The sequence below is a fragment of the Microtus oregoni genome, unplaced genomic scaffold (genome assembly GCF_018167655.1).
Source record: "Microtus oregoni isolate MIOR12 unplaced genomic scaffold, Mior012 000042F_ref0000377, whole genome shotgun sequence".
NCBI classification, from domain to species: domain Eukaryota; kingdom Metazoa; phylum Chordata; class Mammalia; order Rodentia; family Cricetidae; genus Microtus; species Microtus oregoni.
The window spans coordinates 9,209,034-9,281,122 of record NW_024543209.1 but is presented as its reverse complement, the minus strand read 5'-3'; the positions used below and the strand labels follow the sequence as shown (position 1 = coordinate 9,281,122).

Sequence of the window (72,089 nt, the reverse complement as noted above, 5' to 3'; positions counted from 1 at the left end):
ATGGCCTGCACCATTAAACCTGGCTCATGTGCCTTTTCTAAGAGCAACCAAAACCACATTCTCCTCAAGATGAACTGCCTGCCTTAACTTAACTTCCATACAGGATCCAGAAATAAACTTAGTCCTTCTGGCTAGCACAGGGGCATCCAACTGTGCTGACAGTGTGTCCCTAGTGACCAGGAAACCCTTGTGTGAACTGGCTACTCTATCTCCTCTTCCTTTTGCCTGTCTGCCAGGTGGGGCCTTGATGTCCAGTGGCCGTCAGCCGTCTGGCTCTTGGTGGCACCCGCCTGTTATCACTGTCTGGCAAGTCACCACTCTGCTTCCAGAACCCCGGAGCCTTCCAGGGCACCGCCGATAAGGGATTCTCAGGCCACGGTGCCAGGGCTTTTCTGGGCAAGAGACTGAGGAAGGCCATTGTTGTAGCTGGCTGTTATCTCTCGCTCCGACTCCACTTGGCAGAGGTGCAAGGTCCATCACAGCGGTGTGGAAATGGCTGCTGGACACAGAAGGAGACAGCGCGTCAATAAACACGAGGCATGCAGGAAATAGCGACCAGCCTTGCAAACAAAAAGAGAAACATTCTCAAGTTTATTGGATGCCGCGATGTTTGTCCTTGGTAGTGCTACCCCGCTTTATCTCACCCCACAGCCTTCCTATGGAAGAAGCAGGGAAGTGAACGTTTTTATCAGTGGGGATCGGAGGTAATGTTTATGTTTGGCTGACATAGCTTGGAAAGTATTTTTGGTGCCAGGGGGTACTGTTTTTGTTCATTGCAAATGTCTGACATAGTCTAGGAAATCCCCAGTCAACTAAGATGTTTCTTGTCTCCCCGAGCCATCAGGGAACCTCCAGACTGTGTCCTCGTGGAAGGGCAAATTGCCAGTATGCTCCTCAAAGGAGAGCAGCCGAGTGGAACCCCTCCCTACCGGCCACTGTGGCTCAGAGACAGGCACACCTACATGGAGATAGCTGCGCCATGCATGCCCCCTGCAGACTTTGCATGATGCTGCACCCTAGCCCTGGCCTAGCGCCACAACAGCCTTGCTACGCAGTACCTATATCACGTATCAGGATAGGATAGCCGTCCTGAGTGGGTCAAAAGCCGCTCCTCAACCATATATCAGGAACCGAGAGTCCCCATGAGACTCAAACTGTTGGAAACGCCACACCACCTTCAGGATTCTGAGGGTATTGCAGGGAGAGGACGCCGACTACAGCTCCAGGTCATCTTCCCACCCAGATATCTTGAGTCAAGAAGAGCAATTCATAGCGGACATTGAGGCACTACTGAGAACTCAAGAACAATGGCAATGGGTTTCTGATCCTACTGCACGTACTGGCTTTGTGGGAGCCTAGGCAGTTTGGATGCTCAACTTACTAGACCTGGATGGAGGTGGGGGGTTCCTTGGACTTCCCACAGGACAGGGAACCCTGATTGCTTTTCGGGCTGGGGGGGGGACTTAATTGGGGGAGGGGGAGGGAAATGGGAGGCGGTGGCTGGGAAGAGACAGAAATCTTTAATAAATAAATAAATAAATAAAAGAAGAAGAGCAATTCAGAGAACATTACTAAACAGCCCAGGACTAGGTAGTGCTGTCTGGGGTGACTTGGATGTCTCCCACTGATCCTGTAGTGAGAGTCATAGCTGACGGCGATATCCCTGTGTCCTCTGGGGAACAGGTTTTAACCCAGCACATGCATTGGTTAACAGTCTCTTCCAGGCTCGGGAAAGCACCCGGATGGTAAATGCTCCCCTCCTCGCCAGCTATACCAACAGCACAGCTGCACTGTACCACTTCCCACCTGTGCTTTCGTTTAATTTGGCTTCAACAAACACTCCTTAAAACGGCTGGGGATCAGCCAGCTGTCCTGGAACACACCTATTACCAGCACTAGGGAGATCGGAGGCAAGAAGATTGCAATTTGAAGGATATTTTGGGGCACATAGTGAGTTCAAGGGCAGGCTGGGCTATATAGTGAAGGAGAAAGAGAGGGAGAGGGAGGGGGAAGAGACAAGAGGAGGGAGGTACAGCAAGTCCATCGTGGTGACACTTGCCTGTCAGCCCAGCACTTGAGAGCAAGATCAGGAATTCAAAGTTCTCAGCAGCAAAGCACATTTGAAGCTGGCCTGGGATACTTGGAACCCAATCTCAAAAAGAAACAAAAATAACATTAAAAAAAAAAACAAAGCAATTCATGTCCTGGCAGTTTACAGGGCAGTCACTGAACTCCAGGAAGGTGGAGCAACTTACCCAGGGCCATATACAGGGATCTTAAAGACTTTTCTATATACCCTAGGGTACCAGGTTCTCTCCTCCATGGCCTATTGGTTTTGTGGGTGAAGTAGCTATCCATGAACTGGGGTCTCAGGTGTGTTATAAATACGGAGTTAGGACAGGTGAGGTTCTAAGAGCCCCGAGTAGCTACAACTTGAACAGTGAGACTGAAGTAGGGGATCAAGTGGGGGAACTACTGGATCATTGTAAGATGACCGCAGGGAAAGCCGATGGAAACTGGAAGCTGATGCATCCCTGTCACCGTTAAGTCACAATTGAGGAGTGTGGGCTGTTTAACATAAGGCACCTGACCACAGTAACAGTCAGAGCAGGCAGTAACTAAAGCACCCTCGTGCCAGAGCAGTGGCAAGACAAAGAACAAGATGAAAAGAAATGGCCAGGATGGGATGATGTCTGTTGCAACGAATGAATGTAACAGGAATACAAATTTCTGGGAAGTGGGCATGTTCTTTTCTTTTCCCTGAACCCACAGACTTTTTAAACACACCGCACCATTTCTTTCATCAGGTACTCAAACCAGTGGGATGAGTCTGAAGGGTTTTATTTTTCCTGTGCTGGGGTTCGAACCCAGGACCTTAAGTGGTAGCGCAAGCACTCATCACTGATATACACTCCCTACCTGGGTTCGCAGTTTTTATATTACTTGCTTCATAAGCCTAAGACATAATTGAATATACTGTGTGTTTTCATAACATGTCTTCTTAGTGAGATAACTGCCAGGGTGTCTGGCACCTTAAGGAGAAATTTCTGCTTTGCTGTTAGCATCGTCACTTCTGAGACACAGAACCAGGCTGTTCTTGTACTAACCCACCCATTCAGAGAAGAACTTGCTAAAACCCACGTTAAGAACTGAGGAAACAGATAAAGAGCTGTGACTGCCGCCGCCAAGAAGTTGTTTGGCTCACTGATGGAATTTCCTAGTTCCCATGTTGCTCTTGGCTGGGCAAAAATTAGATACTTGAAATGTTATTATCTAAGAAGGGTATGTTATGCCACTTAGAGGGAGGAAAAGGCCTCATGAATGCTGCCCAGGAGGGTGCTTGTGGAGGTGTCAAGCTATTAGCACAACCCCAAGAGAGAGAGTCTGAGCGACGAGCTCCTTAGAGAATGGCAAACCTCTGTCACTTTTCCTACAACTGAGTGAAGGATGGCAAAGTGACATTCTGGAATTGCTTTCAGTGGTCTTTAAGAAACAGAGCCAGCGCTCAGCCCCAGAAAGAAGATAATCGCTTTTACTTGGGAATGCTTACTAGATGCTCAAGTGGAGGAAGCTGGGGAAGCCAGTGTGGTGTCTCCTGTAATCCCAGCACTAGGAGGCCGAAGCAAGACGATTGTGAGTTTGAAGTCAGCCTGGGATACACAGTGAGTTACAGGACTTCAGGGTTTGTTGTCCTTTGTCTTCCCACTACTCTAGCAGACAGGCGCTACAGTCACTGTGATAGTCAAAGGGGAAAACAAACAGACTCAGGCTTACGACATAAAGAACATAGAGGCTGACGTGGCCTTGCTGTTTTCACTTAATAAGACACTTTGGTCCCCAAGTATGCCAGCTGCATTTCACGGATCAGCAGCTGGTGCAGCCTCTGGTCTCTATACTGCACACACAAGCACAGGGCATTTCCTCCATTCCAGAAAGATTACTGGATAGTCTGGAAGGGGAATGTGTCACTGCTCTAGAGGTGGTGGGACCTGGGAGAATGGAGCCGATAAATGGGGCAGACCAAAGCGCAACAGCCAACATTATTCAGAGCACCAGACAATATACTCCGAGGGTTAGGAAAAGGCACGTGAGTAAAGTTCTCATGAGTTCAAGCTGTGTACAACCACAAGGACAAGATGCACAGGGGTGGCAAAGCACATTTTTCCACAGAGGTACATAAAGGATAGTTTAAACATTTAATTGAACACCAACAACAAGCAAGAATGATTAAAGTAAACGCACTCCTGTCAGCTGCATCTGAGAAGAGATGAAAACACACTCCAAGAACAGTTCCACGCTCTGTAGAAAATGAGTTCACAAAACTCTTGTCTTGTTTTCTTGGAGTTTTCTCACAAGTACTTGGGATTTTCTTCACATCCAGCACCATGTTCTAACAGAATAACTCTGCTAGAGATGCTCAAAGTTGGGATTGAACACAGAGATAAGGAGTTTAGAAGTCAAAAAAAAAAAAAGAGAGAGAGAGAGAAATTATAGCTAATTACAATGAAATGTAATCAGAATTAAAAATCACAGTAGAAATGTGTAGGTACGGGGATGGGGGTAGAGGATAACCGTGGCAACGTGTGGGTGAGGGGATGCGGGGCAGAGGAGAGCCGTGGCAACGTGTGGGTGAGGGGATGCGGGGCAGAGGAGAGCCGTGGCAGTGTGTGGGTGAGGGGATGCGGGGCAGAGGAGAGCCGTGGCAGCGTGTGGGTACCGGGATGGGGGTAGAGGATAACCGTGGCAATGTGGGGGTGGGAGGCATGAGGGACTGAGGATAACCGTGACTGATGTTCCTCGGATACCATCTACCTTTGTATTTGAGACATGGTCTCCTACTGGCCTGGAACTTGCTAGTTAGAATGGCTTGCCACCAAACTCTAGGAATCCTCTCATCTCGACCTCCCCAGAGCTGGGATTACAAACACAGCCCCTAAGCTTGACTCTTTATGTGGGTCCTAGGAACTGAACTCAGGTCCTCAAGCAATCTTCCCAGTCCTGTAGAAACTCTTAAAATATATAAGTCACACAAAGTTTAAGGGAACAAGCCTTCCTCCTACCACTGTAAAGTATTTGGGGGACCAGCTATTTGAATCTTGTTTGTGTGACGAGCAAAAGCTGTGCCTGTGTGTAGCCCTCACAGACCTGGGACCCTGGCAGAGTGGCCTCGGGATTGTGCAGCTGCTACCTGTCAAAAAGGGTCTTGCAATTAGAACACTGGGAAAGAGTGGGTTTTTGTCTAGATGTGAGCTGGTAAACCTGTGTGGCCTGCTGATATCCTAACAGGTAGAGACAGTGTGTGTGTGTGTGTGTGTGTGTGTGTGTGTGTGTGTGTGTGTTCGATGGTGTGAGGTAAGGACAGGAGTAAGGGTGGATATGAGTGACAGGAATGGGAGGGAGATAAGAGGAAGTGTCAGCAGAGAGTGATCAGAAGATATTGTATACCTATACGGTATTTGTCAAATAACAAAATGAATAACATTTAAAAAACCAGAATAAAGAAGGGTCCTGTGATTCATGTGGTTGTCTCTGTAGCAGTGTGGACCCCCACTCAGACTAAATCAGAGCCTTGTTACAAGAATCCAGGATGTGTCAGAGTGAAGCAAGGTGAGTGGGGTTTTAAGCAGAAATGAGGAGAGTCCTTGCCTTGGATGGTGAGGGGTTGGAAAGAAGCGGGAGCGCACAGGAGAGGGATGTAAGTGTCCTCACAATGGGGATGCTTTGTCAGTTACAATGTGCAAGGGCTGTGATTTACAACAAGGTTTAAAGATAAAGTCAAATTTTAATATTAAGCACAAAACTATGAGCTGCTTTACTTGTCTTAAAGAATTCCCAGGGGCTGGAGAGAAGGCTCCATGGTTAAGAGTGCTTGGTGTTTCTTCCAGAGGACCTGAGTTCAATTCCCAGCACCCATGTGGGGTGGTTCACAATCACCTGGAGCTCTAGCTCCAGGGGTTCTGATACCCTATTCTGGTTTCCACTAGTTCCAGAACACATGTGGCATTCACTTACGAGGACACACAAAAGCACACACGCACACACACATCTTAATTTAACCCCTTTCAAGTAATCTGTGTATCACCACGAGGTTGTGGCCTACCAGCACAGTTTCAGCACGTCTATCTCTGGTGGCAGATCATGGACATCTCTAGACTCCGCCCTTCTTTCTCCCAGCATTCAGTTCCATCTTCCCTGCCTAACTAAGTTCTGCCCTATCAACAGGCCAAGGCAGTTTCTTTATTCATTAATGGCAATCACAGCACACAGAGCACTGAACCCAGGACCTTATGGATACTACACAAGAGCTCTACCATTGACCCATATCCCCAGATGATTTTATAGGGCCTCATTAAGTTGCCCAAGATAGCCTTGAACTTGCAGTTCATGTGCCTCAGTCTTCCAAGTGGCTGGATTATAGATCTATTGCCCCTAGACTTGATTATATACACTATTTTAAACATTTGAGTGGCTACCGTATGTCACAAACTGTATTAAGTTATTCATCTCATTAAGTATTCATCACCTTTGAGGTAGCTCTTATTATTTCTCCCAATATAGAGAAATGATAAAACAAAGAAATTAAGTGTGTGTTATAACATAGTTCAGTTGGTAGAGTACTTGTCTAGCACACATAATATATTGGGTTTAACCTCCAGCTCCACGTAATGTTAGGAATGGTCATGCAGACCTGTGATCTCAGGAGAATTAAATGTTCAAGGGCATTTTTGGTTATATAGTGAATTCAAGGCCAGCCTGGGCTACATGAGACTCTTTTAAAAAGGGAGGAGGGTGGACAGTCGGTGAGCAGAGAAGCTGGGACTCAGGTTCAGAGCTGTCTGGAATTTGGAGTCAAGAATATATGCAGAGTATTTGAACTTGAGCAAACTAGTGTCCTTAGTATCCTCGTGCATAAACAAGGATCTAGAGTCCACTCTGCAGGATTAATGTAAGAGTGTACATGGGGCTACTGGCAAGGACAATGGCATTCCCAGGAGTTCTATGAATGTTTCTCTTTCCATCTCTTCCCAGATACAGTGTTGTAGATGCTGCTTCTTTCATGAAGACTTTTGGGAAGAAACAAAGACCTATTTTAACTTAGAGATTTCTTTTCTCACAAAATCCCACAGTTCAAAGTGTAGTTTTCGATTGCTTTCCAGCTATTTCTGTTTTAGCTCCTCATGATTTCTTCAACTGAAGGATCTTGTAATTGGATGTTATTTAGAAAAGCACATGGAAATGTCTAGATAAAGTCTGACTGGTTTAGAGAGAAAGGCCCCTGAATGCAACTGAAATTCGCTCTCAAGTTAGAAAAAAATTCATTCCATTTTAACACTGTGTATAAACAGGTACATGGTAAATCTATCTACTCAGAAAGAATATAAATTAAGAGTGAGGAGAAAAACTCTTATTTATCTTGCTGCCTGTGTATAGCCTACGATGTGTCTTGTGTTGAAGGCTGATAGACTCTTGGTATTTACATTAAGAACTATACTAGTACATCTAGAATTTCTGCATTACCAAGAAAACACTGTATATTAGGAAACACATTTTTCTTGGATACGCGTGGCAGCCTATTAAAGAGCTCTGATCAAGTGTGAAGGCATATGTTTTCAATCCTAGCATTTATTTCAAGGCCAGCCTGGTCTCTAGAGGGAGTTCCATCTGAGACCACATAGCAAGACCCTGTCTCAAAAATTAAATAAGTTAAAAACCAACTAACCAACCAACCAACCAACAAATAGAACAGAGATAAAAGTGTTGATTATTCATAGCTGGTCCCTTCTGGGGCAAGTGACATAACCCAGAGAGGCAGCTGTAATTTATAGAATTGGCAAATGACTATGTTAAGCCAATCCTAGGAGTGAGCTAAGGTATAAAAGTCAAAAGTGATTCCACTGATACACCAAACAATGAAGACTTGGTCCATTTTTAAGTTCTTAAGTCTCAATGAAGCACTTGGGAGGCAGAGACAGGCGGATCTCTGAGTTTGAGGCCAGCCTGGTCTACAAGAGCTAGTTCCAGGACAGGCTCCAAAGCCACAGAGAAACCCTGTCTCGAAAAACCAAAAAAAAAAAAAAGAGAGAGAGATATCTTAAAGGAAGAACACTTCGTATCAATTGCTGTTAGCATTCCACCACAATAATAAAATACATGCTGTATTACTTTATAAAGAAAAATTGTGCATTGGCACTGGGGCTTTGGATGATGCTTAAATAAACCACAAAATTACTTCCAGGCTTACACACAATTGATTTCTGATCGAAAAGAGACACCATTTTAAATGGTGTACCTCTACATATTCCATCTAGAGGAAAATGTCAGGGTAGTTGATTCCAGGGCATCAGAATGGAGAGGCCCAGGTTGCTGATGGAGCTCCCGGGGTGAGAGCTTTATGGACATGCTACCAAGTAGATGAGACGGGCTTCCTTGGAGAAAACGCAGACTCCCTCAGCAATGCCAGTGTCTTGGTTCTCTTCCTCCTGTTTAGGATCCTCTTTGGTGACACACACAGTATTATACTTTGGATTGTATGCTGGGGTGGAGGATATGTCAACACAAAATCAAACGTTCAGATGAAGCTTGAAGAGCAATCTTCTAGAAGTTTCCAACTAGCTTTAGAGCTGTACTGAAAAGCAGGTGACTGTCCCCATCCATTTCTAAAGACACAAAGAAGGAAACGTTCTGCACGCCTGGAGAAACATCTGCTCTGCCTGCTTTCCTTCTGGTGTGAACTCCAGAAGCCAATGTGTCCCTATTAGCTGTCTCGTCATTGCTCTGCCACGACACCGAAGCGACTGTGGTGAGGTTTGGATTGGGTATTAAGTACTTTCCCATTGCTGTGACAAAATACCTAAGGGGACCAAGGACAGAAGGCCTGATTTTGGCTCGCAGCTCTGGGGTGCAGTCACCAGCAGTAGGGAAATACGGTGTTCTGAACATGAGGGGACACCAGCACAGCCACAGTCAGGTGGCAAAGAGAGAGAGAGAGAGAGAGAGAGAGAGAGAGAGAGAGAGAGAGAATGAGAGAAAGAGGGAGCAAGAGTGTGAGGGAGGGAGGGAGAGAGAAAGAAGAGGGAGGGAGAGAGGTACTCAGTTTGTTTTCTTTTTTTATCAGATGTACACATTTAGGATGTGTGTTTCCACCTTAGTGAACTCAATCCTGAAACCCTCACAGATAGGTTCAGAAATTTTCCCACACCTCTTGGTGATTCCAAATGCCATCAAATTGATAGGACTAACCCTACATCAGAGATTGTGAAGGATCATAAAGAAGACTGTTCTCAAGGTGGTGCACACCTTTAGTCCCAGGACTTGGGAGGCAGAAGCAGGCAGATCTCTGAGTTCCAGGCCAGCCTGGTCTACAGAGTAAGTTCCAGGACAGCAAGGGGCTACACAGAGAAACCCTGTCTTGAAATAAACAAAAGAACAAAAACCCAAAACAAACAAATGAAAAACAGGGATACTTTTTAGTTTGAATTCGAGATAAAGGAAGCCAAGAGGTGAAGAAACCTCTCATGCTCCCACAAAACTTGTCTGACTGAAAGAGATGCCTATTCTCTGTTGAAAGGCATTTTATTGTTATTTTTTAAATCTGGAGCATTTGAAATTGAAGTCCTGAATTTTCTTTAGAAAAAAAAGGAAAGCACTGTTATAGAACAAATCCAACCCAATGCAATAAGCTGCAAGTCATCTCTGGATGGTCCCCAGACCCTCATCTTATGGACTCTCAGATTCAGCTACCAGCACAACCAGAGCCCCTCTCTATCATGCCAAGTGGGCAGTGACTGGGCTCTGGTCGCTGGATCCTGGTCAGGGGACTGGAATGCTATGCCTTCATTCATAACACTGCCCCATGGAATTATTTTTTCCGGATTCCTGGGGAAGTTAAAGTATTTGAGGAGAATATCAAGACGTGTTGTTTCAGCCTGTTTGGTGAGTAGATAGTTGCCTTCCAATTCCATTACTTCAGGAAGTGATGTGTGCCGCACTGTTCTGAATGGGGGAGGTGGTGTGTTTCGGCCAGACGCACCAAGTACACTGGAACAAAGCAAAGTCACCACGCTGGACTCAGACTTGGGGATCTGGTCTGCAGATAAGACAGCCCCAGACAACCTGACCACATACCAACCTCATTATTCTGAAAGGGTGTGAGCACAATTTGTTTTAGGGATGAGAAATTCCACCAAAATTACTAAATGTGATCATAAAAAAACATTTGGTAAATGAAGTGGTATCAAAATGGCTTCAGCAGAGACTTATTTGAAAGGCTAAATGCCTCTCTCATTTGGGTCTGAATCAAAAGCGGCCTGGGAAGTAGAAGCAAAACACATTTTGTCCTAAGAAGTCCCTTTGATCCTATGGAATATATTAGCAGATCTTCCTGGAGAGTGACATCATTTGTGGGGCCAGCTGTGTGGGTGTGCCATCGAAGGAGCTAGAAAACTCGCCTTTCTTTGGCTTTCATGTGTATTTTAAGAGCACAGAAAATCAGTCTAATCCACTAAGTGCTCCAAGGGGAACTGCAACAGGCTTCAACTTCTGATGGCCGTGACTGTGCAACCTTTCAATAGTTATTGCAAGGTAATTCCCAAATGGGCACCGGGAACCAAGGACGGTGATGACAAAATCGTTACTGAGCAAACAACTCTCACACCTATGTTGTCAGTTCCTCCTAAACGTGTTAACTCATCTCATCTTCAAATTTGTGACCGTTCTTGATACTTTTGCCAACTCAGGTGTACAAATGAGGAAATTGAGGCACAGAGAGGTTAGGTGATTTGTCTGTGGTCACCCAACCAAGGAGCAGGGCTGGGATTTGAACTCTCACTCTGCTTCATCACCTCCATGGTTCCCCGACCTTTGTCTTGACTCAGTTATGATGTGATAGTCAAATATTCTCCCAATGAGAGCCATGAGCTATGTTTTGTCAAGAAATGAGAAGTACTGAATTCTTCCTAGAGACTAGTTTTTAACAGAATCAGTATAGTTCTATTCGGCCTCAACACACAGTTGCTATGTGGAAGTTGTTTTCCCTCCAGCAGCTGTTAGTGTTGTCTAGCAAGTAGTTTATCTGCCTCACTAAGGAAAAAGTTGTTTTTGAGTATCTATGGCTAAAACTGCCACTTGCCAGTTTATCTTTAAATGTTATAATGTATTATCTTTCAATGCTTTTAAAAATCCATTTCCAAATGTAGTCAGAATATTGAGAAGTGCTTAACTTCTTTTGTATTACTCTTAAAAAGAGCAGCGGTGAAGTTGTCTAGGAGAGAGGAACACTGGGTTACAGCATGGTCTACCCATCTCTTTACTCGCCCATCTATTTACCTCCCTATAGACTCAGCCATGATCCACCAACCCACCTAGCCAGTCACCCATGCCCCCACATACCTGACACGCACACACGCATCCACCCAGAAACCCAATAAGTACTATAGCCCAGGCATTGAGAATACAGAGCGGATCAGACAAACAAGCTTCTCATACAGCTTCTATTTTAGTTGCCAAAACATTAAATAAAACCAGGAGGACTGGGGCTTGAGAAGGCCTCTGTGGGGGAGGGAGCATCTGTAGAGAGAGCCAAGGAGACTGGGAGAGGGACTGTTGCTAGCACCTGGGAGGCAAGGGCTTTCTGAGAGCAAACAAGAATGTTGGGAGGCAAGAAAAGCCAGCATGGCTAGATGAAACTGAGGGCTTGAGGTGAGAGGAGACAGCCGGGACTTCAGAGTTTGGGTTTCACGCTGTGGGATAGGCCACCGGAGTGTTTTCAGAAAGCCAATGGTACCCTTGACAAGATATATGCTGTTGTGTAAGAATGGAGAGAGGGAGACAAGCAAATGGCAAGGAATCTGGTTATGAGGGGATACCTTAGCACTGGGGGCGGGGAGTTGGTGAAGTGGAGGTTAGGAAGCCAGGGCCAACTTAGCTAACACATGGTTAGATGTGGGAGAATGAGGAACCAAGCCAGATTCCCCGACTGCTGCTGAGGTGGGCCTGGGGCTGTTCCCACCTGCAGCGCCACGTCTGAGGACAGCAAAAGTGAACCAGGCCGTCCGTGAGGTCAGATCTGGATACACACACAACAACAAGCACATGTAGCAAATGCAGCTGTCCGTTATTAGCACACAGGGTACGTGCACGCTGCTCCCGAGGCTGCATCTGTCTAGATCAGGAATCGCTCGCTATTCCAGTCACATCTTAAAATAATCTGCCCACAGGCAAGCAGTTCCCTCCATCAGTCATGCATGCATCTGAGTCCACAGAGTCACCTTCCTGAGACACTTCCGAGTCACATTACATACTATCAGAATAAGACAGATTACTGGGGTTGGAAATGATGCCAAGGGGGATGCTTAAAGTCCATGTGCAAATTTAGTGGTGAACGCGCAGCTAAAAGGCTTCTGACTCTACATGAGGGCGTCTCCCCTTTCCCGTCTGATCTACCATTTACCAGCATCAAAGAAGTTTGTACATTGGCTTTTCCAGGGATATTTCCAGTCAGCAGTCTCTCTCTCTCTCTCTCTCTCTCTCTCTCTCTCTCTCTCTTTCTCGCCAGAAACCAATATTTAATCACCTTTCTCTAGGAGTAAGAAAATACCTAGAATACAGGCAATCCATAAGTGCTTGCTGAATTTCATGGCCATCTTTTCATTACCCAGATCCTCATGCATTCAAGCCGTACCTTCAGTGCAAATGATTTCCTAATCACAGTTCACAAGCATAGTCCCATCCGGTGTTTGCTTATTTAAATCATGTACGACATGTTTGATCCTGGTCATTGGAATGCTAAGTACTTTTTGTTTTCTATTTTATTGTGATATGGCTTCAATTCAATTGCAAATTCCTTAATGACAGAATTCAGCTATTGCCTAGATTTTTTTTTTTAACTTAATCCTGACATGCTCCAGTGAATACCATAGGTCAAATTCTACCTTGGCTTCCATATTAGAGTAATAAAACACTAGCAACTAGCTTTCTAATTCCTATATTTATATTCTGCCAATTATATTTTTATGTCTCTCAATGATGCTTCAGACATTGTAATTCTTCCTTAATTTGAAAGAAAGCATTAAAAGTTTCTGAGTCTGTGAAAGTCATTATGGATAACGTTCTTGATCCAGTTTTGGTTACACAAACTGGAACCTTGCAGAATGTGAACTTTATTAAATTTAATATAAAGTCGACAAAATTAACAGTTTTTTTAACCTTTACATTTTCTCTAACAAAATTCTGACATCAACTACATAATAAAAGATATGAAAATTAGGGAAAATATACTTTTAAAAAACACTCCTAACCATCTACATTACACATGAGTTCCTATACTTTTCTCTTTATTCACCTATATGAATATGAATTATTTATTACACACTTTTGTTAATAGAAGAGGAGAGAAATAAATCTTTTATCACAGTGACACCTGCTGGTCTTAGTGTATAAATTTCAGATTCTAGTGGAAGACAGATTCTCTGGTGTTGAAACTTCTTAAGAGGCTGAGCATGTTGACACACCCACAGTTCTGGTATTTTGAGGGTAGAGCGAAGGATCAGACATTCAAGGTCATCCTTAGCTATGCAGCAAGTTCCAGGACAGTTTGTGACACACTAGACTTTGCCCAAAATAAAACTAAACATACATAAACAACGCCAATAGACATCCAAAAGAAAATGAAATATATATAAACAACGCCAATATCAAAAGGGGTTGTAGGGAATGACATGACCACAAAGCCCCAACCCTACACAAAAACCTCTAGGCAACAAAGGAATGTTGAGAATGGGAGAAAGTCTTCCCAGGGAAGAGCACACCAACTGGCTCTCCAATACCAAATGGTCAGTCCTGAAAACACACACACAAGTAGTGTAATGCAGATGGAGCAGGTTGTATCTATATATTTAAAAATACACACACACACACACACACACAGAGACGTACACACACACATATACAACCCAATAATTAAAGAAAAAGGCATCATGAATTTGAAAGAGAGTAAGAATTGATACATGGGAGGAAGGAAAGGGAAGAGATGATTTCAAAAAATAATTAGGTAACAGAAAACTTTTTAAACAATCTTTTTGCATGAGGAATTTCTAAATTTCTAAATGATCTCACTGTAACTGCATGATACATTTCTTTAGTACACACCTCTGAAAAGGCTGCACAGGTACTTCTGATGACATCAAATTTTTAAATGATGAATGTCATGATTTTTCTTTTCAAATTCTTTACAAATTCCACTTTAAGGAAAAATGATTAAGTCTTACCATTTGTAGACAATTTTCTCAAGAATTTAATGTTGGGAGCCAGGAATATAGCTCAGTGGTAGAGAACTTGCCTAGCCTGTGTGAGGTCCTAGGTTAGACTATCCAGCATCGCAACGAAAACCAAAGTGAAGTTAATGTTAGCAGTGTGCAAGTTCACCAAGAGTGGGATCCATGTGGAGAAAACTGAAGCCCAGTCTAGCTGGCCAAACACACTGACTTCCTTTATGGCGAAATTTTAGTCCTACACGGTGATAACATTTGCTCTGGCGGTTGACAACCATGCGTGCCTGATCTCACTGAATGCTTTTTTGTTAAATTTAAGCGGGGGAGGATGGCAGCAAGGAGTGATGCAAAGCACATATCCACGCTCTCTTCATTTTTTTTTTTTACATCTTTGTTTATTTACTTGGCGCACGTGTGCCACAGAGCACATGTGGAGGTCAGAGGCCAACTTGTGACAGCTGAGTTCTCTCCTTCCATCACGTGGGTCCCAGGCATTGATCTTAGGTGGTCAGGTGTGGTAACAAGCTCCTTGACCCACTGAGCCATCTCTCGAGCCCCTTTCCCTTCTATTTAAAAATAGAATGGACAACACTGTTCTTGTTGGCTGAAGAAGGACCTGGTGGCCATAGGACCATGCATTCCAGTACAGAATCCCTCACACTCTCCTCCTCCTGTCAGTGAACGTGGTGCCATATGATCGAGGGACTGTCTGTGCTTGGTGACTGAGTCATGTGCAGGCCTTTAACAACTGTCTCGTAACCAAGGCTATACACACTGCCAGACGGGTTCTGATGTATGCACGGACACTGTGGGATGACCGAACTGGGCTTACTAACTTATTTTTCACCTTCTGTGACATCCTATGCTGAACTCCAGCCTCATGACCCAGTGAATGGTCGAATAATAGTAACCATCTTTAATATTGTAGAATGTTCTATTAAAACAAATTTCACAATACTGCATTAAGCTATGTAAATTATGACGAAAAATTGGGATCTACCCATAAAACAGATTTTTATGATAGAACTTACAGAACTTTAAAGTCTACCTGATATAGTATTTGTTCTTAGCTCAGAGCCTTTAAAAGATCAAGTGAGTACTTCCTGGTTATGAGGATACAATGAGATCAAATTACACATAAGGCACTGAGAAGTCATCTAAGCTGTAATACAAATCAATTGCTATTTCCTTACCGTGAGCTGGTTTTGACTATTTCATAGACCGCCTGAACCTTGAGTTTTGGTGAGGACAGAATGTTCCTATGGACTTACTGCCCCATGAAAAGTATCACATCTGAAAACCTAAGCTTTTCCCTCCTGTTTAAGGAGCACAAGTGTAAGCAGCCAAGTTTCTCTTTCCTATCATCGGAGCAGTCCTGGAGAAGCACTGTCTGTAGCATGAGCCCTAGGATGAGGAACAACAGCCAGAGGGTGGTAACTCTTCCACCCTCTTCCCCACCAGACCTTGAGCTCATCGTCAATCAACTGCCAAGATGCATGAGATGGCTATAAAGTCTCTGTAAGGCAAGTTAGTGTGCTTAGTTTTAAATGTTATCTTGCCACAACCAGAATTGACGGAGAGGTTCACAGTGGAACAGTCTAGACCAGGTCTGCCCGAGTGTGTCTGTGAGGTTTCGTAGCTGGGTCCTGACTTACATGAATGAAGAAATCAAGCAGGCAGTGTGGCTACATCCCTCTCTCCCTGCTCTTGTGGACGTGATGTGACTAGCTCCTTGAGAGCCTGCTCTGACGCCTCCAAATGATGGGCTGTCACCTGGAACTGAGAGCTGAAATAAACCCTTTCTCCCTGAGCTGTTTTTTGAAGTGTTTCATCACAGAAACAGAATGCAGCTAGAACAAAAAGGATAAAGATTAAACTACTAAAAAAAAAATACATGTTAGGAAGGACAGCTTCAGGGATGGGGGTTGGAGTTCAGTTAGTACAATGCTTCCCTAGCATGAATAAAGCCCTGGGCTCCATATAAATGGAGCATGGTGGCATATCTGTAACCTTGGCATCTGGGAGGTGAAGACAAGAGGACCATAGGTTCAAGGCTACTCTTGGCTGCACAATGAGTTTCAGGAGCCCTCATCTCAAAAACAAAACCAAACCCTCAAATCAAAGAAGCAAATCAAACAAACAAAGGTTCATATATTCTGGATGAACTAATATTTGAAGTAGTTTCCAGTTAAATTTAGATATAGAACTCCATGTCTATGGTAGTAGCCTGGGCCTTTTCACCAACCACAATAAAGCCCTAAAAATTGAAGGCATCTAAGAGTATGTATTCAGGTAAGTTATGAAGGTTTAAGAAATGGCTTTAAAAACCATATTACTTATTTTGTATGCATGTGTGTACATGTGCGTGTGTGCAGGTCAGAGGACAACTTGCAGGAGCTGGTTCTCTCCCTCTACCATGTGGTTCCTGGGGACTGAACTCAGGTCAGCAGCCCTGGCATCCTGCTGCAGGGCCATTTCATCAACCCATTATGGAGACTTAGAATAAGACTATTGTACTCATTTTGACTTTCATTAACTTATGAATAGCAAAAAAAATACAGTAGAAATAGATACAATCAAATCAGTTCATGAATAAGAAGCAAAATAATAGAAACTCTTTGGCACAAATATCAAAAGAAACAAACATATTCTTTTTGTAGGAAATTTTAATGTGGCAAAATCGTCACATACTTCCTTAGCTGTTTCCATACATAGAGATCTCTCTGGCTATGGAATACCCTGGAAAAATTCTACAAGAAATGATTTAATTCTTTATTCAAAGCTGAGTTCATGGGAAGTCAATGAAAATGACTGAAGCTGATCTGGGAGACAACACATTTCTACAAGGGTAACTGAGCTCTGTTATGAGAGCTGTCCTGGAGGTGTCCCTTCCCTTCTGGCTAGAAGGATCTGGGTTTCAAGCAGCCGTTGTCTACATGAGTGACAAGAATAAAAGGCACAGATGGTGGCAGTCTACAGTCTACTTTGGTTGTCATAGGGTGGGTTGCTCAACCAAAGGAAACTACCCTTCTTGGACCTAGCAGCCATGATATCAAAGATCAAGGAGTCACTTGCGATGAGGTCTCTCTTCCTGGCTATCAGACAGCCAGTCTCGCTTCTACCCTCACGTGACCTTTTTCCCTATCCTCACTGGGTTAGAAAGAGCAAAACAGAAGCACATGTCTGGTGCCTCTGTCTCTTCCTACACACACTTCAGTCTTTTTCTTTCTCTTTCCTTTTACTACAAAAAGATCAAATCTTCATGCCAGGGCTGAAAAGGGCAGCTGCAGGTCACAGTGGGTATTGCAGGCTCAACTCTTTCCTCTATGCCTGGGATCCCCAGGCACCAATCAGCCGACATTGAGAGGCAGCAGATCTCGCTCCTTCATAAGACAGGTGAGAACTTACAACTTGTTTTATACACAGAGGTAAAGGGGATATGGTCTGGGGCTTGCAGTGTTGCGAGGGAGATGTAGTAATAAGAGCGGTGGTGGGGCTGCGTTCCCAGCACCCCGGCCGCCTGCTCGGCTAGCTTATGCCCCGAAATAATTACACGGACACTGTATTCTTTTAAGCACTGCTTGGCCCATTCTCTTCTAGGCTAATTCTCACATATTAATTTAGCCCATTTCTAATCATCTGTGTGTGGCACCCCATGGTGCGCTTACCAGGAAGATTCTAGCCTATGTCCATCCTGGGTCGGAGCTTCGTCGCATGTGTCTGCCAGGGAGCAGGGCATGGCGTCTCTGCTGAGGCGTCTGCTCCGGAGAGAGCTGTGGAGTCTCTGACCTCACTTCCTCTTCCTCCCAGCATTTTGTTCTGTTTACTCCACCCACAGGGCCAAGCAGTTCCTTTATTGGCCAATGACCTTCCTCCATCAGGGAGAAATTGGTGGTGCTGGGAAAGTAGAATGTTTAACTCTCACCAAAGAGGAGAATCTTGAAAGTCACCCAGGGAGGACCAAGGTGCCGATCACATGGACAGGTGTCATTTCAGAAGCAACAAGAAAAGACGGGGAGGAAGAAAATAATTGCCACCCTGCAACTGCACCCTGACAGCTTTCCACATAGCTGCGGGTAAGTCTGGGCAGACAGTGCGCAGAACTGAGAGGGGAGTCAAACAAGATGCAACTAAAATTCTAGATTTCTAAGTTGAGGAGGAAATCAGACACTCTGTAAGAGCTTTCATGTTGAACAGGGGGAAGGACAGGAAATTTAGGTTTTGACTACTAATGCAGGTGAGCATGAAAGATAAAAAAACTGAGCACTCAACTTCGAAGCTAGTACAAGAGAAGTCCATGGGAAAACAGTCTATCCAAAGCAAGGCAAGAAAATGGAGGGTTGTGAAAAAGCAGGAAAGATGGGACAAAACATGAAAATAAAATTTAAGACTGAGCTTGGTTGTCAGAATCCATATAGCAGAAGGGAGAACTGACTCCCATAGGTTATCCTTTGACTTCTACATGTGTGGTGGTTTGTCCTCCCCCAATAGATAAATGCTAAAAGTTTAAAATAATGTAAGTAAATCCTAATATATTAGTAGTTTTAAGAAGTATAAATGGATTACACTTTCTAGTTAAGAAAACCAGGAAAAAAAAAAAAGCTCCAGTTAGTTTCTGAATCACATCTAGTTGGGGCTGAATGTACTTAGCAACAAAGCCCCAAAACACATAAAACAAAAATTAATAGTTAGTTTTAGGGATAAAATAGTAAACCCAACAGGAAAGGGACAGCAGTCCTGTACATAACAAGCCTGGCCTAAGACCCCTGACTGCAAGTGCATGTTTTCCACGCACTGTGAACAGCTGTGAAACAGACCGTATCCACTAATGCAAACCCTAACAAATCTCAACAATTCAATTGTATATGTACCTATCCTCTGAATAGACTTCAACTATAGGAGGAATCAATAATAAAAACAGAATTTAAAATCTATCAGTTAGGAACAAAAAAGAAAATGTCACATGTCAAGGCGAAATTAATTACAACCAAAACTTACACTCAAATCAACATTTCCTAACAGTTTAAAATTATAACGCATTATTTCGTTTGATTGTTAGAATCCTGTGAGCCACACATAACCACAGTGTCTCTGTTCAACATAGCACAAATGTAAATTATGCAACTGAATTCTTTAAATAAAAATATGTAACAAAGTTGACTTGGAAAGGAAGAGAAGGAGAAGTGTTCACCACTGAACACGACAACAGGAAGGCAAAGCAACCGACCCTTAACAGTGCTGGAGGAAACTGGGTGCAGGAACAAAAAAGCTTAGACACCATCCTGGTCTGCTCTCCTTACAAAGGTGTGTGCTGTACACAAATTGAGGAGATAAAGTACTTATTAGTTTGTGATGCACACAAAGCACCAGAAACCTTTGCTGTGTTATGTGTCGAGTGAGCACAGTACACACGCCCACCCGCACACAGAATTCTGATTTGATAGCAGCCATTAATGGTGTGGTGGTCACTAACGACATTCCAAAGAGTGCCTATGATACAAAGGGGGTTTTTACTTGTGGCCCCCTCCCTTCCCTTTTCACGTGTTGGCTATTTTTGGAAATGTTTTTTTCCATCCACCAAAAGAGAATTAAGAAAATTCTAGCATGCTTCTGTGTCAGCAAGTGCTCTTTCAGCCCAGGGACCAGAGGATGATTGATGAGCCTGTCAGGCCTACAGTAGCAGACAGAGAAAGTTGGCAGAAGTTCAGTGTTACTGAAAGAAGTCTCAAATACTTATTTCATCTCTTCTATTAGCTTTAATCACATTTCAGCATGAGCCAAGAATGAAGCTTTCACAGTTGGCCATACATTTACACAGGCAAGCATTGTCAATTTTCTGCAGTGAAAACACTGAGATATCATGAGAGTGAGGTATTTTCTTTCTTACCTTTCTTGACTAAAAAGCAACAGAAAATACTAGAAAGACTCACCTGCACCTCAAATCCACTGGCTATGCATCTCCTTAAATGGCTGCATGCATGTCTGTTTAATTTATAGCAAATGAAACTCAACATGGTTCTTGGATTAGATTAAGGGCAAATGTGTAATGATCACAGTGGTGATGGACAGTGGTGTTCCATGGGACACACCTGCTAGAGGACGGACATTAATACGCAGGGGATTCACCTCTCACACAGATCATCTGCTGTGTGGATGGACATTTCTGGTTTGCCCAGAGCCAGTCTTACATGGTTCCGGAGGGACTCCATGTGGACTCTGCTGACTACCCACTGAGCAGCTGAAGCATGCACAGATGCTGTTCCTTAAAGAGCCCACACAAAGCAAAATGGACACAAAAGGAGAGAGGGGGTACTATGGGCAGGATGATGATCCTTGGAGAGGCTAAATGTCAAAATACATTTTGGTAGGATTTTTCTCCTAAGCATAATTTAGAAGATGAAAATATTAAATGCTACAAGGCATGTGTCATGTCACCCAGTAAAACACACAGTATTGTGTTGTTCTGCAAAATCTGGTGTCTCCAAGAAAGCCCACCATGGCATCTCTGTCACAAGAGGAGCTGTTCTGACCCTTCCCCAAGGATGCTGTGACAGGCAGCTATCATACCTGCCATTTAATCCACAATAATAAACCCTTTACCCTTGGTGACAATGAAGTGGACTCTTGGAGAACTGTGCACACAGCAATCTGAGCTCATCACCGAAAAGACCAAAATCTGACTCGTAACACATCAGTCCCGTTTTCACTTTTCTTCAGATGATCACATTCAGACACGCAAGCACTCTTCTTCCAGTGGACATTTATCTGGCTCCAGAAGTTTCTCTCTTCAGACCTAGGAGTGCCACTGCGTGTTTTCTTAAGCTTGCAGAAGAGGCTCTGTGGTTGGTAGAAGATTTGGGGGAAGCCAGTGCCTTCTCATTCATCTGTCCCTGTAGATCAGATTCTTAAAAGGTAGAAAACTTTGCTAGGTCCTTCTCCATTGCGGCATACTGCTCCCTGAGCCTTTCCATGGCTCTTCTGTGCTCATCGTCCACTTCAGCTCGGCGCTGTGGCTGTTCTTTCAGGAACTCCTCCCACTGGAGTAGACGCTGCTTCTCACTAGCTGTCAAGTGGTCATGAATCACCTGAGAAAAGAGAGCATGGAAGCCACATAGCATCTTTTGCACACATGCAGATGACACAACAGAATGCTGTCACCTGACAGTTATTGTAGCAACCAGCAGACAGTCACAGTGCTAAAAGTGCATGACGGTTTCAGTACGCAGTAAGAACATGATGCATGAGCTCTGTAATCCCAGCACTTGGGAGGCTAAGGCTGGAGGGTCACTTTGAGTTCAAGACCAGTCTGGGGTACAGAGTGACCTTGCCTTATAAGTAAATGAATGAATGAACGAATGAATAAATAAATGTATGATATTAGAAATATTTGAAACTTTCCTTACTATAAGTGAACATGGGCACTCACATTTCTAGAATTTCTAAAATGCTCAGTGTCTTTATGGTGCCAGGGATCTGAACCCAGAGCCTAGAGATCCCTGGGCTGGTGCTCCACCACCAGCTGTCTCCGGGGCTTCTAGCATCATTAAATGACAAAAATTCAAGTCATCTTCACCCTTTTATTTCTTTCAAGGTTCTCATTAACTATAGGTAGTTTTTTTTTGTTTGTTTGTTTTGTTTTGGTTTTTGGTTTCTTGAGACAGGGTTTCTTTGTGTAACATCTCTGGTTGTCCCAGAGCTCACTTTGTAAACCAGGCTGGCCTCAAACTCAGAGACTCACCTATCTGTCTCCAAGTACTGGGATTAAAGGTGTGCGCCACCATGCCTGGCAACTACATATAGTTTTAATCAAGTCTAAAAAAATACATATTGAAATATCACTGCAAGAAGTTAAATTTTCTGACTTACATTTTCTGATACATTAAAAAGAATCACATGTTAGCAGTCACTGTAGGAGATTCCAAGACATCTCAAGGTTCAGTCTAGTTTTAAAGTGATCACCACCTCATGTCAAATATCTAAGTTGTTTTCAGGATGGTGTTCATTTCTGTACCTACAAAGGTTTGCTTTCTTTTGAGTATCATAAAATACAGATATAATATTGTAAAAAGAAAAAAAAAGGGATTTGGACTCCGTCTAAGTTCTATGAAACAAACCACCAGAACCTATACAGAATACGAAGTCCTTCTAGATTCCTGCATATCAATTTCAAAGGGCCCAAGAGATTCCCCAAATAATACAGGCTACTGCTGTTATCCATAGTTGCTTCCTAGAGCTTGAAGGTAAATCTGAATTGCTGAAGATGCTACATATATCAGATAGGACTTGGGAGACTTGAGTCTCCCTGAGGTACTATGTAAGCTGTCAAAAGAGGAAAGCACCTGATGCCTATGGATCACATCAATGATTAACGTGGCAGACAGCCTTAAGGTGCAATAGCGGCACTCACATCTTGACTGTAACCAACAGCAGTCTAACTTATCCTTATACCCTCAGGCAAGTGCAGCTCTTACTCCTGACCAAAGAAGCTCTCTTTGTAGCAGATGAGAACTATTACAGAATACCACTGGTCAAAATGCAGAGAACAACTGACCACAGGGTACCCAATCCCAATTAATACATCTACAGTACTACCTCTACCCTAAGACTCAGAGAACATCTTAGAAAAGGAGGTGGGAACATTATTAAGAGCGAGAGGACCAGAAAGTCTGCTGTGGAACTATATCTCCTAGAAACAAGGAAACTACACACATGAAATCTCAATAATATGGCTATCTAAACAAGACCCAAACAAGATAATACCAGTTGACATGCTAACATGGAAGGGGAAAAAACTCATGATGCCTCGGCCCCAGACAAAGAACTATAGGCAACTAACAAAAGCTGAGAGTAGGAGAATTAGACTTTCCAAGGATGAGCTCCCTAATTGGTTGTTCAATACCAAGCAGTCAACCCTGAAACTATTAATACTAAATAAATCCAGCAGGTTGCATTTATTTATTTACATATATATATCAGAAAAAGAAGCCATGAATTTAAGAGGGAATGAGGGGGTGCCTAGGAAGGATTGGAGGTAGGAAAAAGAAAGGAGAAAATGATGTAATTATATTTTACTTTAAAATTTTAAAAATTGAAAAAAAGGGGTCAGAGAACAGACTTTGACCTTGAATGACAGCACCATTACTAGGAGAATGGTGACTGTTTCTGACAGTTTATACGTTCTGGGGCCTCTACAAAGGTCAGTACATTCTCAGTGCCTATGAAATGTACCCCAGAACTAGTCGCTTGGCAAAACTTACCCACTTCTAAAATTGCCTCTTGTAAACCATACTATCTCATTTTCAGACAAATGAAGGAAGGCTTAAGGAAAGACCCTTGTCCCTCCACTGTCCCTTATCTAATAGCTGGGCTGCTGAGTCACAGTCACAGAGACCCATGCCTTTCCTACCAAGGGCTGCATACCAGGTCTTGGGAAAGGTGGTTTTACAGAAGCTGCTAACCTCTGTAAAAAAAACTTTGGCTATAGGTTTTCTGCCAAGTTGTCCAATGTTGTCAAGAACCTGAAGTCTTTAAGTGGGAATTAAATGAGTCTGAGGATGTGGTTTTAGTTCCATGTTCCCCTAAAAATACGCTGCACAGAGCACTAGGATACGAACAGGCAGTGGAGAGTGGAAAGGGAGGGCCACACGAGGGTGCTACTCCAAGTGATTTGAGAAATAATTTAAACAACCATTTTAATACATTATTGTTTTAAGCTGTTAATCTTACAGGTTGGAATTTTCTAAAAACTGAACAAAATAGGAGGAGTTTATGACATTAGCTTGAAGAAATTTTGTAAAATGAAAACAAAACTACAAAAACCGTGACAGTCTAAAGGGAAAACATAAACACACTTTATGAAAATGGCACTTTGTTCAACTTGATCTACTTATTTGTTTGTTTGTTTATTTATTGTGTGCCCCCTTGTCAGTCCGAATTCTTCTTTATAATAAATACAAGGAACAGTAACACACATGCTCAGATGTTAGTCTTCTCCTTTCTTTGTAACTGAAAAGCAATCACTGGCTTAGCTGGCCTTTTGATGTGTTCCATAAGGAAGCTGCCTGGGCATGCCCTCGGATGACAACATCCGAGTCAGTGCAGCTCAACAGAGAGAAATACAGACCTGGGAGGAGGCACAACAGCCTCATTTCAAATTCAGGATCTCCCACCACCAACAACAAGACACTGCGCAAGGTAAAAGTTTCTTTGGCCTAAAGAACTGAAGAAAATTATATTTTGTGTTCATAAATAAAGTTTATGAATACTGGAGGCAATGCCTGCCAAGTTCCTAGCTTAGTGCCTGAGGAACTTAATAAAAGGTAAATATTATTATATAAGTCACAGTAAGCTTCTAAAAAGCATACCACATCACTGTTTACCCCCCAGCCAGCTAAAAGTGTATTTCTTAATTTTAATACCATAGTTTTCCATTTTAAGCAATAGGGTTTTGTAATTCAGACAACACAGGTGTCTTGGGCAAAACCACAGTCCTCCCACCTTTGTGTTCAATTCATTGCACCTGACGTAGTAACTGTTAACCAGATGGCTGTAGAAAAGATTCTTAAGAAGGCCAGCATCAAAGATCAAAGATCAGCACTTCTAGTCCTAAAGAAAAGAGGGTGTGTGCATGTGCAGTCAGTGGAACTGGAGGTAGAGGAGGTTGTGAGCGGCACTGTGTCATGATGGGAACTGAACTCTGCTCCTCTGTAAGAGCAATATGTGTTCTGTCTTTGATTTATTATTTATTTATATTTATATGTATGTGTGTGTCTGAGTAGATGTTACATGTCGGGGGGTCCCCTGGAGATAGAAAGAGGTGCTGGATTCCTGGAGCTGAAGTGACAAGCAGGTCCGAGCTGCCTGAAGTGAGTGCTGGGACTTAAACTTGGGTCCTCTGGAGGTGGGGGGCTCCTAACACTGAGCACCCTCCCCAGTCCAAAAGCGGTATGCCTCTTCAATCCTGAACCACTTCCCCAGACCAAGGACCTCTTCTGTAGTGCAGAATACTGTGACTAAAGACGTAAACATACCCAACTAGCATTCTGCTGTCCGTCAAATCATTCCTTGAACTCAAGGCCCAGGTGACCATTAGATTGAAAACTGACAGTTCCCAACCCAAATGAAGATCTTCTGTGGCTTTCCTCCAAGGAGTTCCTGAAGTCATTCCACTTAGCCCTTGCCTAATCTCCTGCTTTAAATACGTTAGCTATATGCTCAGGTGCTGACAATGTTGTAAGTGCACACTTGCAAGCTAGAGAACAAAAACCTCTAAGGTCTAGCTAAAAATACCGCCACTTTCAGAAGACACTGGGCATAAGCATCCAACATTTCATACATTCCAACCGGACACTGGTGTCTGAGACAGCACCAGAAGAGGGAGGGGTAGGAGGAAACACTATAGCACAGGGGCAGAGAGGAGTGAACAATCTAGCACAAGACCCCAGGGAATCTGGAATAGAACATTTACCCTCCATCTTCTGCTACGGTAAATAGTACAGTCACCTAAACTTTTGCATTTTAAATAATACTCAATTTTATAGAAGATAGACCTAAAACATGAAATACTTCAAAAAAGACAAGAACATGGAATATAGTTTTTTAAAGGCAACCAAAGTCATAAAATACTGTACTTAAAGATAAAAACTTAAGATTTGTGGTAATTATAGCTAAACATTAATATTAGGTTTGCATCTCAAAAAAGAGATATAGAATTGCCATGTAATTCAGAATTGCACTTTGGGATATTTGCCTTAAAGAGTTAAAGGAAAGGGTATGAATAATATTGTAAACCCAAGTCAACGGCAGTATTATTTAGGGCAGCCAAGGGTTTACCCAGGTGTTCACAGAAAGGTACACATTCTTCAAGTGAAAGGTACACATTCTTCAAGTGTAGTGTGAGTGTGTGTACGTGTATGCACACAAATGTAGTGTGTGGATATACACATATAGTTATATATATGCATAATTGCATAGCCATCCATCCTTTAAAAGGACAAAATTTTGGTGGCATACTATTATGTGAACAAGCCTTGAAAACCACCTCTGAAGAAATAAGCCATCTTGAGCTAGGGATATAGTTCAGTTGGTAGAGTGCTTGCCTGGCATGCATAAGATCATGGGTTTAATCTCCAGCACCACCAAAACCCAAACCAAAAAACAAAAACAAACAAAAAACCAAACAAACCAGGACTGGAGACAGGTACCTGTAATTCTAACACTCAGGGGGTAGAAGCAGAAGGTAAGAAGTTCAAGGTCATCCTCTGCTACACAGCAAGTTTGAGACCACACTCAACTATATAGTGAGTTCAAGGACCACCTGAGCACACTTTTATTATGATATAATTCATAAAGACAGAAAGTAGAATGCTGGATGCCAGGCATGGAGTAGACGATGAATTAGTGTTAACAAGTACTGAGTTTCATGGCTCGGAAAATTAGTCAGTGGGCTACAACTGTGCAGCCAAAGTGAATAGCTATAATGATATCATCTTTATCTACTTGGAAGTAAGAATAATAATAAATTGGCTTATGGCAGTACCACATTAGAGACATTTAAGTAGAAAATGATCCTGATACTAATTTATATCTAAAACCAAGTCTATGAATAAAGCCTGGTCACACAGGAGAAACATTTTTGCATGTATTAGTTTAAGTCAGTAGTTCTTTTCATCTTTAAAAGTTGTTTGGCATGGGGACACAGGATGAGAGAGAGATGCTATGGCAATTAGAGGGCAGAGGCCAATGCTAAGGAAAGCGCCATGGAGACTCCATCATGCTTGTGGTCTACAGTGCCAGCAGCACCAAGGCTGAGGAACTCTACTAAGGGAAAATTCTTAACAGGTCAACTGAGGTTGGGAAGGCCTTTTGGAAGCCAACATGGCAGCTAAGACCTATCTATAATCCTAGCACTCAGAGGCCAGCCTGAGGGGTTCTGGGTATCAGGAAGGTTTGGAATATCTGTCAATAATACACATGATGTTGCATTTACACAAGCTTTACATTGGAACAGGGGAAATGACTTCAGAAAGAAGTATCACTATAAAAACTATTAAAACTATTTTACATGGAGCAATATGTACTCATCTTACTTTGTATTTTCTAATTCTATCAAGAACAATGGTTATTTTCAAATTTAATCAAGAACGAGGCTTCATGTAATGTCACTGTTCTCCTGACAATATCATAAAGGAAGCTAGCTAAAGTTAGTAAATGTCTGTGGTCGAGATGAAACAGAAGCTCACCGGGGTGGCTAGCCAGGGCTGCCAAAGTGGATGTGTGTACACGGACCCAGTTTACGCTCTGACAGCTGTTCCTGGCCACCTCACCTCTCCACAGCCTGTTGGTGAGAGCAAGTGGAATTCATGAGCCAACTGTATTTAGTTCACTATTCTGTCAGTCCCCGGAATACAACTCTGTATTAGGGTAGTTCTTAAGACATGCTAGACAACTGCAGAATGTGCATATATTGTTCTTTTGAATGTACTTTTAGATATCAATTGTGGGAAATGTGATTTGGACAAATGACGCTTATCAATTTACTTCCCACAGAATTCCACAAATTGTCTTAACATAAAAGAATTACTGATTAATGCTAACAGCCTATTTTATTCCATTACTACTCCCATCTTTCTTTGTTTTGAGAGCCTTTCAAATATGTAAAACGTAGCCAACAGGATAACCCAAGGCAACAACTAACATCAGGCAGGAAAGTGCAAAAGGAGGTCATTTTTCATCTGTACACACTTGCTGTCCAAGGAGCTAAGCTTCACCTTTGTGTATGTGCACACACACACACATCTACTAAAACCTCGGCCACGTCAAACTTTCAGGAGGAAGTGAGGTGGCAGTAAAAATGAAACAAGTAACTTTAAGGACCTGCAGCCATACACTTCCAATGCTCTGATTATTAAGTAAGTATAATACTGAAAAAAATGAGGACTTAGATTAAAATCCCAGTAAGAATGTTAGGAATTTTCACTTGCTGCTAGTCTGTGAAAATACACCTCTTTCATAACTTCAAGAGTGCTAATTTATTAAACTATCTGAGGGGAATAATCAGAGTAGCTCCTTATAAATGCAAGGCCCACTGACTCTATACTAATTCTTAGTGAAACAGCATTTCAGTATATTCAAAAATATTCATTTTTAAAGCCAGGCACAGTGCAGAAGTCTAAACCACAGAACGTGGGAACTATAGGCAGGAAAATCAGGAGTTTAAGGCTATCCTTTGCTACACAGCAAGCATAAGACCAGCTTGGGCAATATATATTAGATTCTGTCTCAAAATAAACAAAATGTGCAGCCTGAATTCTACCAGATATTTTGTTTCTCAAAAACAAAAATGCCCCTGTGCCCCAGTAACAAAATGTGCAACACAGGACTCAGGACCCTCCACTCCCCAGAGCTGTCACCTGGACGTCCACCTTGGCCGGACACTAGTTTCTCCCATCTCTTGTCTTTCCTTATGTCATCTTCCCTACCCTCTAACAGCCGTCCTCTACCCACCAGCAACTAGATTCTTACTTGCCAGTCGGGTTGGGCGTGGACGGCCAGGACTTCCTAAGCATTCCTTTGGCTAAGGTCACACAAGTCTCCAGTAACTTGACTATAGCACAGGCTTTGGCCTACTTTCTATTAGTATTTGTGGCTTATGACTCCTGGATTTTAGATCCCTGAGTCTAGAAATTGCCTTAATCATAACAAATAATTGTTTATCCCCTGGTAGCAGCTGGTAAAGAACAGGATTAAACCGTCTCTACCGTCCACCCTGGCATATCCACTCCAGTCCCTGCCTCCACTTCACTCAACACTATGCTGGCATTTACCTGATGAGCCCAAGATCAACGAGACCCTTTCTCCAAAAGTTGGGCACAGGGAATTGAGGAAGATACCAGATGTCAACCTCTGGCCTCCAGAAGCACAAATGCCCAGAGAAGTACCTGCATACCCTTCAACATACACAAATAAACATTTAGCCGGGCGGTGGTGGCGCACGCCTTTAATCCCAGCACTTGGGAGGCAGAGGCAGGCGGATCTCTGTGAGTTCGAGACCAGCCTGGTCTACAAGAGCTAGTTACAGGACAGGCTCCAAAACCACAGAGAAACCCTGTCTCGAAAAACAAAACAAACAAACAAAAAAACCCAAATAAACATTTAAAAAGAAGATGAAGATGGTACCACCATGTTTCCAACACATCTTAGTGTTTTAGCCATCTTTAAATCTTTCCCCCTGTATATTTGTTAGTGTATGAGTTGTTTTATGTGGACAGATATTTGTGCATCATGTGAATGCAGTGCCCGAGAAGGCCAGAAGAGGGCACTGGGCCCCCTGGGACCAGAGTTACATATAATTGTGAGCAAGTCTGGTGGAAGAGCAGCCAGTGCTGAGCCATCTCTCCAGCCCCATCCTTAAGTTGTTTTTTTAAAATGTCAGCATATCAGAAATGTCAGAAAATGAACTTAGAGAACTCTTGGACTAAAAATAAATGCTAATAAAATAACAGATGTCAAGAATTATATGCCTCTTTGCTCAAGTTACCTATTTTTACCTTTTCTCGTTCCTGTTCTCTCTGTTGGAGTCTGCAGATGGAGTCGTTGGCTGCTTGCACTGAAATAAAACAGAAAGTGGGGTTTCAATGGCAATTTAAGCCTTTACAGACTGAGTCCCTCCGCTCCTCCTTTTTTCTGATTTATGGGGCTGTTCTCTCACAGGCAAGGCTTGACAACTACACATCCTCCAGAGCTTTCTGCTCCCTCTTCTCGCCTTTCCTGTCTTGTAGCTCACCCCAGATGCTGCTACAACATCCACCTCTCCTCAGCTTGAAAATACATAAGATCATTTCCATTCATTAAGAACCAAAATTCTAATAAACAGTGAGCACCCGTAAATTCAAAATGCTCTCAAATCTAAAATTTTCAGAGTGCTGTTGTGATGGCACAAGTGGAAACCACACCTCATGCGGTGGATCTCAGGAAAGACTCTGGTCATACAATATTACAAAGCCACTCCCAGACTGAGGAATCCCCGAGTTCCTCAAATCCTTAGGCAGTTGTGACTGTGTGTCTTTTTGCTTGTCCACTGATTCCACACACACTGCAGAGCCTGCTAACATGCAGGCTCTGCTCTTGCTGTGCACCCCGCCCCCAGCTCCTCATCTTACAAATCCTGCCTTTGCAACCAAACATTTGTTCTGGCCACACCAACCTCTTCACTCTTCTTCAACACGCCAAGCATACTCCCACCACAGGGCTTCTGCACTGCTACTGTCCTGGAACATTTTTCTGTTAAGTTGGGAGCTTAGGCCCCAGCCCCTTGCATCTATCCTAGCCTCCTGACCCTGAGAGTTATTAGCACTCTGGACTCCAAATCCCAGCAGGCCAGGTCCTAACCCCTCCGGGGGCGGGGGGAGGGGAGGTCAGGACCACTCCTAAGAGTATTTAAGTGAACTCCCAAAACACATGGTCTCTTTTTCTTCCTACCAGAGGTTGCCTTCGCGGTCCCTGGAGGCCACCAGAGAGCGCAGAAACTCCCATTAAACCTGGATATTTCTTAATTTGGCTTATTTTGATTTGGCTTGATTGAGAATTTGCGTCGGCAGAGAGCTCGTGTTAGGAAAATATTCTTAACATTTTCCTCTCAATTTTCCTGCAAGTCTCTGTCTGGTGTCATTACTCATTTTACAAATGAGGATGGATATGTTCATTCATCAGAAAGCACAGTAAACATGCCTGATATTACATTTTATTAATAAGAATCATATAACAGGGCTGGGAAGATGGCTGCACAAATGTGAAGACCTAAGTTTGGTCTAAGTACTGGGCTCCTATGTCTCTAAGCCCAGTACCGAGGGCAGAGACAGTCGAGCCAAAATGCCAAGACCCAGGTTTAATGAGAGACCTGTAGGACAGTCTGGTCTACAGAGTGAGTTCCAGAGCCTTAGCCACAGGAAAGGCCCTGGCTCCAAAGGACAAACAAGAACAAAAGAGCAGCTCTTCGCACAGCAGCATCAAGGGATGGCAGGCTGAGCACCTTACTCTCTGTGCTGCCCTCCCTTTCCAATCATCAAAGTGTTTTTAGTTGTGAAACACCTTCAGCAGAAGCACAGCCCTACAGGGTCGCCTTCTTACAACTGCTGAAGCTGGAAGCCATCTATCTAATTGTCTGCCTTCTTTCCCCTGCCCAGGCCTGATCAGATCAGGACATAAGCCCACACCAGGGCAGGGGCTGTGATTTCTTTCAGAAATCTGTGAACCTCCACCTCCCCTCATGTTCAAAAACTGCATCACTGGTGACTAGTAACAAGCTTTGCTAGATCACAGGCAACATCTTAGGACTGAGGATTAGCTTCCCAGTTTTTTTTTTTCTTAACAAAAATATGAAAACAGAATGAGAGGCGCTGATTAGATCCGCCTTCTTTCTGTGGCAGTGAGTATGATATCATCGTTCCTAAGTATGGTACTATCATTTCCTGTTTGTCTTTCTTCCTTCCTGGCTCTATGAACAGAACTTAAAAATCTGATTTTCTGTATTCTTTGTATTTCTGGAATACTCTGACTGCAATTTAAAAGAAAAGTTGTGAACCATGCCACTTTTGCTGTCCCCTGTCACAGCCCCTCCCCCAGACTATACTTACATCATTCTCCCCTCCCCTTTCCTCCCTCCAAACCTCCCACACACACCCTTTGTTCTCTTCCAAATCCATAGCCTCTTTGTCCATTGTTATTACAGGCATCTATCTATAGCTATATAGATAGATACATACATATTCTTAAATATAATCTACACAATCTGTATATGTATAATGTTAGTTATATGTATGCTTTCAGGGCTGACCATTTAGTATTGGATAATCAACTGGTATGCTCTTCTCTGGAAACGTTGTTTCTCCCACTCTCAGTGTTCCTTAGCTGCCTTTGTTCGTTGTGTACAGTTGAAGCCTTGTGGGCTGTTCCCCACCCACTTTGGCATGTCTACTGGTGTTGTCCATGTTCAGTTCATGTATAGGCAGTCATGCTGATGAGATATTACTGGTGCAGCTTCTACCATTATACTAGAAGACATAGTCTCATAGCAAACTCCCTGATCCCCTGGCTCTTACAGTCTTTCTGCCCCTTCTTCTTCAATGTTTCCTGACCTTTCGGTTTGAAAGACCCTACAGACCCCCTCCTCAAAACCCGCAGCTAGCATGCTCCCGGGGGAACGTTCTGTTTGCTTTAAAAAAAAAAAAACTCTTTGGATCAGCAGTCAGCCTGCTCCCGTAAGAACATCCCATGTGCCTGACAGAGCAGGAGATAGAGATAGGAAGACTGCAAGGCAAGATGTCAATAAGATAGGATATCAACAAAGCATGTTAGCTATAAGATAGGAACAGGATGACTGTTGCCATGCATCCATGCTGAGAGAGGAAACCATTCATGCCCCCGCCTCATTCCGATAACCACGCTTTTGCTTCTGTAAGCTTGCTTTTTGCTGACACCCTTGCTGAGAGAGGAAACCATTCATGCCCCCGCCTCATTCTGGTCAACCGATAATCACACTTTTGCTTCTGTAAACTTGCTTTTTGCTCTTCCCTATAAAAAGACCTCCCCCAAGTCTGCAGGCGCACAAGTCCTCCGAAAGACTTGCTGCCCGCAGGTACCTGTGTTTACTCAATAAACCTCTTGCTAATTGAATCATGTGGCCTGGTCTCGGAGTGTCCTGGTTCTGGGGTCTTCATCAGAGAGGAAAGGTCCTCTCTGAGGGTCTTTCAGGTTCAGAAATGTTATGTAGATGTATCCAATGGGACTAGGCTCTACAGATCTGCAATTTGATTGGCTGTGATTTTCTGTGGTTGTCTCTTATCTTTATTGTAAGAAGTTTCCTTGATGAGGCAGTGAAGACTACATTTACCTGTGGATTGCCACAGACTTTAAAAACTTCCTTCAGATGCATGACAAGCCTACAACTCTGATCCTCTATAAAACTGTCTCCATATTTGGGAAGAACATTCAGGCTCAGCACTTGATTCCCTGTGAAGTTATTCACATTCCAGCCACTTAGAGACAAAACAGAAAAGGCCTTTGTTTTTTTAAATTTCATTTTGTACATATGCGCAGGCATGTGAGCCCGACAGGCCAAAGGACAACTTTGTAGCTACTTCTCTCAGACTACTATGTGGGTTCCAGGGATTGAATCCAGGTTGTCAGCAAGTGTCTTTCCCCACTGAGCCATCTCAAGCTCAGAAAAGGCTTTTCTAAACTTATGCAATCTGTCTTTCTAAATCTAAATAAAATAATTGCCTGACTACTCTAAACATCCCCTTCCTTCATGGTCAGTAAGAACATGAGAAGGCCCATTTTGTAGAGGCTTCTTCTCATTTCATATCAGATTCTAGCTACACCCTCAGTAGGAAGCACTCTCTTGAGCTAGCTGTGCCAGGAAGCTGTATTGACTTGTGAAAAATAACAGTAACTTACTAAGTGGCCCCACCTGAGATAGGGTCTCAAGTTGCCAAGGTCACCCTCATTCTCACTATATAGCCAGGGATGACCTTGAATTCCTGATGCTCTTCCCTTAGCCTGCCTCCTGCTGCTGTGCTACAGGGCTGGAACACTTGCTACACAAGGTAAATGCGTTCAATTTACAAAAGGTTACTGAAGGAGATTAATACCCTTACGGAATTACTCTGCTGCACTTAGCTAGCAATGTCTTAATCTGTCTCATATAAAAGGGAAACAAATTTTATCATTATGGCTATGTTGTGAGCTTCAACACCATACAGCAGCAATATCTCAGACTAGCATTAGAACAGATGATAGCTGTGCTCTCTGCCATTGATTTCAAATGGGTAATTAGAGATCAGCAAGAAGGTGCTAAACACTGATTGGGTGACATACAATGGAGGAAGTCCTGAGCACATGGATTTCTGTTTTAGTAGGGAGGATGGGGCAATACACAGATAAGTATTTAGCATGTCAGGCGGTAGCAGATTTATAGATTAAAATGCAAGGCAGAGAGTGTAGCAATGCTAAAAGGAAGGGTATGGGAAATGTTAAGAAGGCCAAGAAAGTTCTTACAGTTGATGTCTGAGCAGAGACTTGCAGGAAACCTGAGGGAATGTTCTAGGGGAAGCAGCAAGTGCAAGACCCTGTGGTGGGAGTGTGCTTGGCATATTAGAGAGAGTGAGGAGGTCAGTATGGCCAGAACACAGTAAGGGAAAAAGAAAGTGGCAGGGTATGAAGTCAGAGTAGGGGACCAATGCAGAAGCCTCCAGGCTATTAGAGAATTTCACTTTTACTCTACAGAAGGTGAGAAGATTTTGACATAGTAATGACCAAACCTGACATATCCTATGTGGAGACCAGCCTACAGGGAGGAAAGAGAAGCAAAGATGAGTCTGGCTATATGAGTAGGGAACTGGTAGGCTTCCTGTCCTTACTTGAAGACCTGCTGAAATTCAGAAGCTTATTAAATAATTGATAAGCAGGACACAGACACTTGTGTCTTCAGAACAGGATGGCTATAATATTCTTCCCTTAGGAGGTGCCTTTTTGTGCCTTTTTGTGGATGAGCACAGACAGAGTTTACCCAGCCTAGGACACTCTGCCCAAGTGAGCAAGGTCTGCATCTGTCGGGTCTCAACCATGAATTCCAGGAGATGAAGATGGTTCTAAGGACAGGCACAGAACGACACACCTACCACTCTTGATGCTCTACTTAGATGAGAAAATATTCCACGTGGAAGCTTGTTCTAATGGTTTTACACAAGTGAAAAGAAGCATGGTAGCACGGGGTTAAAACACCAAGCTTTACAAAATAACTCTGCAAGGGGTGACAGCTGGACCCAGGTTAATTTTTAAAACTATCCAGTTTGCAGGTACAACATTATTTCCATTAGAGCCACGAGACTTAGCAAACCCGACCTAAGAAAACCCCAATGCTGGAGTCCTTCTGCCGCAGCTTCTCCCATGGCTAGCGGAGAAGAGCTTCAAGGCCACAGCCAAGTTTCTCACACTAACATTATGCCCCAGAATACTTCAGAGGCCAGATCCCTAATCACTAGGATATGATGCTTCCAGTCAAGGAAACCTACTTTTGGTTCAGATTCTAAATTACTGATAAAATTTCACTAGGAAGGACCGAGAGCAGAATAACTTCAGTCTAAAGAGAAAACCAGTCACATAACTGTCCATTGTTTCTCACTGTATCTTATTCAACAGCTTTAGAGTTCCTGTGTCAAAGTTCTTCTCAATTCCTATCTGAGCATTCCAACTGACAGTAACCAGGGGTGGGGGAGGGCTCAGCTGGTAAGGCACACACAAGAATGAAGAACTGGTTGATCCTCAGTGCCCACACAGAAAAGCCAGGCACAGTGGGGCACACCTGTATTCTCAGCACTGGGGAGGCAGACACTAGACTAGTCAACTAGTCTAGCTTACTCAGAGAGCCCCCGGTCCTAGTGAGAGACTCTCTCTTAAGAAGCAAGGAATGACACCTGAGTTGACCCCTGGCCTCCGTGTACACACATGTGCAGAGGAACTCCTCCACCCGACTTGTAGCAGACTACCTAGAACGCTTGTTTGTTAGTTAGGGGTGCAGCAGTGGGAACAGCAGTTAGGGAACATGCAGTGGGAAAAGTCTAATGTCAAATTTTTTTTAAAGTTTTTTCTGCTATTTTACATGAAGAAATCAATCTTGGGATATTTTCAACTTCATAGTACACATGACCCTCATGAGACTGCACTGCTAACTGAGGGCTCTTTCCTGTCTCCCTCACAGGCTGGCTTCACCCCCTCCCTCACAGTTAGGTTGACTTTGTCCCCTTCCTCACAGGCTGGCTCCACCTGTGCTTCAATCATCCTCTCTCCGTGGACAAGCTACAAGTTCTTAGTGTAGACATCTAAGGAAATGCCTTGATGTTATTCTGCAAGCCTAATTTTAACATCAGACACCCGCTACAAGTTTCTTTTATGTTGAAGTCTAATATTAAAAAAAACACTAACAAATATTCTTTTGTCTGTTACCTCTTCTCTGTTTAATGCAGAAACTGATAAAATATAAACATTTATATAGGAGATTTTGTTTTGTTTTTCTGGCAAACAACCAAAACTTCTCAAAGTCCATTTGAAAAGGAAACTCATTTCCTGGTCATCATATATTTTCTTGGAGAGAAAATTTTAAATTTTTTAAGATAAAAAGTATGAATTTTCTCCCATCCTAAAGAGCTCATCTTGTGAAATGATTGTACACACATTTTCCTTTGGATATTAATGACATCGTGACCACACTAGACTGGACTGGCTGGGCTGTCCTCTGGTGAGGCCCAGTCAGGAACACTCTCCTCCCCTCCGCAACAACACTCAGGAGAATATGCCTGGGCATGGGAGCATCTGAGATCAAGGCTGCAGGATCAGCTGGACTTACGTTTCTGCAGGGTCTCCTCCAGACCATCCTGCATTGTCTCTCTGCATTTGGGAAGCATGCGCTCATTTGTTTCCTCGATCATATTCTTCAAGTTCTCAAGAACTCGCAATTCACGAAGGCCACGCTTTTCCTATTAAGAAAGAGTAAATGAGTAGTACCGCAGGTCTCTGCAGTCACTCCTGTAGCTCCACCCCGGATGAGCTTGCGTTACTAGTGCATTATTACTATGGAACACACATGCCACCTTTTAATTCTCTGGCAGAAGAGGTGGAAACCTGGAGGCATTTTTATTATAAAAGACTCTGAAAGCTGCAGTAGGGGTAATGTTTTCATAGTAGTGTTCAGAAACGGGGTGGAGGGGATGTTAGAGAAGCAACCAAAGAGCTACATGGCCACATATTTCAGTAGAAAAACCCTGCTCTGACTTAAATATTCATTTCATCATACTTATTGTCATATCGTTTCTGTTATGATGTGCTACATATTTTATTATTGCCTTTTTTCTCTTCAAAATAGCAGCGGCAGTCAAAGTAATGATATACAGACATTTTACCACACAGAAAAATGAGCAGTGAAGGCCGGCTGTTCTTAGCCAGCCTGTGCCGGCCTTCAAGGCTGGTAACCTGTCTAGGAAACAGGTCTCTGCACTGGGATGTGCAAGTGGGCTCCAGTGAGCCTCACGTGCTTGTGCTGAGAATGTGGTTAATGCCGGTATCTGTGTCCTCAGGTATGTGTCATCTTGGCCCATGCCTCAGCAGGTGTCTATGCAACCAGCCAGACAACACTGGGCTTCTCCACCCAGCAGCTTTGGATCATTTACAATTTGCAAGTGTTGCCATAGCTGCTGCAGAGGAGTCGTACTCTCCTGGAGCACTCCTGGAGTGAGGACTTTTGGAAGCTTCTGTCTGGTTTCTCTCAAATCATTTCCCAGGCATCTCCCTTGCTTCTGCTGTGACAGCACAGCCTCACACACAGCCCCATGCCAGGTCCTGGGAGTCTCAATCACTGAACCTGGGGTGGTCTCAGCATCCCACTGGGGAAAGTTTAACCACCTTCCCCATCTGACTTGAGTGTGGGCTAGACTGAGTGACGTGCTTCCAAAGAACAGCACAGGGAAACGAAGCACTTCACTCCACAGTGGAGGAAGCTGCAAGAGCTCCCTCAGCCAAGCAAGGCAGGTTCGTGCACAGTGAAAGCCCTCTAATGGCAGCAGCGGGATGTGATGTCATGCAAGGCTACTTTTCTTTGCGCAAGCTCATAAGCCCAGTCTAATCATGAAAAATAAAATGGGACAATCGCAGGTGGAGAGGCATGCTACAGAACCCTGGCCAGTACTTTAGACCCGTGGTGGTCGGGGAGAAAATGGAAGACCCAACAACTGTCACAAAGTAAAGAAGATGAAGGGACAATAAACTCTGGATTTTATTAATAGCAATTTGTCAGTGTTGTTTCTCAGTTTTTACAAATGTGGTAAAATAAGACACTGGAATGAGAAAATGGGCTAGGGATACATGAGAACACTGTAGCATCTCTGAAAATGTTCGATAGAGCTAAATTTAAAATAAAACAAAACATTAACTAAAAAGGAAGGTTGCTAAGCTTGATTGTAAGAAAATAACAAATTAGTTACATTACTGAGGCTTTTGTTGGGTTCTGAGCGAGCTTATGCAGCAGCTGTGGCTGGTTTCTTATATTTTACACATTGTTCTATGACGAAAAACTTATAACTCATACAAAAGTTGAGAGAGAAGGACATAATGCCCCCCACCATCGCCAAGCCCTAGCAATGCTCAACTCAGACTGACTCATTTCCTCTCTAAAGCTCCATGCACCACACCTCCCCCAGGGCACTGGGAAGCATACTCTAGATAGTATACCATTTTACTGTAAACATTTCAACATATGCCTTTCCTTAGAATAAAAGATGGCTAAGGGCACTGACTGCTCTTCCAGAGGACTGAGGTTCAGTTTTCAGCAATCACAAGGAGGTTCACAAACATCTCTAATTCCAGTTCCAGGGGATGCAACATCCTCTTCTGATCTCTGTGGGTACCTACCATGCACATGATGCACATACATTTATGTAGGTGCACACAAATAAAGATAATCTTAAAAGTTAAAATAAAGGCCAAGCGGTGGTGGCGCACGCCTTTAATCCCAGCACTCAGGAAGCAGAGGCAGGCGAATCTCTGTGAGTTCGAGGCCAGCCTGGTCTAGAAGAGCTAGTTCCAGGACAGGAACCAAAAGCTATGGAGAAACCCTGTCTCGAAAATTAAAAAAAAAAAAAAAGTTAAAATAAAGGCTACAATAAAAGTCTCACACACACAAAGGCAGCAACTCTAATATCACTAAATAGTGGTGTTTTCACAGTCCCTTGTTCTATAAATGTTCTTTTCATCCAAGCTTACGCGAACCAAAATATAAATAAGAGTCACATGCTGCAGATGGTTAATATGTTTTCAATCTACAGCTTTCTCTTCTATCACATTTTCCTTGGCATTCACTAGAAACAGCGAGTCATCTGTTCTGCAGTTTCCCACAGACTGTTCTAATGAATGACTCTCCATGGTGTAATTTAGCATCCTCTGCTGTCTGTTCCCTTTCCTGTAAGTCAGCAGTTAGAAGTACGTGTGCAATCAGATTCAGGGGTTGTCTGATTATTTGCATGAAGTTTTCAAAGGCCGATGTCCACTCTTGCAACAGGATGGAGGTGGCATGACATCTTCATTTACTAACAGGGATACTGCTTTTTGTGAAGACTGCTTTTTGTCAGCAATTTGAGTATTCTGGGCAACAGTCATATAAGAAAAGCAAAGCAAAACAAAACAAAACAAAACAAAACACAACTCCCTTCCCTTATTTGTCATTTTAAAAAGTAGTAAGTTGGACTGGGCATGGCAGCACATGCCTGTGATCACAGCATTTGGGAGGCAGAGGCAGGAGGATTCTGTTCAAAGACATCCTCAGCTGCAGTTCTGGGCCAGCCTGGGCTCAGAGGGACACTATCTCAGGGGTATTGGGAGCAGCAACAGTGGTAAGTCATTTCCCTGGCATTTGAGGACAATCAGAAGGAGACTTTGTTTACACGCATCCCAAAGGTTTAACCACAGCTTCTCAGTCATTGCACACTCAGTTGGTACGGGGCTTTCCAAACTTGAGTAGTGTAGTACTCTAGCCTTGTTCCAGCCAGCTGTGGTGGCTTCAGTGAGCTTTGGCTTTCCTGATCGGGCTCTTTGCTTTGATACGACCTCATGTCCTCATTCAACTGGTACTTCTCTCTTAGACTGCTGGCATTAAGAGACAAAACTGGGAGGGGGAAGGCTGCTCACAGCCATGGGGTGGGCTACCACGTCTAACACAGAGGAGACAAGTTTGCTTTTTGAGACAGGGTTTACCTCTGTAGCCTAAGCTAGCCTGGAACTCAGTATGTATTACAGTTTGGACCCAAACTCTGGATTCTCTTGTTTCTGCCTCCCAAATGCTGGGTTTATAGCTATGAGCTACCATGACTGACTGGCCTAGGAAATTACCCAATTTTTATATAAAGAAAAGTTACATCTTGAGGTCATATTGACCAAATTCAAATTACTTTCATATATTCTGTTTCTTTCCAGTTTCTAAAATACCAACATACTCAGTTCCCTTTTGACTTAAATTAAGACACCAACATGATTACTAAAGACTAAGATGTTTTTAAAAGGAGTTTTTTTTTGTTCTGAAGGTGTATTATTCTATAAATGTACAGTCAAATCACTGTTTGTCTAAGATAAGACCTTACTATGTAGCCCAGGTTGGCCTGGACTTCATAATCTTCCGGCTTCTGCTTCCTGAGTGTGGGGACTACAGACATGCATCTCTACAGCTGCCAAATCACTGTGCTCAGGGTTACCTGTAAGAATGTCCAAGTACGGACTTCCCACAGGTCAGGGAACCCTGATTGCTCTTCGAGCTGATGAGGGAGAGGGACTTGATCAGGGGAGGGGGAGGGAAATGGGAGGCGGTGGCGGGGAGGAGGCAGAAATCCTTAATAAATAAATAAATTTAAAAAAAAAAGAATGTCCAAGTAACACTGTCACCACTCAGAACTACACAGGAGCTTCTTTATATGTAACCTGGCTTTAGGGACTGACCTTTGACAGTTGGTATTTTAAAATATACAAAATATTTACATGGCTTCAAAATTATATGTATCCTTTTTTATACTTTCGTCTTAGATATTTAATGTATCTAACCATTGGTTTAAGTATAAGAATACATATACCTGGATGCACAGGTATGTCTAGAAAGTGTGTTTATCACACACACACATACACACACACACACACACACACACACACACACGAGTATATACACATACGTTTTAAATTCATTTTAAAACAGAATAGGATACAGAGATGTTTCTTTTATCATCGTGAGTAAGACCCAGTTAAGGGCTAGAGTAGCATCTCAGTGGTTAAGACTACTTGCTGTTCTTCCAAGAGAATCCAAGTTCAATTGCTAGAGCCCATATTGGGTAGCTCAAACCCCTGTAATTCCAGCTCCAGGGCACTGGATGCTCTCTTCCGGCCTCTGCAGGAACTGTACTCATTTATTCAAACACATATAAACTCATAATTAAAAATAAAATCTTTACCAAGACTCAAAAGTACACATGTAATATATACCTTTCTCTATGTCTACTTGTTCCCCTTTACGGTACTTTCTGAATGACTCAGATGCTTTCAAATTATGTTGGGGTTAACTCCTGTTAAATCCACAGAAGACTGAAAATCTAAGTAAAAGTGTATATAATCCCTCTAACTCATCAAACATCTTATCTTAGCAACACAATGCACTGCAGTTTAGGTTGTCTCCTCAAACAATCTTGCAGTCGATCACAAGCTATTGCTTCCTCTGCTACCCACAGGTAAGAAAGAACTGGACCTCAGATCACTGGACAGAAAAGATTCAATTCAAACTATTCCTAAGATGGTTAGTACTGAATGTGCACCATTTCCACAACTTTTCAAAACCAAGCAACCCTGAGCTGGAAACTATAAATTTTTAAAATGTATGTATATCTGCAAATATACACACACGTGTACCTAGATGTAGAGGACAGAGAATGAATGTATTGGATCCGCTGGAGCTGGAGTTATGGATAAGCTTGTGAGCCACCCGATGTGGGAACTGAATTCAGGTCCTGTGGAAGAGCAATAGGTGCTGTTAACCACTGAGTGACCTCTCCATCCCAAGAAACGATATTTTAAAGTTGGCAATTTGGTTCTCATGGCTGGTAAGGGTACTGCTTTTTCTAATAGCCCTGTGAAGGAGTTCTCCTCATTAGGGCTTGTTTCTTACCCCGAGATCGGTGTTAGTTGTTTTTTTCCCCGTAGTCTTTCCTTTTTCCTCAGGATGAAATTTGAAATTGTGCCCTCTTATTTTCAGTTACAACTTAAGAGGCAATGGCTGAGGGATGACAGTCTGTTTCTCACAGGCCTTCCACAGCTCCTTCCAAATTCTCATATGGTCAGTATCTGTCCCAGCATAGGCATTATACATTGTTCTCTCCACATCACTTCCTCCTCTGTTTTGTTTGTTTGTTTGAGATAGAATCTTCTGTAGCCCAGGCTTCAAATTCCCTGTGTAGTTGAAGCTGGACTTAAACCCTGACTCTTCTGATTCCGCCTCCCAGTGCTGAGATCACTGGCCTGCACTACTACACCCAGTTATATTGCTTAGCATAATTCTACGATTAAACGTGTAAAATGAAATTGTGGAAAGCCAGAGCTACACAGAGAAACCCTATCTCTAAAAACAAAACGAAACAAAAAAGGTAATAATTATAGTCAGGTGTGTTGGTGCATGCCTTTAAGCCCAGCAGTTGGGAGGCAGTGAGAGGCAGAGCTCTAAGTCTACAAAGAGAGTTGCAGGAAAGCAAGGGCTACACAGAAAAACTCTGCCTCAAAAAAAAAAAACAACAAAATAATAAAAAAAATTTTTTTAGGCATAAACATTTATTAAAGGAGAGAGGGAGAGAGAGAGAAAAAAAGGAAGACAGCCAAAATAATAAAAATTTAAAAATTACATTTTCACTTATTTACAAACACATGCCATGGTATGTGGAGGCATTCAGGTGTGTGTATATGTGTGTGTAGGGATCAAATTCAGGTCATCAGACTTGGCAGCAAGCACGTCTACCCATTAAGACATCTTTGGCCCACTTAGCATACTTCGATGCTTACCAACTTCTGAGGAAACGCTCACGTGAACATCTCGGAGCCCAGCCCAACCCTACTAGTGCATCTGTCATTTCCTCAGCTAGGGTGCAGACAGCTAGAAACAAAGCCCACTGACATTATACCTTTGTTTTCTAGCATAACACAGACAAACCTGCTAACAGTTCCCTTTACAAAGGGCCTATTCATTTAGCCTGGATGCCCAGAGATTTTTCCCCCCCATAAAGTACAAGTTTTTTTTCCCCTTCTTTTAGAAATGGTCTCAAGCATCAGCTACTCTGAATTACACTTCCCGGAAAGTAGTTCATACTTCAACAAGACTCCAATAGCAATTTAAGGAGTTTTTTTCTGATTTCTGTTTTGTGTTTTTTTGGTGATCTTTTCTTGGGCTTGTTGTCAGTCTTGGGTCTTCTGTACTCATCATCAGTATGCATTCCTTCCTTTCGAGTCCCTCTGTGTTAACATTAAATCTTTCCAATCTACTTTAGGACGACACAGTTTGTCCATTCCTCCCTGGGCTCTTTGCTTAATTCTCACTTCAAAAATAATTTAAAAATTTCCTTCTCCCTAGCCAGGATGATGAAGCACAGCTTTAATCCCAGGCCTCAGAAGGCAGAGGAAGGTGATCTCAAAGTGCAAGGCCAAAGAGGTCTGCAGAGCAGAAAGGTGGAGCTCTACTGAGAAACTCTGACTTGAAAAATACAAAACAAGACAAAAGAGAGAGATCAAACAAAAAACAAAATTTCATTTTCCCAGATTCTTTCCCCTTACTTTTTTACTGTTTCATTTTATCCAATCACTGGGACAGGTTTTCTGATTCCAACTTTACCTTTTTCTACATCTTTCTTCTGTCCCTTAAGCTTGCGTTCAAACAGCTGTGATCTTTACTCCTCCCACCATCACTTTGCTTCCATAAGGACATTTGCATGATCTGCACCCTCCAAGGAATCCAGCTCTGTTCAAAGTAGACGGAAATTGTTTTCCTCTATTGTTGTGAAGGATGAATGGGAATAACTTCTGACTTCAGGCAAAGAACCCCCTGTGTTCCAGTCTTCAGCTCCTCTAGCTTCTCCACAGTGTGGCCACTGTGGAGTGGCCTCCAGGGTACTCACTGAGTCTCCCTCCTCACTCTGAGGTAGAGCCTTTGGTTCCATCTGCTAGGCTCTGCTGTTCTCCAAATGGCCCATCAAGGTTTTCAAAGAGGCCTGACGGGAATTTTGAGGGGCTTGGAGGGTCTGTAGCATTCAGGGCCTTTCCAATCCCTCTGCCCACTCACCCCCCCTCCTTTGGCATTTCTGGTGTCATGAATGCCTTCTTAGAATATCTACTGCTGTGAAGAGACACTGTGATCACAGTAACTCTTATAAAGGAAGACATTTAATTGGGGAGGCTTACAGTTTCAGAGGTTTAGTCCATTATCAGCATGACAGGACATAGTGGGATGCAGGAAGACATGGTGCTGGAGGAGCTGAGAGTTTTACATCTTGATCCACAGGAAACAGGAAGTGAACCATGTCCACACTGAACATAGCTTGAGCAAGAAGACCTGAAAGCTTCCCCACCCCCCAGTGACACACTTCTGCCAACAAGGCCACTCCTACTCCAATAAAGCCACACTTTCTAATAGTCCACTCCCTTTGGGGGCCATTTTCTTTCAAAACACCACAGAAACTTTTACGCTATGGATGACTTGGCCATTTGCTATTGTGGAGCCATTTTGCCTTGGCTTTATTATTGCTGTTGCTTGTATTTGCTGACCAAGTTTTGAGTTTTGCTGCATGTTTTCATTCCCACAAATAAATAACCTAAGCTTCTGACTTCTAAGACAAGATTGGAGGAAGAAAAAAGTGATAGTTAAAAACTATGCTATTTCTCCACAACCTCTCCAACAAAGGCTATCATTGGTGTTTTTTATTTTACCATTCTGACAGGTGTAAGATGGTATCTTAAAGTTGTCTTGATTTGCATTTCCCTGATCGCTAAGGAAGTTGAGCATGCCCTTAAGTGTCTTTTGGCCATTTGAAGTTCTTCTGTTGAGAATTCTCTGTTCAGCTCAATGCCCCATTTTATAATTGGGTTGATTAGCCTTTTACGGTTTAGTTTCTTAAGATCTTTATATATTTTGGAGATCAGACCTTTGTCAGTTGCGGGGTTGGTGAAGATCTTCTCCCAGTCAGTGGGTTGCCTTTGTGTCTTAGCGACAGTGTCCTTTGCTTTACAGAAGCTTCTCAGTCAAGGGGTACACTCATCCATTGCTGGTGGGAATGCAAACTTGTGCAACCACTTTGGAAAGCAGTGTGGCGGTTTCTCAGGAAATTCGGGATCAGCTTACCCCTGGACCCAGCAATACCACACTTGGGAATATACCCAAGAGAGGCCTTATCATACAACAAAAGTATATGCTCTACGATGTTCATAGCATCATTGTTTGTGATAGCCAGAACCTGGAAACAACCTAGATGCCCTTCAATAGAAGAATGGATGAAGAAAGTATGGAATATATACATATTAGAGTACTACTCAGCAGTAAAAAACAAGGGCTTCTTGAATTTTGCATGCAAATGGATGGAAATAGAAAACACTATCCTGAGTGAGGTAAGCCAGACCCAAAAAGAGGAACATGGGATGTACTCACTCATATTTGGTTTCTAGCCATAAACCAAGGACATTGAGCCTATAATTAGGGATCCTAGAGAAGCTAAATAAGGAGAACCCAAAGAAAAACATATAGGCATCCTCCTGAATATTAACCTTCAGCAGGTGATGAAAGGAGACAGAGACAGAGACCCACATTGGAGCGCCGGACATAAACCTCAAGGTCCAAATCAGGAGCAGAAGGAGAGAGAGCACGAGCAAGGAACTCAGGACCGCAAGGGGTGCACCCACACACTGAGACAATGGGATGTTCTACTGGGAACTCACCAAGGCCAGCTGGCCTGGGTCTGGAAAAGCCTGGGATAAAACCGGACTCTCTGAACATAGCGGACAATGAGGACTACTGAGAACTCAAGAACAATGGCAATGGGTTTCTGATCCTACTGCACGCACTGGCTTTGTGGGAGCCTAGGCAGTTTGGATGCTCAACTTACTAGACCTGGATGGAGGTGGGGGTTCCTTGGACTTCCCACAGGACAGGGAACCCTGATTGCTTTTCAGGCTGAGGAGGGGGGGGGACTTAATTGTGGGAGGGGAGGAAAATGGGAGGCGGTGGCGGGGAAGAGACAGAAATCTTTAATAAATAAATAAATTTTAAAAAAAAACTATGCTATTAATGCTGCTGTTTCCAGATGGCATTGAAACTGGGCAGAATCAAGTTTAGGGGAAACACTTCAGTTCTCATATAAATTAACTCCTCTTTCATCAGTCAGAGGACTAGTCTCTCAATGCAGAAACAAAGGTAAAGGAAGAGAGCAGAGCCCTGTAGCTCCAGGCAGGGGACAGGCTCTTCCCAGTCCATGGGAAATTTGAGGGTAATAGGATCTCCTTGAGATACAATCAAACAAATGATTGTTAATCACTCTCTGTAGCAAATTAATTGTTGTTATTTATTTTTCTAATTTTTTCTGGGTTGGCTTTCCTTCCCTCCCTTCCTCCTTCCTTTGCTTTTTTGTTTCTTGAGACAGCATCTCACAGAATCCAGGCTGGTCACAAACTCACTATGAAGCTGTTGCTGACTTTAAACTCCTGGCCCTTCTGCCTCCATCTCGAAGGGCTGGAATTATAAGCAGCAACCACCACACCCGGCATTGTTATTACTGCTGCTGCTGTGAGAAATGGCGTCATGGAGTCTAAGACAGCTTTGAATTTGTTTTGTAGCTGAGAATGGCCTTAAACATACGATCCTTCTGCCGCAGCCTCCTGAGGGCTGAATTATACAGGTTTTTGCTGTCCTGGGGACCAAGTCCAGGCTAGGCAAGCAGTCTACCAACTGAAGTACAGCCCTAGCTCTATCAAGGGAATTGGTAGTCGTACCTCTCAGCCCACTAATGACAAGGATATGCCTAAATAATGATGAGGCCCATGGGAAGTGGCTTGCCTTTTACACAGGTCTTGTAAATAGTCTCTTCACTGCGCCCTCACATCTGATATGTGCTTGCTTTTAAACTGATGTATTTGATGTGGAACACTATGGAAATACATAAGGAAAAAGCTAGAGTAACGTGTGTGCTCAAAGTTGCATCTTATTTCGAGGGTAAAAACTCTTGGAACAATGCCTAGCACCAATAAAATGACATGTAACCTTCCATAAAACTACATACATTAATTCCTTAATTCCTTGAGTTGATTAATAGTAAGTACTGATGTAGCATGCTTACAACAGTGCCTAGCAATAAGTAACTGCAGTGTTTATACCAGAGATGTAACTTGATGGCCCTAGAGGAACAAGGCCAACAACTGTAAATTAACTCCTTTCACTCACAACACCAGCGGGCCCCACATGGCTCAAAACTGAGACGTTATGAAAATCTAGTTGGTGCTGTCTTTAAGGAGATTTTTCTTGACCAGTATATCTTTCATTTTTGAATAAATTTATTTATTCATTCCATGCTGGCCTTGAACTCATAACAATCACCCTGTCTTTCTTCCAAATTCTGGATTACGGAGCATACCACCGTGGCCACTATCCCATATCAAAACCCATCAACATGATTCCTTTCAATTCCTGTATTACAGCATTTCTGTCGCACTTTGACGGCCTCTTTATTTTCCAATTCTTTGCCCGCCTTTAACATCTATTTTCTTTCTGTGCTCCAGTATCACCCTTCTGTGGCACTCTCCTGTCGAGCCTGCAGGGCACTGTCCCTGGAGTCCTGTCCTGTCTATAACTGCAGCAGGACAGCTCTGGATCTCCAGGAATTCCTTCTTGTAAACACTCTTGAGTCTGCAGCTGGATGCTTCCTGGCTCTAAGGATTGTTTCTCACTCGGTTTCACTGGGCTGAAGAAACGTGTGCATCACTGTCTGCCATGCCAACAACACTTGAACTGTATCTGAGGGAGTTACGTGCCCCTGACAGAGGCTGACAGCCGCTTCCTGCCTGCCCTCTTTTACCACCCAACGTGCAGACACAATGACTCAGGATCCAAAGCCACTTTTAAGTGTAAGGGCAATGTGCCAAGGAGACAGAGGCTGGAAGAAGTTGACATCATAGAGCCATCATGCCAGCCCTGGAGTTTCCAAATCTGTCTCAGGACTAGGCAAGAAAAATAAGCCCTTGTTGAGGCGTTTTCCACGTATCTGTTCCTAGTAACTAAACACATTGCTACTAATGTGATTGTTTACTAACGCACTGAAGGCAGAGGGTATGCCAAGCCCTTTCTAGTAATATGCATAGGATTATCCGCTCTGCAAGCCCCTCCTGAAACTCTTTCTCTAACATCTCTCTCTTCTCTATGAGAAAGGCCATGATGTCTCATCAACAGCTAGCAACACAGTGACTTAGAGGGCAAAGCCTCTCCCCAGGAAACCGCCACGTTGCCCCTCACTGCAGGGTGGGAGTGGTAGTACACCCTAACACAGGCTGCTTGCCTTCCCAAGCTCTGCCCATTGTGTTCACTGGAGTTCAGGGGGAAGCTATAAAGTCAGGAGAAAGGCTGTCAACTGTTCTTACACACGAAAACAGAGCTTGTCAAAGTCTACCAGTACTTGAGGAATTTTGAGAAATGCTGCCACCATGTGGCACTTATTCCCTTTGCATCTTGTAAAATTTTTTCTGCACTTAGAGCTTTCAACAGTCAAGTGGTCCCCCAGCCCCAGCCTTTTCCTTCTAATGCGGAACAGCAGACACAGAGAGGAGGAGATCCTGATCCTGACGCTCCAGAGCGTCTGTGCTATACTGAGCCCTTGGAAGAACAACATGGGAGGCCATCGTGGAAAAGGAACAGATGGAGAAAAAGAGCAGACCAAACAAGGCCAAGACTCCATTCCTGGGTCCTTTAAAGAACACTGAGTGAGAAGTTCCTCAAAACAAGACTTATTTCCAGGAGGGTGGGTCACCATGTGTCTGTGTCTGTTTTATTTATCATACCATTTTATTTCCTGACATGTGACTTACACAAATGCTCAACATATTTTGTTTAACCCTCTCTATATGGTCACATCTATCATGGCCAATGTGAAAAACTTATTAGAATTTTCCTTTTTCAAAATATTTTACATTTTCTTTTTTCATGTGTATGTGTGTGTGTTCATGTGTGTGCATACAAACATGTAGAAGTCAGAGAACAACTTACAGGAAGCACTTCTCTCTTTTACCACATGGGTTCTGGGGATTGAACTCAAGTTCTTAGGTTTGGCAGCAGGTGACTAGACCTGTAGAGCCCTCTTACCAGGTCGTGGTAAACATGTTTTTAAGAGAATACTGATACAATCCGGTTGGGATGGCACATGCCTTTAAACTCAGCATTCATGAGCAGAGGCAAGAGGATCTCTATGAGTTCCAGGCCAGAGTGGCCTATGTAGTGGGTTGTACAGAGAGAGTCTTCAAAAAACAAAACAAAACAAAAACAACAATAAAAATAGGAGAGGGGAGAAGATGGGGAAACAGAAGAAGAGGCAGTGGGAAAGGGGGATGGAGAAAAGGTGGGGAGAATTGGTCTAGATAATCCCTATTTATCTAGAGTTATAACAACTGAACCTAGAGGCTGGGTGATGGCTCAGCTGTTAAGAGCCCTCATTGCTACTGCAAAGAACTCAAGTTCTTGACTCAGCACCCATATGGCTGTTCACAACCATCCCTAACTCCAGTTCTAGGGGACTTAGTACCCTCTTCTGACCTCTGCAGCACCAGGCATGCACAAGGGGCATATACATATACACCACACATCACCAAGGCCACAAAGCTGAAGACAGATGCTAACTCTCAATAGAAGGGAAGTTTGATGGTGCTAAGGATCCTGTTAAGGTCGCCTGGGAAAAGGTAGACAAGGAAGATTAAGAGGAGAGAGAAGGTGCATTTTAAACACACACAACAACAAGCATTTCTTTGTCTACTTAGAGTAGAGAACCAACTATTTGAGGTATGTCTATTACCCTTGTTAGGTTTTATTAAAAAATTATCATGATCATATTGTCTTTCAGAGTGTCAGTGGATTATACAAGTGTCCAGAGCATCCTAAAACTATCCAAGTTATACACATCTCCAAACATTTGTATTTTCCTCTTATATTTTGTTTTAAATTATGTGTGTGTTTGTATCTGTGCATATCAATACAGTGCCTGAGGAGGATCCTTTGGAGCTGACATGGGTGCTAGGAACTGCAACCAAATCCTCTCCAAGAACAGCAAGTGTTCTTAATTGCTGAGCCATCTCTCCAGCCCATCCAAATATTCTTAAAATGGAAAGGTACTTAGGGTTCCCCTCTGTCTGCACTTTGGTGCGACAAGGCATTTGAAGATGTTCCTGGCATTTCTGTAAGGTGGCATTAACTACGTGGTTATAGGATAGAAATCCTGAGCTGCACATATCTTAGTTTGTAAAGAGAACAAGACACCAAGCAAACTGCTGATGCTCCTTGCTTGTGGTGGAGGCTGTGGTGAAGACGCCTTCTGCCGTAGCCCATGGAATGTACTGTGAGGCTGGATGTGCTGCTGCTGCAGTGGGCATCCTTTTAGCTTCAGGATGTCTTGTTGTATACAGTGATAAAACATTCAGCTGACATTAATTATGGAGAAAGGGAAGAAGGAGTTGGTGAGTCGGCATAGGAAGTGTTTGGATTTTTCTTTTAGTTAAGAGTGGTAGATTTTAAACTTTTTAAACAAACTGTAGAATTTGTCATTGTCAGCAAAGTGAACAACCACTGCAACAATGAATATTCAAGCACATTCTGACCTCAAAGATGGTTTGTAACATTGTTGTTTTTGTAGGCTTAGAACGTTTTTTGAAGTTAAACAAACAGTATCACATTTTTAAAAAGGATAATTAAGACCAGGCATGGTGGTGCCTGTCTTTAATTCTAGCACTCAGGAGGCAGAGGCAGGCAGATTTCTGGGAGTTCAAGGCCAGCCTGGTCTACACAGTGAGTTCAGTCAGGGCTTAAGGATAATTATATCCTCATCCCATATGGAATAGTTAATATTTTTAAACATCTTCATGTAATATCGAGGTATCATAGCAAGTTTGTAGGGATTGGTAATGGTTTTTACATGACAAGTAGTAACACCCTTTGTCTGTGTCCTACACTGTTCTTATCCACATAAAATAAATAAGTTGAAAACTGCTAACTATTCCCAGGATTACTGTTTGAGTATTAAATGTCTCCTACACGCTCATGTGTCTCAACTCTTAGTCCTGGGCTGGCAGAATGTTTTAAGTTGTGAACCTACAGAAGGTAGGCTGTCACTGAGGAAGTTCTTCACTGAGGCTGCCCCTGGAGGCTTACAGCCGGACCCTGCCTGCTTCCTGTCCTGTCTGTGCTTCTTGTTCCTCCTGGGCATGGAGAGTCCCACCTTCTCAACCTGTTCTAATGCCTCCCCCTCCAGGCTGAGAAGCATCTCCTTAAACTGTAAGCCAAATAAACTTTCCTCTCTCTGTTGTTTCTGTTGAGAAACAGTTAACAGACAGGCCTGAGATACAATCACCTCTACATGTCTTTAAACTTCAAAACCTTGTGGAGTATTAGGCAGCTTTGAGTTACAGGACCTACTGGGCCAAAAAATGTTTGGCTGGTGCTACAGCTCTATCTGGAGGGCTGAGAACATAGACTTGATGTGCTTTTATGGGTTTCTTGGGAGATTTTGTTCAGACATTCTCATCTGAAGATAGAACTTCAACTTACATAGAATCACGATCTAACAGTAGCCTGTGAGATTACTTCTCAATGCTTGGGCAGATGTAGAATAACACAAAACATGACTGCACGTTCTCCCATGCAAAGTGAAGAGAGACAGGTGGTGGGGCTACAGGAGGGGCAGGTCACAGAAGGATGCTTGAATGCCATCCTGCAGCTGGCAAAGGATGTTAAAGAGTGCAATGTTGTTGGATTGCTCGGAGAGACACAGTAAAACTATACCTGACTGGATATTAGACAGGCACAGCAGTCAGAAGCAATGGGAATTCCTAGATGAAGTCACGTGTAGAAGGTCTGGTAAGTGATGTGGGTATGAACAGAAAGGAAGAGGCAAGCAGAGTTCTCATGTTTCAGTTTGTCGGTTTCTGTTCCAACCAAGGAAAAAATGCAACAAATGCGTCTGGAAATTCAGACCCATCAATCCCTAACAGTTCTTTTTTTTCACATTATCTAACTTTATAGGGAAAAGACTTACAATCGACAAACATTAAATAGTCTAGAGTAGGTACCAGAGTGTGGCCCCTGTCTCCTGTTGTCTGTTCTTGCATTTGACAAGCGCTTTTATCTTTTCGAATTTTTACTACATATATTTTAATAAGACATAAAATAAAATAAAGTCAGGTTTTAAACCTCAGAAATTGCCCTTCGCTGTAGCAGGTCATTAACATTAGTGCAAAGCTTTTCAACAAAGTAAGCTAGATACTTACTTCAAATTCTTTTATGAAATATCGAATTTCCCCTTGGGTAACTGGTCTGTGATCCAGAAGCCTTGAATGAATCTCTCCAAGATCTAGAAAGGTAAGACAGAATGGAGAATTAATTCACATTGACCTGTGCAGCCCCTGGCCTATTTTCCTCTTCCCTTTGTCTACAACAGGTGAAGACAGGTTAAAATCCAGTTCAGACCATGAATCAGGAGGGAATCCCATCCACTTTTAGTGTGTTAACTGGCAGAACTACTTTTGGGAGCCACCTAACAATAGCTAACAGATCTAAAGACATATATCCTTAGCAATTTCATACTGAGATATATCACCTAGAAAAAAAACTTATACCAATGAACATGAACATGACAGCTATATATGTTAACAGAGCCATGTGTACTACCATGAGACTAATTAAAAGGAAAACACTCTGAAGAGTCACACAATGGAATAGTGAACAGGGAATAAAAATGTATATACCAGACTGGCACCTATTAACATGGATAAATCTCACAAATATAATATTTAACAAAAGTAAGCTTCAGAAGAACTAAATCCATTTATATAAGCTTTAAAGATATGCAAAATGATACTTCCCCTGAAACACACCAAATATAAGATAGAGGCTGACATCAGGGAGAAAAGGGTGGTAAGATGTACGGTAGGTCTTTTTAAGATTTTTTTAAAATACCATCTTTTCTCATTTTATATAGCTATCCCTGATCCCACTCCCTCCCCCTCCTCCAGTCCCAACCTTTCCCCACCACCAGCCCCCACTCACTCTTCAGAAAGGATAAGGCTTCCCTTGGGGAGTCAACAAAGTCTGACACTTCACTTCCAGGCTGGACCAAAGCCTTCCCCCTATATCTAGACTGAGCAAGGTATCCCTCCAAACAGAATGTGCTCCTAGATGCCAGTTCAAGCATTAGGGATAAATCCTGATCCAACTGCCAGAGGCCCCACAGACTGTCCAAGAGCAAAGTGAGGCTTTTTAAGTACTGGGGATTGAACTTGGGGCTTTGCACATTTTCTGTGAGTGCTCTACCATGGAGCTATGTCCTTAGTACAGCCAGCAGGCCTGTTAGTGATTTATCTGTGAAGGTGGGTGGTGAGGGCACCCGAGGCAGCAGGGTGTGTTTAGAAAACTGCAGGTGGTTCAGAATGGAGAACCTTACATGGACTTTCTGGAGCCAAACTAACTGTCTATATCCTGTTGGCTAAAGACTCTTCAAAGACTCTTGTATTCTTTGTTTAAAAATTAAGTATCTTTACCTTACACTAGATAAGAAAAAGCCATAGCTATGAAAGAAAAATTCTGACTTTTAACTGTTTTGGTAAGCTGGTCTACTTATTCTTCTTACCAAAAACTAGTTTAAGACATGCACTTCAAAATGCCCAGAGAAATTAAATGCCCAAATAAAAATACGTATGTTCTATATTCATGAGCTGGTAATAGCTTCCCTATATTTTTATAAGTGAATCAGATTTCAATTGTATGTTTTATAAGTTTTATTAGGATGTATCTAAGTAGAAAAATATAAACAGAAGCACAATTTTTGTTTAAATATCTCAGTAGATTATTACCCACACAGTTTCTGTAAGTAGCTATTTGAAGTTTTCTTCAATGAAGGAAGTTCTATAGTTAGAAAGTCTAAGAAACATGATAAGCAACAGAGTACGTAGAGTTCTTTATTAGGATCTCGGAGTCACTGGACTACTAAGAGTTATAATTGCCTGAGTGAGATTAAGAGAACGTAGGAGCTTATAGACTTTGTTCAGAGAATACCCTCTCAAGAGAGAGTATCTATTTGCAGCTCAAGAATACAAGAGTCTTTGAAGAGTCTTTAGCCAACAGGATACAGACAGTTAGTTTGGCTCCAGAAAGTCCATGTAAGGTTCTCCATTCTGAACCACCTGCAGTTTTCCTGCAGACATCCTGCACGCTGTGTTCCTAAAGCACCAGAGACATGGAATTAGAGCATACCATGTACCACGAAGTCCCCAAATCACCTCTTCCCCAGTGAGTATCTTACAAAACAAGCTGTCTGTGCTAGTCTCACAGCACACATGAGTTACGGTCTCTTTCCGCATGACTGAGAAGCAGTTAAGGTTTGCTGGCTTGGAGACATCTGCTTCTGCAGTCTGATATAATAGGAGCGCACTTTAACTCTGCAAAGAAGTAAATTCACGGTCGCTTCTAAAACCTCAACTGTGGAAAACTATGGGTAGGGGGACATATCATGAAATATACATTACCACAGTCACTAGTTGGTTATAATGCTACCTAGTGCCACTATAACAAGTCCATTATAATAATTCAGTTTGTAAGCATCCTAAATATTAAATATAAATTCTTCTAGCTTAATCATGTGTGTAAAATACAGATTTTCATAGAAATCGACTCTAGCCAGGCTATATGTATTCTTTTACTGTTTGTCATACAAATGAGTTACTAAAATATATAATTTTTTGATCTCTGCATGTTCATAACCTAACGTGAAAGCTAGATAAATATCTCCTCACAAAGATACAGAAAAGTGTTTTGACGGATGATCCATAAAGCTGCAGGATGAGAAGAAACAGATATGCAACTCTCTCAGCATCCCTTAAGGGAGGGCTATGTGTTTGGGTCCTGAATGTGGAAGTAAGGATCAGTATCAAACTAAGAATACAGAAAAGGAGGTTGGTGATGTAACCTCTAGGAGTATGGTTCTTGTTTAGCACATGGGAGGCTTGGGTTGGTCTCCAGTACAGTACTACTTCAAAATTTAAAATTTCTGCCCTCAAAAGACACAATCAACAGAATGAAAGACAACCAGAGAACCGGGAGAAAATATCTGTGAACTTCTGCTCAAGGGCACTCAGGATACACATACAGAACAGCGTTGATGGTATAATGGCCAGCACATCTGCCTTCCAAGAACATTCCAAGAACTTTAACTCAGTAAAGGAATTAAACAGTCATTTTTCCTAAAAACAGGTAGTAAGTGCACAAGAATAAGCACATTTATCAGCAAACATTACAGGAAATACAAAAGCGAAACCACAAGGGTAATCATTAGAATGACTACCGCCACAGACAGAAAATAACAAATGGTAAGGTTGGGAGAATAGAAAATGATGTAGCAAAGATAAAAATGCCAACTCCTCAAAAAGTGTAAAGAATCATCATATGACCCGGGAATCCCACTTCTGGAGATATATCCCCAAGTACCGAACAAGGGGGCCTCTGAAAAGATGTTTGGACATTCGCTTCTCCAGTAGCACTGTTTCCAATAGTCAGGGTGGAGCCGCCCAAGTCCACAGATGCGCGGGAGCAAATTTACAGATTTTTGTCAGAGATGTGGTATGAGTTTATAGTTTAAAGCGTACAAAGTTCTGCAAGATGAAAAACATTTGTGGAGTGACGGTAGGCCAAAAATAGTCATAAAACGAATAAATTCTTCACTAGGATTGCACACAGAAATAATTCTTACTTAGTACGAGTGCAATACTACTTGACCTTGACTCCAAATGAAACTTCAGAGACAACCTGAAAAAAGAGTCACAGTCAGCTCTGTGGCGCTGTCTACAGATCTGGTGGGATTAAAATGGACACCTACACCAAAGATAAGACATCATTCCCCCCGGCAGTGCAGGTCTGTAGCTGAAGCTGGTGAGATGGACGGGGTTAAAGGGAGCAGAGGAAAATGCAACTGAAGAGGTCTTTCCTCGGGAGACAGGGGCTTCTGAAGTTTGGGAATTAAACCTAGTTGAGTTACTGTAATAATTTAGATCGAAGCCTTCTAAGGCTCCGAGGAGACAGGTCAGACCGGTGCGTTGTTTCAGGACGTTTTCCCACGAGTTGTCCTTCCTCCCTGACACGAGCCAGGCGCAGAGGGTACAGAGGGGGTCACTCTACTACGTGACTGTGTGGGACCCAAACTAGTTCCCATTCCCAACTTGGGCGCCCTTCGCTGGAGGCATTAAGGTGGGTCTTGAGGGCTGGGAAGTGGCCGTGGGGCGGAGACAGGGCCAGGCCAGGCGGCTGAGGGCGGCGGGCGAGGCGGGGAGCACCGGAGGGGCGGGCCCCAGCACGCTCCCCTACCCCGCACGGAAGAGCACGCCCTCCACTCCGTACCCTTGATAATGAGGTGCGCCGCACCCGGAGTCCCCAGCGAGTCCCGCTTCTTGCCGCCGCTGCCGCCGCCGCCCTGGGCGGCCTCGCACGCCACGGGAGTCTCGGTCCCACCGCCACTCATGCCGACCGGCTCCACCCACAAGCGGGCGCCGCTGCGCAGGCGCAAACCCGGAGGCGAGTTTGGGCGGTAGAAGCTCCAACGCGCTGGAGGGGGCGGGGCAGAGGGGCTTTACGTCATCACGGGGCGTCGGAGTCGTTGGGTTCCGGAAAGGCGCTCGGAGTGTAGTGGAGGCTGCAATGCTGGATTAGGCTGGTGATCTGAATACGGAAAATTAATCTGAAAGTTAATAGAGAATATTTCGGAATACAGAAAATTGATTTGAAAAATCTGAAAAGTACAGCTATCTCTGTTATTCCTATCTACGCCCGCAGGAACTCACTGGTTAGGGCAGGGGTGGAGTGCAGAAGAATAACTGTAGTGGTAAATGCCTGTTTTCTATATTGTTACTGGCGTCTACTATTTTATAAATCATTTTGACATGAATTGTCACAGTGGGACCATCATAGCAACCTGAGGAGAAATAAAGCAACATGGTTAGAGGTTAAGTGACTTTTTTGTTTTGTTTGTTTTGTTTTTCGTGATGGTCTTCCTAAATTGAACTCATTATGCATCCTGGGTTAGGCTGAGCTGAGGATCCTCCTGCTACCTGGGATTACAGCCCTCTGCCACCATGCCTCCTTTTCACAAGTAACCAGATTCACTAGTGATCATGTGAAGAAATACCTAGTTACAAATACAAAGAAATACCTAGTTGCTGTGTCTTTCCTAGTTACAAAATTCCAATCATTTGTTATACAGACTAAAAATATGTGTAACTCTAAAAAGAATTGACTGCTTGAATGGCTAGAAATGAAGAGAAATGCATCCAGTTGCCACACATCTAACTGCTGATATTTGATAAATTAGGTAATGTTCATTTTCTCAACAAATACTCATGTTTTACAAAGAGCAATACATAACTTCCCAGTGGCATTTACCCTCCTGTTCATCCAGGGCTTCTAAGGATTCAGCTATGAGCCCCAGCCCCACCCCGCCCCGCTTCTTTTTGCTCCTCTCTTCTGAATGCTCATCCTAAAGGATCTAAGTCAGTGCTTTAGGAGGAATGTAAAGCAACATAAACAACAGGATGGGGGAATGCATTCCCAGAAGAGGCAAGTGGTTGTTGTCAGGCTTGAAGCGAGATGTATGGGAACGTGGAGAGGATAGCTAGGTGAAGCAGGAATTTGGGGATTGTTAGCAGAAGAAATAATAAACGCAAAAGCAAGGACAAATACAAAAGTTCTCCTCCCAGCTTTCAAGTCAATATGTAGAAGGCATAGTTCTTAAGGGCACTTATCTTCCCTGATGCAGTTTGATAACTGAGAGGTTTTGTCATTTAAAAGGACAGCCTCACCAAACAAATTTCAATAAGATAGTCTCTATCATGCTGCCTTTCATAGCCTTAAAGATACTTTTCATTATGTAAAAAATACCTGTCAGGAGGCTGGATAGATGGCTCAGAGGTTAAGAGCACTGGCTGCTCTTCCAGAGGTTCTGAGTTCAATTCCCAGCAACCACATGATGGCTCACAACCATCTGTAATGAGATCTGGTGCCCTCTTTTGGAGGGCAGGGATACATGCAGACAGGACACTGTATACATCATTAATAAATAAATCTTAAAAAAGTATATATCTGTCAAGTCATTCCGATATAAATATGCTGCTATTTAAAACTTATGTTTTCATAAACCCCAAAAATTCTTGTGAGTTCCAGGGAGCCTAATTAAAGGATCCACCTATTTAAGGTCAGATACACCTCTCTCAATTCCCTAGTCCTAAAAATTTTTATTCACGGAACTTAACTTTGTCCTCTGTTCTGCCAATACTTTAAACAGGTGTAAGAGACACCAGACATTTCCATACCACAAACACCAGACAGGAACAAAGAGACCAGCTAGCCCAGGATTTGACCAGCACCTAGCTTTCTCAGGTTGCCCCCCCCCCCCAAAAGACAACACCTACAAATAAGCAGGAAGCAGTCTTGAGAATCCACCGTCCCAATTCCTTTAACCTGTTGTACCTAACCTCCCACCTTTTTATTGAGAGAGAGAGAGAGAGAGAGAGAGAGAGAGAGGAGTGTAATAGTCTGTCCTGTCCCTATAAGAGACAAGCCCCGCCCACTCCTCTCCCCTTCCACCTAGGCAAGTGAATCTTCCTTCCACTTCCAGTCTGTGAGCTCTCTTTTCTACCTTTCCTGAAAAAGTAGCTTCCCCCCCCCTCTCTCTCTGCCTCTCTCCTCATCCCCCTTCTTCCTCCCTCTCCCCTTTCCCCTTCCCCTCCACAATCCACTAAATAAAAATCCAGCCTCACTCTGCATGGCATGCCTATCCGTCTCTGTCTCACTCGCCACAGCTCCTTTGGGACTGGATGACCCACTGCGGTCTCCCACCTGCTGCTGCCCTAAACCACCCACAGTGGCCTGCTGCTGTGCCTCTGGGAACTGTACTGCAGTTTTACCATTACACTCTCCAACTTTCAAGAAATTTCCTTATTCAATCGTGTTTTCCTGCACTGTAAATATCATTTTCCTTTAAGACTGTGGATTGGTGAAGACCTATGAAGACTCACTATAATATGCTTTTTGTGTAAGCTGAATGTGTTTCTTTGAGGTAGGAAAGGAGCTTTGCTGGCAGAAACTGACTTTCAGTTTACTGTTGTGATGGAGCAAGGACTCAGCACAGAACTCACTTTAAATGGAGCTGAAGGAGTGTCCCTCCTCTATGTGAAAAGAAAATAGTTTTATTCTTTACTCTGACTTTTTAAACTTTTTGACTTCCAGTTAGTTTGAATGAGAGTAGCAATTTTTTTACATGGACTCAGAGGGTAGAAGCATTAGCTCTCACCACTGTGATGTGTGCTCTCCCCTTGGATGTCACAGCCATTGAGTTCCCTGTGGGCCTCATGGACTTGCTCTTGTTAGTTCTAATGATAGCCAGACTTAAAGAAGCCAAGGTGACCACGCAGCCAGTTTATGGTAAATATGGTGACACCCACTTAAAAATTCATTTTCTCCTTAAAGACAGTTTATGAAGTTGATCATAAAGTTTCTATTACTTCATCCTAAATTAAATTGAGAAAAAGTTGTGTTTAGTTCTACTAATCAGAAACTGAATTAATAGGAAAAGGTTGATTTAGAAAAAACCTCGTTCCTTTTTCCTTAATGTATATAGTTTAACTCTTTCTTCATTACATTTAAACTATGTTCATGGATATCAGTCTGTTTTGGACTCCTGCTAGTGTTAAAGATGGAAATAAAACAATTTGAACAAAAAAAAAGTTGAATGTGTTTCTTACATTAATGTGGCATTTAAAAAAATGTTGATTCTGGATTTCTCTGTAATTTGCCAACTTTGTGCTATGAGTGATAAAAGGAATTTTAGCAGCCACTTTGGAAACAGACAGAATTGGTTCAGATTCTTGCGCTGCCACTTATTTCCAAGTTTATTTTCTGTTTAATTGTCTTGATGGTAACTTTTGGGGGGGATTGTGATAATTAAAGATAATATTTCTAAGCTTAGTAAGGTCATGTGTGTCTGTGGTCCCATCACCTGGATCAGGAAATCTAGCTCACGAGACCCTGTCTCAAAAAAAAAAAATAAAAATGAAAATGATACAAAGCCATCACTATAATACCTGGCACATAATAAATAAACCTCAAAGTATTTTATTACAAAACCCTCTTCTAGAGTCTCATGAAGCTCGGATTGGACTCACATTTGCTCTTGCTGTATATTTAAGGGTGTTCTTGAACGCCTGATTCTGCTGCCTTTGTCTCCCAAGTACTGGGATGGCCGGTCTGTACCATCCCTCCAGGCACTCTTTCTGCTTTTAGGACATCGTATATTCAGCTTCAGTTCTTCTACTTAACCTTTCTTTATCATCACCACCAAAGTTTATTCTGTTTGTTCAGTATTTAAAAATATACAAAACTTCACCACACACCTTCTATCTCTTAAACCTGTCATTAACCAAGGGTCCAAGAATCCCCGTGGAGAAACTGAAATAAATGATATTCAGGTATCTTGTATGAAATGATGTACTTCATGCAAGAACTGGGACATATCTTCTTGAAGTCGTTAAATCATCTCCACATTGCTTTTAACACTTTAGACAACACAAGTGCGCTGTAAATAGCTGTTACACTGTTGAGAGTAAGTTTTGAAGTCTTTTTGAGAACAGCAGAAAACGTCCTTGGCTCTTGTGTGGGCTTTTAACTCATGAGATACTCATGGTCACACAAAGCTTCCACTGAGTCAGGTGCCTCCAGGTTCTTCTTTCTCAAATTCAAAGAAAAATTCATGGACCATAGAAGGTGAGTTTCCGAGAGAATTTTATTGTAGGTTCAGAGGAAAGAAGGGGGAAGAAAGCAGAGAGGGACAGAAAGAGGGAGCTCCTATATAACAGGAGGTGTCCCAAGAAATAGGATAACTTTGAGCTGTTTGTCTGGTGGTTTGAAAGGATTTATAGTAGAAATAGGAATGCAGCATGGAATGGGAATGGGATGGTCAGTAGAGCTGGCCCAACTGAGTGATCCAGATGTTTCCGTTTCATTCGGGCCCTCACTGTAACAGGGCACATAAATCCTTCATGTTCTTATTTAAAAACCACACAATAAATATGCATTGAACAGCTGCTGTATACTCAATACGGTGTTAAGAGCTGTGTAGAGCGGTGATCAAGGCTGCCTCTGCCTCTTTCTTCCTTCGCAGAGCTCACAGTCTACCAGTGAGAAGACTCTCCGTGGGAATATACTGCCTTTTCTGCTACTCTGATGTTCCGAGCCTCGTGATCAACCTGACCTGTGACCTTCAGGTCAGATTTTTGTTTTTGTTTGTTTGTTTTTTCGAGACAGGGTTTCTCTGTGTAGCTTTGGAGACTGTCCTGGCACTAGCTCTGTAGACCAGGTTGGCTTCAAACTCAGAGATCCGCTTGCCTCTGCCTCCTGAGTGCTGGGATTAAAGGCGTGTGCCACCACTGCCCAGCCAGGTCAGACTTTGTGGAGTTGTACTGTTCTCTGGGATGGGCAAGGTCAGCAAATACCTCTGTACCTTCCACTGGGCAGAAATTTTTAATTTGAGAACGCAGTAGGGCAGCTCACATCATGACAGACAGTAGATTGAAGCACGAAAGGAAGGGAGAGGGGCGACATGTCCTTTCTTCACAGGTGCACCTCTATGACCCCATACCTCAGCCACACACCACTTGCTAAAGTCTCCATCACCTCCCAAAATAGTGGCACCACCTGGGGACCAATTGTGTGTGTGTGTGTGTGTGTGTGTGTGTGTGTTCGGGGCACATTTCAAATCCAAACCGCAACAGAGGAACTCTATATCATTCTTCTGAAGGGATTTTACTGTCTTTCTTGTATCTGGATTAATGGAGCTTTCTATACATATTTTTGAAAACGTCAAAATTACACTTCATTTAGTTAGATTTCTGTGTGCATGTGTGCACACACGAGAAGAGAGGATCTTTGATCTTGGGGGTAAAAGCCTACAAATTTTTATGCATTAACTTCCTGGCTTAGGAAACACATATGGCATGCCCAGTGTGACCATCAGCATGGTGTGAGGCACCGTGCTGTGAACAAGCGTCACTGGGCTCATTGGTGGCAGCAATCCCATAGACCTCATGAACCTTCCTGACCTGAATGCTGCTAGTTTCCCCGAGAGAAACTTCTGGTGACACGGCATTTAGAGGATGCTCCGTGAGTTGTGAGGAAACTTTTGTGACAGCTGCCCCATTGGAACAAAGCCACCAAATCATCCCAATGATGCTGGAAAGAATAAAACTCGGCTTAGCCACACCAAAAGAGGATGAGCTCTGGGATGGGGGGGATACCTTGGAGGCTGACAATTCTCTGGGCTGAAATAGGTATAACAGAGGTTCTCACGGAACTGTTGTGGAATAATCCTTTTGTACACTGTGAAGATGTTTTGCTCTCATTGGTTTAATAAAGAGTCAACTGGCCAATAGCTAGGAAGAAAAAGATCAGGTGGGAGAGTCGGACTGAGAAAACACTGGGAGAAGGGCAGAGTCAAAAGCCAGATGCAGAGGAAACAGGAGATGAATATTCCATGCTGAGAAAAGATACTGCCACGTGGTAGAATGCAGATAAGAAATATGGGTTAAGTTGAAAGACTAGTTAGTAACAAGCCTAATCTATTGGCCAAGCATTTATAACTAATAATAAATCTCTGTGTAGTTATTTGGAGAGCTGGCAGTCCCAACGAAAAACTCTGCCTATATAGGACAGTCATCACTTAGATACACACATTCTCAGGCCCCCCAACTCTAGATCTTGTAAACTGAAACCTGAGTGAGTCTAAAAATCCACTTGAAAAAGCCTCAAATGGTTTCTGTGCATCCAAAATCAGAGAATCACTGCTGAGTACCAAGTGTTACTCACCCTGCAGGCATCTGGTAACAAGGGTTGAAGAGTATTTGCTTTGTCTGTGACTGTCCCACTGCCAGTTACGATGTCAGCTGCAGTGAAGGTATTAAATAGAAAGTCCCACAGACAAATAACTCATGCTTTAAATTAATTACAATACACTCATAATTATTTTTATATTTTTGGTTGTGAGCCTAGCCTTTAATGGCTGAGCCATCTCTCCAGCCCTCATAATTATTTTTAGATATTCATTTCTTACCTATGCTTGTGATGATTTAGGTGCTTCCATAGGCTCAGGTATTTGAACATTTGTTCCCAGTTGGTGATGTCATTTGGAAAGGTCATGCCATCTTTAGGAAATGTAGCCTTGTTGGAGAAGTATGTCACTTATTTGGGCAAGTGTTGGCACGAGGCGTGTGCGTGTGTACTTACAGACTCACCCCACTTCCTGCTCTCTTTCTGCTTCCTGCATGCCGATAAAATGTGATCAGCCAGCTTCCTGTTCCTGTTTTCATGCCATGCTTTTCCCACCATGAAGAATCTATCCCTCTGATACCATAAACTTAAATAAAGTCTAGGTCATGATGGTATTTTATCACAGCAACAGAAAATTAACTAATGGGTCTAATTTATAATTTGGATTTTAATAAAGGGATATATATATATGTCATATATATATATACATACATATATATATATTCCTACTTTATACAATACTGCTATTGTTTGGGTTTTGAAATGTTCTTCAAATGCTTGTGTGTCAACAAGGGCTTAGAACTCAGCTCGGTGCTACTGGGAAGTGGTGAAACCTTTGAAAGATGGGGCCTTAGGGAGGATCATTAGGTCATTGGTGGCATATCCTTGAAGCAAGTTCTCCTCCCCCTCTCACTCTCCCCCCCACCACTCAGGCCATGAGGTGAGCACTTAACTCACATGCTCCAGGCCTTGATATGCTGCCTCACCTCAGGTGCTAAAGCAACAGGGGAAAAGCGCCCAGCAGACCATGGACTGGAATTCCCAGAACCATCAAGCACAGTACATCTATCTTCTGAGCTCATGATCCTAGGGATTTTGCTATCTGGAATGGAAAGCTAACATATGTACTACTTAGGGTTCCAGGCATCAACTTGAGGAATCAGAATGTCTCCTCTATGGTAAGAGTTTATCCTCTATGCATAAGGGACTCTGCTATACTGAGTTCTTTAAATTCAACAGATAGGGCTCATATGCAGAAAACAGGACAGGAGAGGCCAGGCGGCAAGTTAAAGTCTCTAAGGACCTTTATGACATGCAAGGTAAGTGCCACAGAAGAGCAGGAAACATGGGCTGTGCAGATTGATAGCTTATACCACAGGAACGGTCCAGTTCCGAGACTGCACTTTGGAATTGGTAATCTGGGGGTTGGAAGTTTCTCATCTTGGTCAAAACAAGCCTGGGGCCTTCTTATTTAAAGTCATGCCTTGTCAAATTAGTTGTATGGCTACTGTAGTTCAAACTTAACATGGGCAGACAGGCCTGCCAGGCACAGATTTCTCAAGCAGATGATGTGAGGGAGAATAAATTTTATTCATGGCAAGATTGCAGGGACAGATGACACTCAGCAGGCACGGCAGGCCAAATCTGCAGGATCTATAATCCAACCGGCAAGCCCTAGGGACCTGGCCTTGTGGAAATGGAAGCGACAGCATGAAGGAACTATCAAATTAACTCACCGAGCTGGAAAAGGTTCAGGGCTTCTGTTGCCTCACAAGGAAGCAATAATCTTAAAAATCAAAATAATCATGGAAGTTGAGACACTTGAGACATAACAGAAAAGAGGGCCAGGTCTTGGATTCTCCTGACTTTCCACCTGCATTCTTCCGGCCTCCCTCTGCTCTGTGAGAGATGAGTCTGATTCGGTTGGGAAGCAGCAGGAATTAGTTTCATTCACAGGCAGTTTGGGGAATAGAGGCAGAGCCTACAGGAATCCGGGCTCTGTAACTAGTAATCATTATTGTAAAATCAAATTCCCCACCTCATCTGTGATATGCTTGTGTGTAACCCTAGAGCTGAGCTTCACAGTGTTATAAATCCACCATACAAGACGTGGAACAGCGGGATGTGGAGCCCCTTGTGTGTCGAAAAGTCTGCCCGGCAAGAGAGATATATGATGCTAACTTTTCTCTCCACCGTTTTCGCAATGAAATTCACCCAGAGCTCCAGGAAGGGTTGGGAATGTAATTCAGCTTCCATAAATCAAGACTAAAATTAAGATGGCCAGATATGTAGCAGCCTGTTGAGGTGTACAGAGAATTTGAAATTTAGTGCCCTTGGTAATGGGTAGCAGCAGATTATCTAATTATGGAGAGAAAGAAGAAATATTGCTCGCTGGGGTAAAAAAGCTAAATGCACTAATCCATTAAATCACCACATCTCTGCCAAAGCTAGATTAATATTAAAGTTCATGTAACATTTGTCTTTTTTTATCATTAAAGGAATGAAGTCAAATATTAAGAAAAAAATATACCTGAAAAGGCAACAGTTCATAGTGATTCTAATCTGACTACTTGTCAGCTCTTGTGTATTTTATCTGTTGGAGTGATGTATGTGTAGCTGACTACAGGGCAGTTCTATACTCTCCTAATTGTACGTTTGTTTAAATTTTTATCATCATATCTTGAGGCAATTCTGGACAGACTTCCAGCAAGGATTTCCTAAATCAGATACGCTTCTAAGGGGTGGTGACATGATGTGCTAGCAGTGGGCCATCCTTTCTACTGCTGTCACCTTGCCTTGTCCTTGTAGGAAACCTTCCATGTCTGTTTCTGTCCCCCAATTATAGCTAGAAAGAGGTGACACCAGTGTCTAACAGGAAAATTCCCATGTACAGCAGTTCCATCCCATGAAAGATTTCACGCTGGTTTTAGTTACCCACTATCAGGTGTAGACCAAAAATATTAAAGTGGAAATTCCAAGAAACAGACAATCCATGTTACATTGTGATGATTTTGGAGCTTTATGAAATTCTGCCCTAATGCCAATTACCTTTGTCCAATGTATCCACGTTGTATATCCTACCCACCCATTAGTAGCTTAGTAACTATCCTGGCTGTCAGACTAACCGTTGTGGCAGAAATGTATTGTCCTAACTGTCCAAAGTTACTCTATCATTTGTCTCTTACAGTACCTAATTTATAATTTTCATCAAACACATGCATATATAGGAAAAAGCAAAGTATATGTAGAATTTGGTACTATCTATAGCTCCAGTTATCAGCTGGGGTTCCTTATACCATACTTCTGTCTGCAGATAGATGGTGGGAACAACTATGTCTGTAAAAACTTTGCTGAAATAATCCATTAACTGGAGGAGTGTTCAGCTGGGAAGTTCGCTTAAAATACATGAATTTTATGTAACTTTGTCTATGAACAAATGACCTTTTTTGATATTACTTTCTTATCTTAAACTAGTATTTATCCTAGTTAGTGAATTAACCCAAGAACTCTTGACTGAAAAGCAATGCTTTCCTACTTGGAATTCTTTATCTGTTTCTGAAATTTGTATGTAGAATATAGACATGTATGCAAAATACAGACCCATCAGCATGGGAGCATCATTGAACAATATGGACAGGCTGTCACCAATCCTGAAAGGTAATATAATTCTCATTTATTCCACTATGGTCTGAAGTGTTGCTTCTCATGAGGCAGAGTCTGTCCTCTTTGCTTTGTAAGTCAGCATGAGTTAACATTAAGTTTCCAGTGCAGGGCCCAGAACACAGTAGACAGTTATATTCGATACTTAGTATTTACTTCCAGACAATGGTGGGGTCAGGCAGCTCCCAAAAGAATCTTTGTGTGCCCTCCCTCAGGAGCCTGTTCACAGGCTGTCGGGGTGTAGATTCTCTAAGAGCAAGAATGTGTTGTATGTTACCCCCAAGTAAAAAACACACTAGGGCAATCACTGAATGGTCAGCGCAGCAGGTCTTTGGGCATTACAGACAAAACTGGTGGAAAAGAGACACGCACTTTCCAGAAGGAGCAGCACCCACTGGAGTGGTCACATTTCAGGTGTATCTCATGGACACCTCAGAAGCATAAGAACAAATAAGGAACATTTTACAAAGACTGGCTTTTACAGGCGGTAACGTGACTATTTTTTCCACAATTAGATGAAGCACTGCCACCTTCTGTCCTATCTCAGATGCAGTCACATGCTGAGCAGGCTGGCATCTCAGGGATGGAGTGGGAAGAGACTGACTTCCAGTTTTTATGATTACCATCGAAGTGAGACAAGATCAGTGACTCCCACCTCTACTCCAGGAATTTCATCAGCTGCATGGATTTAACCAGTGTCTCATCACTGCTACAGGGCGAGAGTGGTCTAATTCGGACTGATGCCACTTCTCTACTGAGCTACATCCTTGTAACACAATTGCTACAGTGTGCAACCATTTCATTTGCTCTTTGACATTGTAAGTACGTTTATTTTACTGAACACTCATGTTTTGGAGCTAAGATGTCCCCAAAAGCACAAGTGTTGAAAGATTGTGATTTCCACTGTAGTAATGTTTAGAAGCAGGGCTTTTGCTTTGCTTAGAATCTCATGCTTAGCAGTAACAGTAAGATTCAACTGGTGCTAAATATTTTCAAATTTCTTACTCTTTCCCTAGAACTTTGGATAGTACTACCTAGGTTCTCCCTCCCTCCTGTCTCTGGGGACTGAACACAGGACGAGGGGTGCTCCGCAAGCACTCACCACTAAGTTACACCCTAGCTCTTCATCGTTTTCTTTAAGTCAACGTTTCCCTGTGTAGTCTAGGCCGCCCTTGAATTCGTGATCCTTAATGACCACGGCTGGGTTATGAACATACAAGGTCATGAAATGCCCAACTCTGTTTTCTCTTATTTGGACAGACAGGCTCTTTAACTCTCAATAACCCACAACTACCACACTAGTGAGAGTTACAGCATCAAGAGATGCCGTGATTAACAGTGTCCAAGGGTCCCTGCTCTTCAATGTTGCAGTGGCAGACTCTGAGAGTGCTGGCTGGCTTTCTGTCACTGATGAGATGGGTGAGGCCCAGTTTCTTTTTCTTTTTTTTCTTTTTTCTTTTTTTTTTTTTTTTTTTTTTTTGGTTTTTCGAGACAGGGTCTCTCTGTGGTTTTGGAGCCTGTCCTGGAACTAGCTCTTGTAGACCAGGCTGGCCTCGAACTCACAGAGATCCGCCTGCCTCTGCCTCCCGAGTGCTGGGATTAAAGGCGTGCGCCACCACGGCCCGGCTGAGGCCCAGTTTCTTAAGTCACATTGTCCTTCAAGATGCCCGACAAGAGGAAGTCATTAGCTTAAAGGAATGCCTTTAACTAACCTCTTGGTGGGGGCTCAGAAGTTAGTGTCACCTCAGTAAATGCTGATTACAGGAAAGAAAGAAACAAGCACAGCTGATTTTTAAATTCACATTTACTAGCTCACATAAATATTTTGAGAACAAATATCCCTCTTCCCTTTCTGAATCTTTAGCATAATTTATCATAAGTTTTAATAAACTACTATAAATATCTAAGAAGAAAATGAATTTTAAAAACATGAAAAAGCCAGATGTGAAACACTGACAGGGTAACTTTTTTTTTTTAAGATTGAGCCACTGATCTCCAAATTTTATTAATAAATTTAACCTATAAATACAAGATAATTTGTAATCCAATCGTGATTTGTTTGAATAAGAGTTGAATTTTTACATTAAAAAATTGCAAAGCTTCAACTAAGGGACAAATAAAACATTCAGACAAAATTACACTTTAAAACTTCTACCAACATTAACAAAGAAACGACGTCATGTTAATTTACGTTAGTACCATGGTCCAAAATACATTTTCCATTACATGTCCAATCTTGCTGCTGCACAGCAGGGGCTCCTAGTGGGAGTTAGCATACAGTCTGTTCTTGATGAAGACAACACTGGACAGATGTTGCCTGATGTCGGGGTAGTGCTGAATGTGACAGAACCAGCGGGACACATTCAGATAGCTCTCCTTTTCCTGAACCGTCAGGTCAACCTAAGTGGAGATTGAAAACAACAGATAATATTCACTGTACACAAGCAGAGCTGTCAACACTGGGAGGTGACTGACACCCAATCCCCCCGTTTTCAAAGCCAACATGTTTACACAGAAGTGAAAGCTGCAGGCAATTTTGATAGTCAATACATTTAATATTTTAATGCTCAGTTCAAAACCAGTTGTGCTTTCTAGGAAAACATCAAGCTTTCCATAAATACAAAACTTGACATTAATATAGAATTTAGAGGCCCAAAGGATTTTTCATCACTTTATTAGAAAAAAGAAAATAAGTCAGGTGGTGGTAGTGGTACACGTCTTTAATGCTAGCATTGGGGAGGCAGAGGCAGATACAGAGCTAGTTCCGGGACAGCTAGGGCAGTTACACAAAGAACCCTGTCTCAAAAAGCCAATATATCTATCTAAATCAATCAATCTATCTATCTATCTATCTATCTATCTATCTATCTATGAGCTTTCAAAAAGCTAAGGTTCTTTCTTTACCTGATTTCTAAGCAAGCCTTAAAAACAATGAGTTTTTGATGTCTAACATACTTAACAAGAGAACATCATTTAATAAAAAGAAAAGAGTATGGATACACACATTATTTATGTATACATATACATAAATAATATACCTATACATATACCTATACATATACATATTTTACACAGAGACATGCATATACACACAGAGACTATTGCTATCTTCCTTTTCAACTTCAGAGGGAAAACCCCACTTGAAGACAGTGACCTGCTTAAGTGCTTTAACTTTAAGTGCTTACAGAGTTTAATACAAGAAAAGGCTATCTAGTGGCTCACGACTTAGAAAGGAGCTAATTGAACACACCCCAACCTGTGGGCAGTAAAGACCTACGCTCTACTAGACGCAGCAGGGATTCAAGGCACTTAACTATCTTGGATGCAAAGACAGAGGTGCTGATCATTCCCTTGGGATCAAATTCCAAAGTAGATGGGAACTCAAGATTTTTCTCTAAGACAAATTTTGGAATTAAGTTGTTCAGTAAGAGGAAGACAAATAGGACGATAACTGGCAGCCATGATCCCATGTGTGGGTGGTATAAGCCCCTTCTCCTGTGGTTAATTCTACATTTATAAAGAACTTGTAAGTCTCTATAACACAAAGAAAATAAACACAGAAACAATTTGGCACCACAGGCCCACACCCGGCAGAGGTCTGTATGTCTGGAGGCACTTTTAGTGAGATGATGTCCCAAGGCTGTACGTAGGTGTGCCTAAGAGACAAATACCTGTCAAGTCATAGGACCTAGGATATGGAGGACACACTAGTGTGCGGTAACTAGTACCAAACAACCTTACTGTAAAGGCTAATTTTATTACAAGAGAATTTATGGTTCCACATGTTCCTGATTTTTACATCAGAAATAACAGAAGCATGTGCTCATCAACATAGAAATAGCAGGTACACTTGTGGGCCTTAGTTTGTACTCAAAACACTTTGTAAATGAATTAACTTTTTAAAAATTCTACCAATATATTATAAATTTTCAAGAGAAAACTGGGTTTTGTTTGCTCTTTTTGTGTTGTTTGGTTGGTGCTAAGGGATGAATATGGGGCCTTGCCATGTCAGGTAAGTCTTTTACCACTGAGTTGCCTAAGTCCTCAAAAGCAAGGTTTTAAAATAGTTTAGGGACAGGGGTGTAGCTCAGTGGCAGAATGCACGCCTGTCTAGCAGTCCTAGGCTTCATTCCCAGTCTGATTGCAAAATGAAAGAATAAACGACAAACTTCTTAGAATTTTCTTCTATTTCATTAAACCAAAACTGCACTTAACCATCTCATGGCATGTTATTTTTCAAGATGCAATAAAATACAGAATAATACATTTCCAAACATGAAGGTAGTAACAATTATCTGATTTCTCTTTAGCTTGTGCACTGAGATTATGAACCAGGTGAAAAGGAATATGCATATTTCATATTCTATACTGTGAAACATTTGCTAACATACAGAACTAGTATTTGTTGCTACTAGGCCCATTATTTAAAACAATACCAATTGATGACATAAATCAAAATAAATAAGCACCCCCTTACTAACTCCACACTCTAATAAGGACTATAATCTAACCTAAGGATAAAACCATTTTATTCTAATAGCTTCTCCTCCTCCTTCTTTTTGGTTTTTCGAGACAGGGTTTCTCTGGCTATCCTGGAACTCATTCTGTAGACAAGGCTGGCCTTGAACTCACAGAAATCTACCTGTTTCTGCCTCCCCGGTTAAAGGGCATGTACCACTACTGCCCGGCTTCTAATAGCTTCTAAGTCTAATATTTTCGAATTTAATTTGACAATTTTTGGAAGATATTTATTGCATAGTAGTCTTGGTTGATTTGGGCTAACTTACTCTTTTACTAGCAATACACAGGCTTCCTGAATGGATCAGAGAACACAGTTAATGTCCTTCTGTTTGAGTCTGAGAAAATGACGACTAAACTTGGCATGTTACCTCTGCTACTTTTTAAAAAACATCTTTCACATAAACTTACTGTCAACAAACTAAGCAGGTTTACAAAACGGTTCTGATGCCATCCCTGGGCTATTTCACTTACAGCACAGCTTTCTATCACTACCACCTAGTTACTTTCCTTTTTTTTTTTTTTTAACATGGGGAACACAATGCAAAAGCTGCTTCCTGCTTCTCACTGGTCTAGACAACAGTGAGTCTCTGGTGGTGCCGGCGGCTCCCTCTCCTACGCACTCATTTTTGTTTATATTGGAACTTAGTAATTACTTTGAACCTTAAAGCCAAACAGATAACATTCTGGTTTACTTATTTTCCACTAAGAAATGTGGGAAACATTCAAACTAACTCTTTGCAGCCTGGCCTTAGAGCAGGCTTTATCCTTCCACCGGCACCAGGCTGTCTCCACCAGGCTGTCTCCGATAGTCTATGTTCTCAGAACTGCTTCAGACTGACTTCTTGCCCTTCTCCTTTCTTTCTCCAAGAACCCATATCCCACTGGTGCTCAGAAGAAATGCATCTCTGCTCAGAACAGTCTTATGGGCCAGCCACGGC

At 42.7% G+C, this 72,089-nt stretch overlaps 2 protein-coding genes across 2 annotated transcripts in view; both read right to left on the bottom strand.

The window, feature by feature from the left end:
• Positions 1-19,900: 19,900 nt before the first annotated feature.
• Positions 19,901-56,645, bottom strand: Bloc1s5 (biogenesis of lysosomal organelles complex 1 subunit 5). The gene is made up of 5 exons (XM_041632587.1): positions 56,500-56,645; positions 52,383-52,465; positions 36,670-36,799; positions 29,816-29,874; positions 19,901-21,352 (listed from the first exon to the last, which is right to left on the bottom strand). Exons 1-5 carry the CDS (start codon positions 56,618-56,620, stop codon positions 21,173-21,175), a joined length of 573 nt encoding a protein of 190 aa, XP_041488521.1. The 5' UTR covers positions 56,621-56,645; the 3' UTR covers positions 19,901-21,172.
• Positions 56,646-68,416: 11,771 nt separating this feature from the next.
• The window catches only part of Eef1e1 (eukaryotic translation elongation factor 1 epsilon 1), a 12,447-nt gene continuing 8,774 nt past the window's right edge, over positions 68,417-72,089 (bottom strand). Inside the window, exon 4 of the mRNA XM_041632846.1 lies at positions 68,417-69,030. Coding sequence (XP_041488780.1) covers positions 68,890-69,030 — 141 coding nt within the window. The 3' untranslated portion in view covers positions 68,417-68,889. The remainder of the gene's footprint in view (positions 69,031-72,089) is intronic.

Coding starts and splice junctions, on each gene's coding strand:
- Bloc1s5 (XM_041632587.1), bottom strand. CDS start 56,620: ATGAGTGGCGGTGGGACCGAGACTCCCGTGGCGTGCGAGGCCGCCCAG. Junction 36,800..52,382: donor ATTTCATAAAAGAATTTGAA/GTAAGTATCTAG, acceptor CTTTCTTAATAG/GAAAAGCGTGGCCTTCGTGA. Junction 21,353..29,815: donor GAGAACAGGAACGAGAAAAG/GTAAAAATAGGT, acceptor CTCTTTTCTCAG/GTGATTCATGACCACTTGAC.